The 72,089-nt window shown below is 38.5% G+C and overlaps 1 protein-coding gene across 2 annotated transcripts; it reads right to left on the bottom strand.

Moving 5' to 3' along the window:
• Positions 1 to 42,343: 42,343 nt before the first annotated feature.
• KAT7 (lysine acetyltransferase 7) lies at positions 42,344 to 71,204 on the bottom strand. Of its 2 annotated transcripts, XM_051994774.1 has the most exons (15): positions 71,033 to 71,204; positions 68,840 to 68,987; positions 66,942 to 67,118; positions 65,694 to 65,933; positions 64,494 to 64,576; positions 61,338 to 61,427; positions 58,710 to 58,808; positions 56,936 to 57,046; positions 52,122 to 52,313; positions 49,497 to 49,586; positions 48,022 to 48,162; positions 47,059 to 47,152; positions 45,829 to 45,975; positions 45,050 to 45,156; positions 42,344 to 44,191 (listed from the first exon to the last, which is right to left on the bottom strand). In XM_051994774.1, the coding sequence occupies exons 1-15, from the start codon at positions 71,045 to 71,047 to the stop codon at positions 44,090 to 44,092; spliced, it is 1,836 nt and encodes a 611-aa protein (XP_051850734.1). In that variant the 5' UTR covers positions 71,048 to 71,204; the 3' UTR covers positions 42,344 to 44,089. The 2 variants fall into 2 exon arrangements, with proteins under 2 accessions (XP_051850734.1, XP_051850735.1); XM_051994775.1 differs by lacking the exon at positions 61,338 to 61,427.
• Positions 71,205 to 72,089: the final 885 nt, after the last annotated feature.

The following is a 72,089-nucleotide window of genomic DNA, read 5'->3' as shown; positions in this document are numbered from 1 at the left end:
ACTTTTCAATGCAAAGATCATTTCTCTTGGTGAAGAAAATAGAAGCTAGAGAAGAAATGAGTCGTTTTCTTTGATCTTCCTTTTTCTGTCAAGGGCTATTTTTCTTTTCCCTTCCTCACTTCCTCACCTTATTCTGAGCTTTAGCATTCCCAGCCTTTTTTTTTTTTCATCTTCCATATATTTTTTTTTAAAATCTGAGTTGATGAGTTCCTTGTACATGCACATGTTTTTTGTTTTTTTTTTTTTAACTAAATAAATAAATAAACTGCATTTGCTTATTTAATGGAATTGTTTTCCGTTGTCTCTTCAGAGTTGACTTCCTGAGCCTTCCCAATTCACCCCGAGATGACATCTTCTGTGGCATTTAAATCCTCAGGATCCTACTTATCTTTTCTCTAAATTTTTTGAAACTTATTCCCCCCAAAAAAAAAAAATTTAGAGGGTATATGTCAGACTGGATTTCCTCTCCTGTATCACATAGAGTAGGAGGGAATGCTTATTTTCCCCACCCCTCCCAGGATTCTATCATTTCTATCCCAGTCACAATTTTCCTCCTTGTTAGTAAGAGGCAGATCCAAGATAGAATTTCCTTCTTGTAGGCTCCCCCATCTTTTGAAGGATGAAATGATCCCTAAGGCAAGTCAAGAAATTTTTAGTTACTCTACTTTCAGTAGAAAGAACTTCAACAGATATCTGAATAATCGAAGTCTATATACATATTCATGTATAAGGATACACACACAGATATATTTGTGTGTATATGATATAAATGCATGCATGTGTGTATATATGTATATGTATAGACACACATATATACACTACCATATACACACACAAAAATATACAGAGGCATAAGCCATGCTTCTGATCCTGGCTTAAGATCTATTTCCCAAACTTCTCATCTGTTTCCTCTTTCCATCCATATGGTCTGTAGTAGATACTCCAAAGGCTAAATCACTTTTCCCCTCCTCCACGGACCGTGCTTCTCCATTCTGGATTTTCTCACACGTGTATACCTTTTTTCAAGCTATCCAGCTCCCCACTCCCTTTATCTCTCCTGTTTCTTTTGAATAAGATGTATCCATCCAGAGTCACATTCCAGTCATGGGTTTCATCCCACTAAGTCTCAGCCCTACCAATGAGGTCAAATTCACCTCAGTGCGTTAGGAACGCTAGTATTTGTTGCCTAGCCTTTGAGCATTTGTATGTGGATATTTGAGGTCATGGTCTCTTGGATTTTAGTTTCCTATGAAGTGAGTGTCTCAGCTGCCTTCCTTTTTAGATACTCTTGATGGCATCTGACTTCAGGGGCTACCACAGAGGTATTCTTTTCCCTCCTCTCTCTTTATTGTTTTTATGATCTCAGACATGGCTGCTATATCATTTGGCTTTATTTAAATGTTTTCCTAAGAGAAAATGACTATGTTGTTTAAAAAAAAAAAAAAGGAAAAACAAAAAGTTTTAAGATTTTCTCTTTTTTATGATTATAAACTTGACAAATTTCCATCAACATGATTTTCTTATATTTAAAAACTTAAAAAAATAAAATAAAAGGAGGGAAGAGGTTATGGTTAGAAGGAGAAAATTTGGAATGCAAAAATTTCTAAATGATTATTAAAAATTGTCTTTACATGTAATTGGATAAAATAAAATGTAAAAAAAAAACCATATATAAATCTTCAAATATAGCTTTTAAAAATAACTCAATAGTGCCTTGCTTATTTATCTGTTATATCATTCTAAATTTCCTTCTGCTTGCTTCCATGTATTTTATTTCCTGTGTTCATATATGTTTTGTGTTTTTTATTAAAGCTTTTTATTTTTGAAAACATATGCATGGATAATTCTTTGATATTAACCCTTGCAAAACTTTGTGTTCCAATTTTTCCCCCTTCCCCTATCCCTACCCTTAAATGGCAAGTAGTCCAATATATGTTAAACATGGTAGAAATATATTCCATGTATTTTAAAAATATTTCATTCACTCTTTTTTAAAAAATAAATTTTTATGATCAGCAGGATAATTTCAGACAAGTCTGGAGAGGCTTATATGAAATGAAGCTAAGTGAAATGAATAGAACCAAGAGAACATTATTTACAGCAACAATAAGATTATATGATGATCAACAATGTTATTGTTAATGTTGAATTATTGTAATTCAGTCCAATTTCAATAGACTTGTGATGGAGAGAGCCATCTGCATCCAGAGAGAGAACTATGGACTGAGTGTGGATCACAACATAGTATTTTCACCATTTTTGTTTGCTTTTTTTCTTTCTCATTTTTTTCCTTTTTTATCTGATTTTTCTTCTGTAGCATGTGGAAATATGTTTGGAAGAATGGCACATGTTTAATATATATTGGATTATTTGTTGCCTAGGAAAGGGGGGGTGGAGGAAGGGAGAGAGAAAAATTTGGAACACAAAATTTTGCAAGGGTAAATGTTGAAAAAATACCTTTGTATTTTGAAAATAAAAAGTTATTATTTAAAATAAAGGGAAAATTTTATTGATAGTTTTTGTTTTTACATCCCCTAAATTTCTCCCAGCATCTTTCCTCATTCTCAAGCCAGCTGGGTCATACAATGGATAGAAGAAATTGGGCCTGAAGTTAGAAAAACCAGAATTAAAGGCTGACCTCAGAAACTTACTAGCTGCCTGATCCTGGGCAAGTCATTGAATTTTTATCTGCCTCAGTATCCTCAACTATAAAATGAGGATTATAATAGCACCTACTTCATAGGATTGTTGTGAGGATTGAATAAGACAAATATTTGTGAAGTGTTTGGTACATAGTAGGCACTTAATAAATGCTTATTCCATCTCAGAGAATTAGCCATTATAGAACAAATTTTATAGAAAAAAAAGAGGAAAAATCGGGAAAACCTATCAATACATCAAAAAAAATCTGAAAATATATGTAGTAATGTTCCATACTATGGACCTCCCACCTCTGCAAAAAGGTGAAGGATGATATCTTCTCATAGATCTTCTTTTGGGCTTTGCTTGTTCTTTGTGATTCCTCAATATTCACTTGCTTGTGTTTTTAGTTTCTATTTAAATTACTATAGTCATCATGAATAATGTTATCTTGGTTCTGCTTAATTCACTCTGTATTATCATGCAAGTCTTTTCATTCTTCTCTATATTTGTCATTTTCATCATTTCTTATAACACAGTAATATCCCAATTACATTCAAATATAACAAATTGTTAAGTATTTCTCGATCAATGGAATTATTGCCCAGTTTTCTGCTACCTCCCCCCAAAAAAGTTCTGCTATAAATATTTTTGAGAAAATGGGGATTTTTCTTCTTATCAATGACCTCCATGAGGTATATGCACAGTGGTAGAATCTCTGAATCAAAAGGAATAGTCATTTCTTTTGAATTCCAAATTGCTTTCCAACAATGCACTGATGTGCCTGACTTCCCACAACCCCTCCTGCATTGATGAGTCCCATCTTTTTTTTTTTAACTTTGCCAGTTTGCTGGGTAAAAGGTATCCCCTATCCCTTTTAAAGTCTCTTCAGTTCTCAAGTTTTAAATTCCTCCTTGTCCAAGATTGGACAAGACAGTTTCTAAAGTCCCTCTTAATTCTAAAAGTATATGCTTTTGTGACTCTATGATCTGTGCTGCATCTTTCCTCTACATGAGATTTGATCACAACTCAAACAGTATTTAGAGCTGGAGAAAAACTTTGAGATCATCTAGTTTAAACTTCTCATGTTCTAGACAATGAAACTGAGACCTACGCAAAACAGGTGACTTGCCTTAGTCACATCAATGGCAAGTTGTAGAACCAAAGATTTGAATATAGGTCTCTTGACTCCAAATAAGATAGTGAGCAACTTCTGAATTATCTATCGATTTGGATTACTCATCTTCCTGCTTCTTTCCATTTGTACAGGGAATTAAGAATTGTAAGATCATAGATCTGCCGCTGGAAGATTTTTCTTTTTTCTATAAAAATATTTTTTCTAGTAGATAATTTTCTGAGATGGAATAAATATTTATTAAGCATTATTGAAGCACTGAGCACTTTAGAAATATTGTCTTATTCAGTCCTCACAACAATCCTATGAAGTATATGCTATTGTGATATTCCATTTTATATTTGAGGAAACTGAGGCAGATGGAGTTTAAATGACTTGCCCAGAATCAGGCCACTAGTAAGTCTCTGATGTCAGATTTTAATTTTGATCATTCTGACATCGAGTACAACCCCATCATTTAACGGAAGAAACTGAAGCCCAGAAATGGTAAGTCTTAAGATATTAAAAGATTTGCCCAGAGTCACATAGTGGAAGGGCTGGGATTTGAACTAAGGTCCTTGAAATCCAAATCCAGTATCCTTTCCATTGTGTTATGCTGCTTCCCCAAGCACATTCATCATATTCTAATTTATATTCTATGGTTGTGTGTGACTCATTGTCCCTAGCAGATGATAATTAATCAATCATTCATTTTAGTAAATACTTATATTTATTAATACGTAAATGTTTTATACTTAAAAATAAATGTTTCAATAAACACTTACTATGCCAAATACTATGCTAAGAGCTGAAGATATAATGAAAAGGCCCAAGCCCCTGGTACATGCTAAGGTCCTTGAGAGCAGAGACCTTTAGTGACTTTATTTCCTCCAATGCCTAAAAATTAATGTTTATTTTGTGAATGAATGATTAGTTCATTCATTCATCAGTAATTAATTGGAATTTTAATGCCATTTCTGCCTCTAATCATTTTAAGCACTTATCATCTTCCCTTTTCAAGGCTTCAATTTCTTTGTCTATACCATAAGGGGCTTAGACTAGAGGGTCTTGGAAGAGCCCTTCCAACTCTAACGTTCAATATTCTATCATGTAAAATCCCTCCCAACTCTAACATTCTAAGTTCTAATACCCCTTCTAGCACTAAGAATCTAAATTTTCTGCTAAAGGATCCCTCCTAAGTCAAATCCATTTAGTTCTATTTATTATATATATATAATATATATTAAAGTTATATACTTTAATTTAGGTGATGCAGTACATAAGAGCACTAGATATGGAATCAGAAAGAATGAATTAAAATACAGCCTCAGACTACCTGTATGATCTTGGACAAGTCACTTATTCTTGTCTGCCTCAGTTTCCTTGTCTGTAAAATGAGCTGGAAAAATTAGCAAACCACTCTAGTATCCTTGCTAAGAAAATCCCAAATGGAGTCATTAAGGGTTGGACATGACTGAAATGATTAAACAGTATACTTGAAAGTCCCTCCCAACTACCATTTTATATTTTATGCTCTAAAGTCCCTTCTGGTCTTATGTTATAATCATTAAAGTCCTTTTAGTTCTGACATTTTATACATTCTATATTTGAAAGTCCCTTTTTTTTCTTTTGTATTTGAAAATCAGCTCTTATATTCAAGACCCTAAGAGCTCTTCCAGCTCTCACATTCTTATATAAGATCCTATTCCAACCCTATAATTCTGTAATTCAAACTGATGAGCTGGTAGGTTTTTTGCTGTAGATAAAGATGGAGTGGAGAAATCAGAGGCCTTCATCCTTTCAATTTTCTTGTTCTCCCCAATATTCAGCTGACACCATTTTTTTTTTTTGTTCCCATGGCTCCTTTGGCCACATCTGTTTCCTCCTCTGCAGTGTCTCTCACTTTAGAATTCCCCTAAACACACACCCACTCTCTCTCCTCTCTCTCTCTCTCTCTCTCTCTCTCTCTCTCTCTCTCTCTCTCTCTCTCTCTCTCTTTCTCTCTTCTCTTTCTCTCTCTCTCTCTCTCTCTCTCTCTCTCTCTCTCTCTTTCTCTCTTCTCTTTCTCTCTCTCTCTCTCTCTCTCTCTCTCTCTCTCTCTCTCTCTCTCTCCCTCCCTTCCCTCCGTCTTTCCCTTTCTCTCTTTCTGTCTCTCCCTCCTTTCCTCTCCCTCCCTCTTTCTCTCCCTCTTTCTTCCTTCTTATCTCTCTCCCTCTTTTTCTCCCCCTCCCTCTCTTTTTCCTTCTCTTTCTCTACCTCCCTCCCATTCTCTCTCTCCCTCCTTTCCTCTCTCTTCCCCCTTTATCTCTAGCTCTCTGTTTCTGTTTGTCTGTTTCTATTTCTAGCTCTATCTTTCTGTCTCTGTCTCTGTCTCTCTCTCTCTTTCTCCTCCTCTCTCCCCCTCCTTCTCTTTCTCCCTCCTTCCTGCTCTCTCCCAATATCTCTGTCGCTTTCTCTATCTCTATTTCTCTGTCTCTCTCTCCCCTTTCCCTCTCCATCCTTCCCTTTCTCCCTCCCTCTCTCTCACCTCTTCCCTCTCTTTCCTTTTATCTGTCTCTTTATCTCTTTCTGTCTGTCTTTTTCTCTGTCTCTGTGTGTCTGTGTCTGTCTCTGTCTCTTGTCTCTCTCTTTCCCTCTTTCCCTCTCTCCCCTTTCCTCTCTCTCTCTCTCTCCCTTATTTCCTCTCTCTCCCTCGTTATCTCTCTGCCCCTGCCTCTGTCTCTTTGTCTTTATCTCTATCACATTGTCTCTCTCTCTCTATCTCTTTCTGTCTCTGTCTCTCTCTGCGTCTTTCTCCCCCTTCCCTCTCCCTCCTTCCTTCTCTCTCCCTCCTTCTCTTTCTTCCTCCTTCCCTCTTTCCTCTTCCCTCTCTCCCTCCCTCTCACTCTCCCTTATTTCCTCTCTCCTTTTATCTCTATCTCTGTCTCTATCTCTCTGTCTCTGTCTCTCTCTCTCTCTCTTTCCCCCCACTCTCTCTTTCTCTCTCCTTCACTCTCTCCCTCCCTCCCTCCCTTTTTCTCCCCCCCCCCCATTCCCTGTCTGTCTCCTGCTTCAAGCCCTGACAGTGCCCACTCATCCTTCTCTCCACCCACTCCTTTAGATCTTTGGGATCTGGCATCCCTCTCTCCCTTTGTCAGCTTGGCACTACATCTTTCGGTCTTCAGCCTGCCAAGCTGGGGGCCTTACCCAATCCCCCTTTCTCCATGCCTGGGCACCATTTCTCCTTCCCCTTGGCTCTTCAAGCCTCGACATTGCCCTCACCCACTTGCCTTTAGGTGCTGGAGACTCAAAGATGCATGCCCAAGTCAGTCTGGCCATTCTCTTGCCTCAGGGCTGACCAAGCCTCCATTGGCCCAAATGCACCATAGTCTTCTCTTTTGCTTCTAGAATCCTATTAAAAAAAACTCAGCAGTCTCCCTCAGGTACCCATTCAGGAATCAAGCCTCCTATTCACAGAGCACTGAGCCTTACTACAGTAAACTAACCTATTTCCCTCCTGCTGCATACTTAGGGGGATACTAAAGTGACTTCCATTTAAGAAAAAGATGTAGACAACTCAGTCATCAGCAAATAAGAGGCAACTCTTGACTAACTGGCTGATGGCCAAAGGAGGGTCAGAGAATCATCATTTTTTAAAAGCAAATAATCCAAAAAGCATATAATCCGAAAATGATTCTATTTGGCTTTGGAATGAGTCATACACAAACACATACATACACACCCAGTACCAAGACCCAGCTGGGGAGTGGAGAAGAGGAGGAGGTCACAGATAATTTACATAGAAATTATTAATACTATTAATAACTCGCAGTCAGATGGTGCTTTACAGTTTACAATGCACACTGATCCTGTATAGTAGGTAGGATAAAATTTATAATTGCTTATTTAACATGTTAAGAAATGGGAGTCAGCAACAGTTCAAGTCTCCTGACTCTAAGGCCAATGCAAGCAGCCCATCAATAGTTCAAGTCAATTCAGCAAACATTTATTAATGTATGGCCTCAGCTGTGTGGCCCCGGGCACTCTGTTTACCTCAGTTTCCTCATCTGCAAAATGAGCCATAGAAGGAAATGGCAAACTACTCCAATATCTCTGCTAAGAAAACCCCAAATGGGGCCACAAAGTGTTAGATGTGACTGAAAACTAAAACCATGCAAGGTACATGCTTCAACTCTGGAGGTAATAAAGATCAAATATCATAGCCTTGGGCCTCTAGAAGTTAACAGTCTATAAGACAGGAAGAATGGATAGTAAGATTTCAGCACCATCATTTAAAAAATCCATTTTGTTGATGTCTTTTGGTTTTTTACATCACAGTCTTCTCTGGATGTGCAACCCCCTCCTCAGCCCCCCATTTTTTGTCTCCTATCAAACCTGCCCTTATAACAAAGAAAGCAATTAAGCAAAATCAATCAATACCATGCCTGGCAATGTACGAACCATCTTCTCTTCTCTCCTCTATGATAAGACAGGATTTTTTTAAAAATGTTTTAATTTTAAAAAATGGGATTCTTCTTTGCAAAAAAAGTCTTTCTTATTACTATGATGAACCTGACAACCATGATTTTTCTATGTTCAAACAAAACAGAAAAAGATTGTATATGAAGGTGCAAATCTCTACTACATATATAATATATAAAAAACATATATACATATATATACACACACACACATATATATAAAATAATTATATATCTAACACATTTAAGACTACAGTTCTAGTGTTGTCTTCACTATTACTATCTTTCTGATCTCCCTTCTACTTTCTTTTGGGTATTTGAAAAAATGTTCTTCATTTCACACACACACACACACACACACACACACACACACACACACACTTTCCCTTATATCTCAGTGGTCTTTTATTTATGTTATAATCATTGCCAATTCTTAACATTCAATCTCAAGGTCACCTCATGCTACATTACCTTTTATTACAAAGGTAATACCTGGCTTTCAGAAAAAAAAAAAAAAAAGACATGTTCACAGGTAATGAAGATTTCATATCTCCTATGGGGTTCTATTAGTTGTGTAATTTTTGTTTTTAGTAAATCTTAACTGATAAATCAAGTTTAGTTTGCTTTCTCACCCGAGGACCCTCCAAAGGGACAAAGAGCTATTGGGACAGCTTGTTTGAGAGCTGACAATGTCAGAAATGGGAGGAATCTTATATCATCCAACTCCTTCATTTGATGGGGAAGTGAAAGAAAAGCAAGGTCCAGACACATTAGATGATTTTTCCTATAACACACAGTGCTAGAAGAAAAAAATCAAAAATTTTTAAAAAATCAAAAACTCAACCTGTGAAAGGGGACTGTGAAGCATGAACTATGAAGATTCTAAACTCTCTAAGGGTAGGAGCTGAATACCACTATGGAACACTGTTGTTTGGTTATATTGTAATCATGTCCATAAGGAGCTGAATACCACTATGGAACACTGTTGTTTGGTTATATTGTAATCGTGTCCATAGGAGCTGAATACCACTATGGAACACTGTTGTTTAGTTATATTGTAATCATGTCCATAGGAGCTGAATACCACTATGGAACACTGTTGTTTGGTTATATTGTAATTATATTGTAATCATGTCCATAGGAGAATACCACTATGGAACACTGTTGTTTGGTTATATTGTAATTATATTGTAATCATGTCCATAGGAGCTGAATACCACTATGGAACATTATTGTTTGGTTATATTGTAATCATGTCCATATCATTTCCTTCTCTAGCTTATTTTATAGATGAGGAAACTGAGACATGGCAAACAATTGGGGGGAGGCCACTATACTAAAGGTCTTGTTAAATAAGTTAGCTTCCTGGAGAAGTCAGCTCTTTTTCAACAATTTTTAAATTTTATTTTATTTTATTAAAGCTTGTTACTTACAAAACATATGCACGGGTAATTTTTCAACATTGCCCCTTACAAAGCCTTCTGTTCCAAATTATCCCCTCTTTCCCCCCACCCTCTCCCCTAGATGGCAGGTAGTACATGTTAAATATGTTAAAATATATTCAACAAGTTTTTTAAATTAAGTACCTTCAGATGTGCAACACAAAAACAAAAGTGAATAATAAATCCCTGCCCTTAAGAAGCTTACATTTTACTGTAAATGATTTTGGTGACCTAAACTTTGGTTTTCTCCTTTTAGCACTTCCTAAATTTCCCTTATATCCAAACCCCAACTAGAAGCACTCAACATCCTAATCTTGGTTCTGAGTCTTCTTGGTTGTCTAGGTTCAGAGAGTTACCACATGATGACTTATTACATTATACTTATTACATTAATAATTACATATTATTGTAACTTCTTATTACTGCTTTCTCTTCCTCCCCCTCTTCCCTTTCTTTCTCCTCCTGCTGTTTTCTTACTGCCTAGTTCTAGCATCTAGTATCCTAGTCCTAGTTATTTTTCATAGAACAAAATAAGACGTTTCTTTTATTCACAAGAGAGGGGCAAGTAGTAACAGAAACAAGAATAGGTGTTCAGGTAAATGAGAGGATCTATAAAACTACTCTGATTTAGTAGAAAGAATACCAAACTTGAAGTCTAAAGCCTCAGATTCAAAAAGCACAATTCTCCTATTTCCTAAAAACTATGTGAACCTTATAAGCCACTAACCTCTACGGGCCTTGGTTTCCTCATCTGTAACATTAGAGTGTTGAACTAGAATAGGGGTTCTCAGCCTTTATCATGAATCCCTTTGACAGCCCTTAGGAGATAATGGATGTTTATTTGGAATAATGTATTTAGATACATAAGATAAAATACATATGATTATAAAGAAAACTAATTATATTGAAATGTAGTTATAAAAACACTTTTAAAATTAAGTCCATAGACACCAAATTAGGAATCTTTGACAGATGATCTCATAGATCATTTCCAAGCTCTAAAACATTGTTATAATTCTACTCAGACTAAATTAGGTGCTATCTTAAATTCTTCAGCTTCAGGTTTAAAGTTCCTCCTAGTTTGACCCATAATTCTCTCAGCCAGTAGACCAGACTTCCTACTACTATATAGTGTATTTGTGATTCACTAAGATGCTCTGGTCCAAGCCAAATGAAAAATTCCCCGCTCATCTTCCACCAGCTTATAAGGTCCCCAATAAATAGCAGGTTTTTTCATCTTCCATTCAATTTCCTAATAGCTAGTAACTAGGTTCTATCCCATCTTTAACTCCTACTGGGGAAATATATATATATTTTTAAATTTATCATATTCAATTAAGGTTTTTCCCTTCACAAAGAGGCAGTCAACAAGCATTAAGTGCCTACTACATACTAGGCACTATGCTAAGAGCTTTAGATAAAAGAGAAAGGCAAAATATAGTCCCTGGTCTCAAGGAACTCACATTCTAATGGGGAGATAACATGCAAATAGCTGTGAACAAATAAGAAAGAATGGCCAGTGTAGAGATCAGGAAAGGAATAGAATAATTCAGCTACATGTTCAATTTATCTCTAGAATTCACAAAAGACACTCACTTCACCTGGTCTGCCTTTTGTCAAAACAGCTTCTGTTTGGGCCAGTCTAGACTGGGGAAATAAGATATTTGACTAATGTGCATAGGATGTTTAATGTTTAGATGAGCATGAGCATGCTATGTAGCATGATGTGACCTGGATTCAAGTCCTGACTAGCATCTCACATACTGACTGTATGATCCTGATCAAGTCATTTAACCTCTCATTGCTCTAGGCAGCTCCCTGTTAACAATCACTCAGCAAGTATCTATGAAGCATCTACTATGTTCTAGGTATTACATTGGGTGTTAGGGATACAAGTATAGATTTTATATCATTAAAGAGGAAACAATCCTTATGTGATAGGAGGATATGTTCTTTTTTATTTTTGATTTAGCATTTTATTTTTCCCGTTATACATAAAAATAATTTTTAACATTTGTTTTTAAGATTATGAGTTCCAGATTCTATCCCCTCCTCCCTCCCAACCCCACACCCTTTGAAAATGCAATCAATTCATATAGATTATATACATGTAATCATGCAAAATATTTCCATAATAATCATGTTGTGAAAGAAAACATAGACCAAAAATCCCAAGGAAGTAACATCTTAATAGGGAAGACAAGTACTTAGAAAAATATGCACAGCAGTAATATAAAGTGAATAAATACAAATATAAATAAAATCAGTTCAATACAAGGTAGCTTAAGAGAGAGGACTAGTAGTTTGGAAGAGGGAAAAAGAGAACAGGATCCAAGAAAGCTTCTTGCAGAAGATGGTGCCTGAGCATTTTCAAGAGAGAGAGGGACTCCATGAAGCAGGAAGAGGAAGGAAGTATATTCCAGGCCCAGGAGATTTTGTAGGCATCTGTTTGTATGTTATTTCTACCATCAGATGGTTAAGTTTCTTGAGGTCTTTTGCCTTTTTTCATATCCCTGGTGCTTAGCACTGGTGCTATTAGGCAGTCAATAAATGTTTACCAATTTGAATTGAGATGGATGCCAAGAAATGAGGAAGAGAAAGAAGACTGGTTTGATTGGCTGGAAGAATTTGGGAGGGAGGACACAATGACTGATGAGGTGAGAAGATAGTACAGGGAGTTTCCTTACTTGGGAATTCTCATCCTAGTGAAATCAGAGAGGTCCAGCTTTCTCTATCCCATGTTGATTCCTAAAAGCCAGTCTTGGGAAACTGGCTATGGGGGGAGAGAGAGAGAGGAGAGAGGAGAGAAGAGAGTTGAGTGAAGAGAATGGAACAAGAAAATACTTGAGAAACTATAAAGAGTTTGTGAGAAGAGAATCCATTCTCTTCAGTTCCAGAGAGCCCACTGGTTAGAAAATGTCAACGAAGTATGGTTCTGGACCCTAAAAAAGCATTCTACTACGATATTTCTGATAGAGATCGTGCCCCTAACTGCAAGCTATGTCCCTTATGGGTTATTACTGTAGGGAATCAGGAGAGCTTGGGACAGCAGTTGGTTCCCCACCATTTTCAGACTAGCAGCAGAGAGTCTTTATCATCAAGCAGATAATTGTCTTTTCAATTAGTCATTTAGCCTTTTTCTCTATCCAATATCCTGGGAAGAAAATAACAGCCTTTTATTAGCTTAAGCTTTCCTTCCTTGGCTAATGGGGTCACACTCATGGAACCTTTACTGAAACACACACAATCTGGGGAGATAAAGAGCTTTTCCTTCAGGGGAAAAAAATCTGTCTGAGCAATAATAGTAAGATAGCTGACTCCATCAAGCTCAGAATCTGAAAAGAGACACCCTAGCGGGTCCTCAGACTGATGGGGACTGTGTTAGGAATGCTTAATATATTGATTGAGGAAAACCAATGAAGTACAAACAATGAGTCTAGAATTTGCTGTGAAATTAGCAAATTGCATTCTGCTCACGCTCCTTCCAATTCTTTGCAGTCATGGCAACAAGGCTTTCTCCTGAAGACAAAGCATCCCTAGACAACCTCAGCAGTACTGGCTGTGTTTCATCTCATGCTTCCAGCATAAGTGGGCTGGGAAGAAGGGTAAATATGCTCCTTGTTTCAAACTGCTTCTTCCAGCCACCCCCCATATTCACTCAGTGACATCCTTTCCTCTGGCCTTTACTCTTTGCAGATATATCTATCTATCTATCCAGATTCCCATGGCTGTTACCTACTAACCCCCTGTGTCACTTCCCCTCTCCTTTCTTAAGGAATAAATTTGTTTTCAATTAACAAGCATTTGTTTTCTCTCCTTCCCACTTCCTCCCTCTCTTGAAAAAATAAAGAAAAGCAGAACCCTTTTAACAAATATGCAGAGTCAAGCAAAACAAATTTTAGCACTGGGCATGTCTGAAACTTTCTGTCTCATTCTGCACCCTGAGTCCATCATTTCTCTGTGAGGAGGTGGGTAGCATGTTTCATCATGAATCCTCTGGAATCAGATCAAATCGCTGATCAGAGTTCTTACAACTCATTCAAAGTTATTGGTCTTTGCAATGCTGCTATTGTACAAACTGATTTCCTGATTCTAGTCTGTTCTCCTTCATATCATACAATTTTTTTCAGTTTTTTCCAAAACTGTTCCTTCTCTTCAGAAGAGAAAATCCCTACATCCAACCTCAGGGAACTCACTGTCTCATGGGAAAGTCACTGACTCAGCCCTTTGTGGGCTTAGAGTGATGTTAGAATGAGTTTATATTCCCCAGCAAAGATCATCCGTTGCCAAAGGTAGGTGGCCTCAAAGAGTACTGGGGACAAAGGCCAGCCTTCAGTGAAACATGGGCTTTGGGTCCATATGGGAATAATCAAGGATGCCTAGTAGGGAATTACTGAGGGAAAAAAAAAAGTGTCTCCAATAATTTAGATATGTACACTATAGGTGATCCATGGAAAGAAATTGATAGGTTGAGAAGGGATTATAAACCCACTGAATTCAAGTATCAAGGAAAGGGATAGGTAACTCAGTTTCCTTGTCCATATTATGGGTCTAATGGGAACATGTTTGTTTTCTTAATGAGGCAATGCATCTGACCTTAAAAGATCTAGGCAGTAATGTTTTGTTTTGTTTTGTTTTTAAGCTTTCTGCCTCCTGAACTCACTGCACTCAAACACAACGGTCCAAAGGCTAGCGCCTTTTTTATCCATACAGAGAGTCCAACTAGAAAAAAGGAAATCCCTCTGCCAATTAAAAAAAAAAAAAAAAAACTAAAACAAAAACAAAACCTCAAAATGCCTCAGTTGTGAATTAGATCCAAGACCCTTTCTGAGTCTCTCTAGAGGGTTTTGATATACACATCAGACGCCCAGGAATACTGGTTGTTCTTCCTCTATCCTTCCTATTTAAAAATTTCTTTTTTCTTTTCTCTGTTTTTATTTCTCTCTTCTTTTATTTCTCATTTTCTCTGTTTCTCTCTTCACAGATTTTTCCCTCTCTTTTTTTCCCTTCCTTCTCTTCTTCACCTCAATTACACTTCAGAAAGGCCATGTTTACTTGTCAACTAAAGTCTTCTTTATCGTTATTTCCATTTTCCTAAGGAATTCTAACATTGGTCCCATCCTCCCTTTTCTGATTGGTTCCCATCTCTGACTCCCAGGCTTCATTCACCTTTCCTAGCTTGGACCTCCCCTCTCCATCTCTTCTGGGGTTGGAAGGGGAGGGAAGAGCGGGGAAGCAAATAAAGCTCCGCCTCCCCTCTGCTTCCTTCGCTCCCTCCTTCCCTTCTCCTCCCTCCTCTTTCTTTTCCTTCTCATGCTTTCCCTCCTTTCCTTTTGCCTCCTCCTTCCCGAGAGGTGTGGAGCCCCTATTTCCCAGTTTTTGCATCTGGAAAATCTGTCCTCTTTCAAGTAGGAGACTGACAGATTGGACCTTTGGAGGTGGAGAAGACCTCCTCCGCCTTTAGCCTCTCTGATCTGCAAAGCCTTCCCCCCAACCCCTGCCGGCTCCCTAGGCACGGAAGCTCATGCCCTCGTCTGCATCCTTGACCCTTGCCCGGACTGCCCTCGGCTGCCAGCCTAAGCGCCCAGGGCGTGGGTGAGAAGGGGCCAGCAGCGGGCTGCGGTCATCACAGAGCGGCGCCGACTCTGCTACAGCCGGCCCAGCTTCGTCTTTCCTGCCCCGGCGAGGTGCGGTTGGCCGGGGGCAGCGCCCTGGTGGCAGAGGGCAGAGAGGACTGGCCCAAGGATGGCCGCACAGGATGGGTTCAGAAAGCTGGAAACCCTGGCCAAGACCACAACCGAGGTGGAAGCGACGGAAATAGCTACAGTTTCCATCCCATGCGACTTCCCCGCCTCCTTCTGTCCTCTTCTTGCTTTCTTCCTTCCTCTCTCCTTCTGGCCTCTCCTCCCTCTCTCCCTTCCCGCACTCCTGACTTGGGGTTTCCCCTCCCTTCTTTTCTGGCGCCTTCCCTTTTAACTCGTCTCCACATCCCGCAAGCTCCCTGCAGCCTCCACCCCGGTCCCCAGCCCAGGGGGCGGTCTGCTTGGGCGTCCGCACCACATCCTGCCCCACACTAAAGAAACAGAACTGGCCAAATCAACCAACGCTCTCTCCCATAAATCCAGGAGGAGAAATCCTAGGCGCAAAGAGGCCCAAATCTGTGGAAGTAACCCCAAGCACAATACACTTCCAGCCTATTTCGGAAAAGAAATTTCTATTATTGCCCTTTTCTGCCCCCCACTCCCTACCTCCCACCCCAGCAGATCGGTATCCGTCCTTTATTAGGGAGTCTGGATGTTGCAGAGAGCGAAATAGGAGACACTGTGATTATCTTTAGGAAGCTCCTAATCTAATCAAAGGAAAGAAAAATTAAAAGAATCTGAGCGGAGTTATCAGAGATCATTTAGTTTTAACTCATACCTTAATAGATGTTTCACCTGTTATTAGGGAAGCTACAAGTCTAATGCTTGAGGAGGGGAAAAGACACAAAATCACAGAATCTGAGTTGGAATTCCGAAGTCACTTCATCTAATTCATAATTAAATTAGGTAATCCCATGTATGATAGATAAGAACACAGAATCATAGAATCTAATATGCTATGATTGGAATCATAGAATCTAATATGCTATGATTGGAATCATAGAATAAGTATGGATTTCAGAAATCGTTTATTCTAACACACTTGAACAGAATTATCCTCGGAATTGGCCTTCTTCACCATTTATCTTTGATTAAAAAACATCTGGTAATAGGGAACCCACTACATCATAAGTCAGCCCCTTCCACTGTGGGACAGCTCTAATTGTTAAGAACTCTGCTTTATGTACACTTCTTTGTTTTATGTACACTTAATAATAACTCTCCTCTCCAAAGTCTCCGACAATTTTTTTTATTCTGCTCTCCGTGGTCAGGCAGAATAAAATGAATCCTTCTTCCACATGATAGTCCTTCAATCACTTGATATAATAACCATCATGTTACCCTTAAATCTTTTTTTTTTTTCCAGTAGGCTAAACATCAACCATTGGTTCAACAAATTCATACTTTCCAGTACTCATCATCTTTGTCTCTCTCTGGATGTCAGATTGTCAATATCCTTCCCTAGCATGTGATATCCAGAACTGAATACAATACCTTAGATGTGGTCTAACCTGAGTATCATATAGAGAAGCACTTCATTATTATACAGATTTTCTCTTATGGAAGTTCCAGACTGTTAGCTATTTGGGGATGACATGTCATAGGATTGAGCAAGAGCTTGCAAATCACTAAAATTCCCTTATCTTTTTCCATGAAAACTATTGTCAAAATCTCATATTAAATAATGCTTTTTGTTTTGTTTTTAAACAGAATGCAGCATTTTTTATTTATCCCCATTCATTTTTATCTTACTTAATTCATCCTACTGTCAAAAGGTCATTTTTGGTAGTCCTAGTGCACTAGACTTGGAATCAGCAAGATTCTTTTGTGTGAGTTCAAATCTGGTCTCAGACACTAGCTGTGTAACCCTGGGCAAACCATTTAACCTTGTTTACCTGAATTTTCCTCATCTGAAAATTGGAGTTGGAGAAGGAAATGGAAAACCATTCCAATATCTCTGCCAAGAAAATCCCAAAATGGTGTCAGAGAGTTGTACATGACTGAACAACAACAATAACAAATTCTGTAGTTGATTATTCCTCCCAGCTTTGTGTCAACTATAAATTAACCAAATGTAACATTTCTACATCCATCTACCTAACTCATTGACAATGTAGAGAATGGGTATGTATGTCAACAAGTCAACAATCATGTATTAAGGGCTGATTATAAATGTCAGGCCCTGTGCTTAAAGCCAGAGGTACAAAGAGAAACCCTCTACCAGCCAAGACAAACCCAAGAACTATATGAACATAATTACAAAACATTTCTCATGCAAATAAAGTCATATGGAAAAATAGCAATTGCTCATGAGTAGGCCAAGCTAATATAATAAAAATGAAAATTCTGACTAACTTGGTCTACTTGTTCAGTGCTATATCAATCAAACTGCCAAAAAATTATTTTATAGAACTAGAAAAATAATAACAAAATTCATCTGGAAAAAGAGAAGATCAACAATATCAAGGGAATTAATGAAAAAAAAAAATACAAGGGATGGTGGCTTAGCAGTACCAAACTATTTTATAAAGCAGCAATCATCAAAACCATGTGGTACTGGCTAAGAAATAGAGTGGTAGATCAGTGGAATAGATTAGATGCACATGACACAATAATCAAGTTCTATAATAATCTAATATTTGATCAACTTTAGCTTCTGGATTAAGAACTCATTATTTGACAAAAATTGCTGGAAAACTGGAAAATCATGTCAGAAACTTGGCATAGACCTACATCTGACACCCGATACCAAAATATGGCCAAAATGAGTACATGATTTGGGTATAAAGAATGATATCATAAACAAACTAGGAGAGCAAGGGATAATTTACTTATTAGATCTTTGGAGAAGGAAGAAATTTTGAAAAAAGAACCAGAGAAACAATATGAAAGACAAAATGGACAATTTTAATTACATTAAAGTTTTTGCACAAACAAAACAAACAAAATTTAAAGGAAAGAACAAAGTTGGGGGAAAAAAATATTTACAGCCAGTGTTTCTGATAAAGGTCTCTCATTTCTAAAATATATAAGAATAAATTTATAAGAATACAAATCATACTCCAGTTGATAAATGGTCAAAGAATATGAACAATTTTCACATGACAAAATTAAAGCCATCTATAATCATATGAAAAATGCTCTAAATGACGATTAGAGAAATACAAATTAAAACAACCTCACAACTCTCAGATTGGCTATGATGACAGGAAAAGAAAATGATAATATTGGAGAGGATGTGTGAAAACTGGGACAATCATGCATTGTTGATGGTGTTGTGAAATGATCCAACCATTGTGGAGAACAATCTAGCACTATGCCCAAAGCGCTACTGTGCAAATCCTTTAAGCTAGCAGTATCACTATTGGGTCTGTATCCAAAGGAAATTACCAAGAAGGAAAAAGGACCCACATGTGCAAAAATGTTTGTAGTAGCTTCTTTTGTGGTAGTAAAGAATTGCAAAATGAGTCAATGCCCATCAATTGGGGAATGGCTGAATAAGTTGTGATATATGAAGATAATAGAATATTATAGTTCTATAAAAAATGATGAACAAGCTGATTTTAGAAAGGCCTGGAAAGATTTACAAGAATCTATGCTGGACACAACAAGTAGAACTAGGAATACATTGTACACAATAATGGCAAGAATGTTCAATGAGCAACTATGAAAGACTTAGTTCTTCTCAGTGATTCTTCAGTGATCCAAAGCAATTCTAACAGACTTTGAACAGAAAATGCCATCTATCCAGAAAAAGAACTATAGAAATTGGATGTAAATCAACACATGCTATGTTCACTTCTTTTTCTAGTTTTTTTTTTCCCTCTCTCCCATGGTTTTTCCCTTTTGCTCTGATTTTTCTCTCCCAACATGATTCATAAAGCAATGTGTATTAAAAATAAGTAAACTAAGTGGAAAAAAGAAAGAGAGAGACAGAGACAGAGACACACACACACACACACACAGAGAGAGAGAGAGAGAGAGAGAGAGAGAGAGAGAGAAAGAGAGAGAGAACACTTGCCCTTAGGGGGTTTATATTCCAATGGAGGAAAGCAACCTATAAAAAGTAAACTAAGCTGGGGTGGAGGAAAGGTAAACTGTGCTGTAATATCTGGAGGAGAAATAAGATAGAGACAGTGAAATGGAACTCAAGATTATGGGAAGATAAGATTTTACCTTCCCATGCTAGAAATAGATTTTGATATCAGCAAAAGGTACAGCCTAGATTCCATAAGGCATAGCTCATCTGCAAAACTGAGAGGGAACTACTGTTACTACACCCATAGTTTATTTTTTTATTTATTTTTTATTATACTGGAGATATGACCTAATTTTATTGATTAAATTTTATTGGTACAGTGCAAATATGTGTATATATGCCATGTCAAACCATTGACATAAAAACGGACACAATAAATACATTGGGCATATATTTATGTACACATTTACAAATGGGTGTATATGCCCAATGTATGCACATATAACCATGAATCTATGTGTGTATACACATACTCCAATGGTGTCTCTTAAATAGTTTTTCATAGGCAAGCCCTCATTGGTAGTAGGCTTCGGTTTATTTACAGATCTCTACCATGAAGAGTTTTTTAAATTATTAAAGCTTTTTATTTTCAAAGCATATGCATGGATATTTTTCAACATTGATCCTTGCATAGCCTTGTGTTCCAAATTTTCCCCTCCTCCCCTCCCCCAACTCCCTCCCCAGATGGCAAGTAATCCAATATATGTTATACGTGTTAAAATATATGTTAGCTCCAATATGTGTAAACAATTATCTTGCTGCACAAAAAAAGATCAGATCAAAAAGGAAAGAAAAAGAATAAGAAAACAAAATGCAAACACACAACAACAAAAACAGTGAGAATATTATGTTGTGATGTATGCTCAGTTCCCACAGTCCTCTCCCTGGGTGTAGATGGCTCTCTTCATCACAAGATCATTGAAACTGGCCTCAATCATTGGAAAAGAGTCACATTCATCAGAATTGTCATATACTATTGTTGTTGCCGCACTACACCTATAGTTTAAAAAAAAACTTTCACCACCCCTTATTCTTCCAATCCCAAGGATACTATACCAAGGTTACCTGAAGGTAAACTACTCCCTTTCTCCAATTTCCAATTCCTGTTCTTCCATTCTTATTTACCACAACCCTACTGCTCTCATCTTCTAGCTCTGCTCATTCTACTTCTTCCATCGTAGCTTTTGGAACCTCTGTTCTAAATTAACTTCTCCATTTCAGAACTTTTCCTACTGTGTTCCTTCTATCTTCTAGTACTTATGGATCCTGGTTCATCTCAGGAGCCACTAAATCCCAGGTCAGCCTTTCCAGTATTCAGCTCACAATTCATCTCCTTAATGTACTTGATGTTCTTTCAAAAGTCAAAGCCTTTCAATTCCTCAATCTTATTTCCCATGATCTACTTCTTCACTGCACACAACCACACAGAGGGATGGCTACACATCTATAATTTTTCCATTTAAATGATGAAAAATTCTGGAATTTCCTTATGCGAACTCAACTTTCTATCATTCTTCCTCTCCTTAAGTCTCACTCCTCCCAAATCCATTCTTTTTTTTTAACCTTGATTTTCAGGCCGCCCCTCAGTAGTAGCCCTCTGGGGCTATCATTCTTGATCTGGCTTTACTATTCTTTCTTAGTGATCTCAGTGTAACAGATAAGTTCAATGTTATGGACAACAGATTGAGAGATGGAAAGGACATTTAAGGTCTGCACTGACCTACTGAAACCCACACCTTATCAAACTGAAACCTTGCATTGTTCCCATCATGTGTCTCCTCCACTCTTGTGTTCCTGCTCCCATGATGCTGAAAGGAACTAAAAGAAGTCACTAAATCCCACTTTCTGGATCTACTACATACATACATAGATACGTGCATGTTATCTGATCTCAAATGACGTACTGGGTATGGAGTCAGGAAGACTTATCTTCCCAAGTTTAAATCTGACCTCAGACACTTATTGGCTGTAGGACTCCAGGCAAGTCACTTAGCACTATATGCCTCAGTTTCCTCATCTGTAAAATGAGCTGGAAAAGAAAATGACAAACTCTAGTATCTTTGCCAGGAAAACTCAAATGGGATCATGAAAAATCAAACATGACTGAAAATAACTGAACAAGAAAACTTGAGAGCTACTTAAGGGTTGACTCCAACATATCCTTTTCCTATTTATCTGACAAGCTAGAGACCAATCTCTTAGCAGCTCCCAACCCAAAGTAAAGTGAGACCAATGATTGCAAGGAAAACAGCCCCCATATTCTGTACCAGAATGGTCACACTTGATCAGTACTGGTTTCTGTTCTTCACTGTTGATTCATGTACTTTAGTCTTGTTTTTCCAAGATTTGGAATCCCTGTGGCAAAACTGTCCATTCATATCTTTTATAAGACTCAGCTAAATTAATGCTGGGCACTGAAAAGGCAAATCTTTTCATATCCTCCTTATCTAGAGGAATAGAATAGAAACAATCCTTGATGTCTATAACCCAAAGAGACCATTCTCTAGGCAACTGAGTAGGAGATGGAAGTCCAGGCTGAAGAGTTCCCATAGTTTCCATCTGTTCATTTACCTTTCTTAAATCACTTAACATCCTCCATTTTCCAGATTTCTTTTTTATAATAAACACTGGAGAATTCTAAGGACTTAGAGAAGGTTGTAAGTATCCTTGGTCAAGTTGCTCTTGCACTATATCTGCTAAGGTCTGAATTTTATCTCTTGTTAAGGGCCACTGTTCTACCCACACTGGTATATCAGTTTTCCACTGAATAGGAACTGGTGAGAGTGCTGGCAGGCCTTCAACAGCAGCCCTGCCTAAAAAGCCGAAGTACTTAATTTTAATCCTATCTGCTGCAAAATGTCTCTTCCCCACAAATTGATGGGGATTTTTTCAACCACAAAAGGAATAAAAACTCCTGTTTCATTTTCAAATGTCCATTTCATAGGGGCAGCATTAACTTCTGCTGCTATTGATCCTCCTACACCAAACATGTAGGTGTCTGCCTTAATCTTTGGCCAGTGACTGGGCCAGCTGGCCAGCTCGTCCTCCTTTTCACCTAGTAAAGTTGGCACTTCTCCCTCCTGCACTTTCTTTTTCTTCATTCTAACACTTAAATAACTTATTGTAGCCAATTGTATTAAATTATATGTATTAATTATGTCTTTGGAAATTGAGTCAGGTCCATTTCTATTATAAAAAAGATCCTCTCTTTCTAATGTCCACTGCATTAAGTTTTAATTAGGTCTGTGTATTCACCCAGTTTTTCTTCTATTAATTTCCACTCGTCTAAATCTAATTCCTTTTCTGTAGAGAACCAAGGATATATGTACTTAACAATTTCTAAAAGTTCAGTGATCTGCTCCAAAATTATAATCAAACCTTGGCTTTCCATAACTTTGACAATGCTCTCTAAACATTTTCCTTGAACAGAAACAGGCTGTTTTCTAAATATCTATCCCATCTTAGATGAAATTCTACTTTAACTCTTCTAACAAAATTTCTTTGTTGCACTCACCCTAATTTCTGGGTTGAAGAGTCTTTTCCACTAAATCAGGATCAGAGGCTTTTCCACTGGATCAGGATCTGAATCAGCCCCATGTTGGGTGCCAAAATGTGGTGTTCTTTTTCTTTAATATAATAAGATAATGGTTCTTTCTGGGAGAAGGGCAGGTTTCTTGGGGGAGGTTTTCTTGGAGGCAGCCTTAGTTTCAGTTGAAAGTAATAATCACCCAAAGCGCAATACAAACGTTTATTTTCTCCTTCCAAAGTAGCCTGGTTAGTTGAGGCCTCTCTCTCTGCTTGGTTCCAAGAGCTCCCTCCGAATGTCTCCAAATCCAAAGGTTTTGTCCTTCGGCCTCTGCCTCTGCTTTCTTCAGCCTCCAGAGCCAGCACCAAGTTGAATCTGTCTTGCCTCTGAGAGAGCCTTCTCAATCTTCACTGAACTCTCGACTCATAGCTTCTTCCTCTGAAAACTCTTCTTCTGCCACCAGCCAGCCAAGTGGAAAATATTCTCATGAATCACTCTTCACTGGCTTATATATGACTCTTCTGAGAAAATGGGATTATGGGTTTTCTCCCATAGTGCTCTCTGGCCCTAAGAGCTTCAAGAAAGGTGTGAATTCACAAAGTTACACAGTTAACTTTGTGAATCTCTCATACTTGTGAACTCCAATGACTAAAGGTATGAACACAAGCATTGTTTCTATTAGTTCTACTTAGTACCTTGTTTCAGGTTCTGGCCCAAAACATCTTCTTATAAGATCAGATCAATAACCTATCAACTCTAATGAGTTAGCAATTTGTAAAGATTCCAACAGAAACCCACTGGCATAGATGGGGACTCAGTGTCAGGATGAGAGCTTTTTGCCATTGTCAATGTGAAAGATAGGTACTCTACATCTGGAATGGAAGGGTTCAGTGTCCAAGAAGGGAGTTCAATGTCAAAGATGGAGAAGTGGGATTCATGTCATTGATCCATGAGAGGGATAGAATTCTGAAAAGTAGAGCGGGAGCCTCTGAGGTCAAAATTGAAAGTTTTTATTTGTATTACACTTTGCAACTTCATCCTTCTCCCTCATTCTATGACTCAATTACTCCTTTGGGGTATAGCAAGATGAAGTCCCAGAATACACTTGACAACCTCAACACTGTTCTTATTTTACAGGTGAGAAAATGGAAGCCCAGGGAGGCTGGCCAGCTATTCCAGTATCTCAAGGTTCTTTTTCAAACCCACATAGTAAACAGTACCTCATTGTGAGTGCAAAGAGGAACCTAGCCAAAGAGCGGAAGGAGTGTCATTCTAGGGATTTGTATTAGCCAGCTAAGCTGATATCAATACCTTAAGTGATCTAATGATGTTGATAGAGGCAGAGGGTAGAATAGGAAGGAGACCTTCCCCCCATTACAAAACCAAATCCCTCCTTCTGGGGAATCTTTCCTTGCAATCATTGGTCTCACTTTACTTTGGGTGGAGAGCTGCTAAGAGATTGGTCTCTAGCTTGTCAGATAAATAGGGCAAAAAAAAAAAAAAAGAGCAGGAGACTGAGAACCCCAGAGTTGGATGAAGCAGGCAATCCACAGAAAGGTTCAAGGCAGAACTTCCCCCCTGTCTCGATTCTTGGACTTTCAGCCAAAAACCCCGGAGCCTAGAGAAAGAAGGGATACCTCCACATTGAGCCAAAAAAAACCAAACATCAATCACCATGCCCTCCTATCTCACCTTGTTTCTCCTAATGTGTCTGTCCCTGAAGGTGGTTGCTGCTGAGACACAGGAGCCTGCCCCTCACTCTGAAGATGAGCCCTGGTTGATTTTGAGCCTGAAGGTACTGTCAGGAAAGAAGGCTGGGTTTGGGTATCAGGGTCAGGTTATTGTGACCTCTTTTGGGGGAGAGAAGTAGAGAAATAGTTAAGAGGTAATACCATGGAAGGAAGCGAGGCAATGAGAGAGAACCCTGCCCTGGTCTTGCACATTATCCCATTTCCTAGGTTCCCCAAACCAGAAGTGCTATCTGTAAGAATAGTCTGGGGATCCACAGTGGTATGATTTCTCTTGACCTAGCAGCTTTTACTCTTTAGTCAATGTTCTGCTGTATGACCTAGAATAATAGATATTCTGGATCTTTTCCTTCTCTTGCCTTTGGCAGTCTGGTGAAGACAATAGACATCTCAGAATGTTTGGAAATGCATAAAAAAAAAACACCTGGGATTTCAAAGGAAAATAATTCTTAAATTTTCAAAAGAAAAACAAGTTGACAAAAACATGTTAAGAATGGCTAAATGGAAATCTTACCTGTCTAGGGATCTAGAAGCTGTGTATCTTCGATTCATTCAAAGGTTTCAAGAGACAATTTCCTCACACTAGAGCAGGAGTTCTTAAGCTTAGATTCAGGGACTCCTTGGACAAATTTCATCAAAAACTCAGATGGAGGTAGGAAGGTAAATGATATTTTTAATCTCACTAACCTAAAATTTAGCCATTTCCTTCAATTATTTAACATGATTTTGAAGCATCCACAGGCTTCACCAGACTGCTAAAGGTGTTCATGACACAGAAAGATTCACAACCCCCATTCCAGACTCAAGCTTCTTAAACTGTGGTCTGTGACCCCATATGAGATCACATAATTGACTGTGGGATAGTGAAATTATGATTTGTTATCAGAAAATGTTTCATTTGTATGCCTATTTTATATACCTATACACATAAAAATATGTCAAATTAAAAGAGGTCACAGGTGGAAAAAGTTGAAGAAGCCCTCATCTAGAGGAACCCAACTCTCAAGAACTGTTTATAGGGACTAAGAGAATAAATCCTTTACGTTTCAGTGATGTTCTAAGGAGGCTTATGTATGTGTATATGTAAATGAATATGTTGTATCTGGATGTTGGTGTTGTGTTGTTGCTACATATACAGGCTTGTGTGAGTGTGAGTGTGTGTGTGTGTGTGTGTGTGTGTGTGTGTGTGTGTGTGTGTGTGTGTTTTGAGAGATCAAAGTTTTATTTAGGGACCTTCAAGATCATAAAATCCAACTCTTAGTTTATGGATGAGGAAACTGAAAGCTAAGTCAGTAAAATGATTGGCCCATGATCATGATGATACTAAGTGATACTAAGTGGATTCTAAGACTGGGTACACTAAGTGACAGATCTCAAACATAAGTCCCCTGATCAAATACATTGCTTTTACTTCAGTGTCATACTGCTCCCATGTGTGGATTTAAGTTTGCAATGAAAATAATAGTAGATAGAAAAGTACCTTAAATAGGAAGGCTTTTAACAGAGGAACAACTTACATCATTTAAAGTAAAAACCTCAGTGTTTTCTTTCTTGGATTGATTGCCTTTTTCCTAGCTAGGAAGTGTGAATCAGGGAGAATTTCTAGAGCTTAGGAAAAAATGGAAAGCAGGGCAAGAAAGTTTATCTAAATTTGTCTAAGACCTGTATCTTGAAATCTTTGCTCCAAAAGCAAAACTGAGGCCAGAAATTACACTCAATCTAACTTTTTAAAACTAGAATACTTTGGGGGAGGCCATCTGTAAGATAGGGTGGGGTCAAGTTAAAGAAAAATTTAACCTTCAACTGTGTAGAGAAAAGTAGGTCATTTGGTAACTTTTCTTTTTAGCTAATTCTTGCTGTTCCAAAAATGAACAACTCTTCTTCTTCTTTGCTAAATTCTTTGTTTCTACCTCCAATGTGGCCACAGGTTGCTTTTAGCACCCACTAAACCTGGCACCTGCCACCAATGCTCTGATCACTCCATTCTAGTTACAACTCTAGCTAAACTTCTCTCCTCTGCATTCTAATGAAAGAAAAAATACTACAGCTGCTAAAAGCAAAATTACATTTAGGGAACAATCCTACTAGGTCCCTAGAACTTCCTAACCCATAGAAAAGAGCCTATAAGTATAGTGAACTTCTAATGTTCTATATGCTAAAGTAAAACCACCAAGTTGATAGAATAATTTTTTTAAAAAACATTTTAAAATAGTTCAGCAATGTATTATATAATTTCCTTTTTTATCTAGTTACTTATTCTCAGCTTCTTTTAAGTTTCAACTAAAATCCCATCTTTTACCAGAAGCTTCCCCAACCCCTCTTAATTCTAGTACTTTCCTTCTGTTATTTCCTATTTATTCTATTTAGTTTGCTTCTTTGTATTTATTTGCATGTTGTTTCCCCTATCAAACTGTAAGCTTTTGCTTCTTTTTGTATCCCAAGTGTACTTATAGTACATAGTAGGTACTTAATTGTTTTCTAATTATTTAATGCTTTATATAGCTCAAATACATTGAATATAGCAGGAAGCAGTATGGAAGGACATTGGGATCAAGAGTTAAGAGTCGTAATTGTTGCTGTTCAGTCATTTTTTAGTCATGTCTGATTCTTTGTTCCCCATTTGGGGATTTCTTGGCAAAAATACTGAAGTGGTCAGCTATTGCCTTCATTTGATAGATAAGGAAACTGAGGCAAATAGGATTAAGTGACCAGTTTGGGCTCCAAATAGTAGTAATAGTAGTCAAGAGGGAGTTACAGGTACATAATTTTGCATGTATTGTCTGGTGAGGTCATTGTGTCCATTGGCTTTGTTTTTCATTTATTATTGTTGTTTTTGTTAAATGTGGACAAATATATCTAGGAATTTGTGATTTAAAAACAAAAGGCAACAATAAAGCATGTTTTAAAAAAATAAGTGCATTATAATATAGTGGAAAAGAAACTCAGTCAAATAGAGTTAAATGACTAGTTTGGGAGCACTGTAATACAATGGAAAGGAAACAAAGTCAAAATAGGGTTAAGTGACCACTTTGAGCTCCAGAGAAGAAATATAGAAATACAACTCTAAATAACAGTAAAAAGTACTAAAAAGGTGCATAATTCTATATATATTATCCGATGAGGTCATTGTGTCCATTGGCTTTGTTTTGCATTTTCATAAGGGAGAGATTTATTATCATTATTACTATTGTTGTTGTTAGGTGTGGACCAGTATATCTAGGAATGTGTGATGTAAAAACAAAAGTCAACAATAAAATTTGTTTGTTTGTTTTTTAAATTTAAGGAGTATTGTAATATAGAGGAAAGAATACTATGGAGTCAGATGAGCCAAATTCAAATCTTGGGCTCGGATGTTCATTAGCTAAATGACCTGGAGCAAGACAATTTCTCTTAGACGAAAAGTAGATGAAATGGATTAGATGGTCTCTAAGGTTACTTCCAGCTCTAAAATTCTATTATTTTACCAATTAGATTTCTTCTGAATCACAGAAGATTCATGGAACCATTCAGTATTCACACTGGAACAAACCACTCCATTTTCTAAGCTCGTCTTTCAAGGATTAGCCTTTTCCCGGGGTTAAGTGGCTTTCAAAGAGCTCTTCACAAGTGGGTCCAAATCTCCAAAGTGACTTTTCAGGTTCCCTGTCTGGCTGAGAAACTGCAACCCTGGAGACAGATGGATTGAGGCTGACGTTCTTTGGGAGGAGACTGATTGGAAGTGACTGAATCAGCCCAAGGCTTAGAAAACATGCCACTTCCTCATCCTGGGGACTACTCAGGAGAAGACAGGCTGTGAAAATCAGAAGTGGTTTATACAACCCACCTCCTCCACTCTCCCCCCCCCACACACACACCTTCTGATGTGATCTCCACCGGTCAGTGGCAGTCTCTCTCCGTTTCCCTGATACTCTTCTGGCACAGGCTGGATCCCTCCCTTCAAGTTTCTCCAAGGGGGAGTCAATTCTTGTCTTAAATATAATCAGAGGAGGTCCCCAGCTAGGGTGAGTCATGAGACATTTCATGGTTTTTTAGAGCTGGAACTTAAGAGGCTATCCAATCCAACGTTCTCATTTTATAGATGAGGAAAATAGAGCTCAAAAGAGATTCACTTACTCTCCATTGCTGAATCCCTAGCTGCCTTTTTCCACCTTTCCCTGGCATGAGTACTTTCTCTAGGCTCTTTTATATGCTGTCTTCCCCTATTAGACTGTAAGGTCCCTGAGGGCAAGAACTGCTTCTTTTAGCTTGTGTTTTTGATACTTAGAAATAATTAAATTATTTTAAATTGACCTTACCTTACCTATAGATGCTCTCAAAAAGCTTTTTTTTTCTCTTTTGCACCTCTGAACCCACCCAAGATATCTTGAAGTTTACTAGGTAGATGTCTTTCTTAATGTCCAGGGCTTAAACCAAAACCAATATGATTCTAATTGGCTACCAATAGGTCCTAAGCCAAGTCTCATTTAGTCATTGTTTGGGTCCTGATTGACTCAGATTAAATAAATAGCAATGATTTCTGCTTTGGCCAGAAACGCTGACAGTCTTTCCCCCCCAGATTCGTTCATTTATTTCTTGAGATTTTTTTTTTTTTGACTAGCTGAAAGAGGAGATTTTTTGGCTTCAATCGCTACCTAGCCTTAATCACTGAATGGGTGGGGCCTCAGTCAAACCTGCTGAAGATCTCAGTTTAAAAGGGCCAAAGTCTCCCATTTCATCCAGAGCCATCTCCAGTCATCATGACCCACTATATCTACCCACTGGACCCAGATGGCTCTGGAGGGGAAAGTGGGGCAGCTGACCTTTCCCAGCCCAGGATGCTCATTTACACCTATTCATTCTCCTGTCACAGCATCACCTCCCGGAGTTATGTCCTCTTAGAGAACAAAAGACAAATAAAAACAACCACAACCACCTCTGATACTTAGCACAATGCCCAGCACATAGTAAGCATTTAATAAATGCTTGCTAACTTGACTCACAGGCACTAAGCAATTTCTCTAAGTCGCACAAGTAGTAAGAATAGCTAGCATTTAAGCCTTGACTCCAAACTGTTCTTTCCACCATCTATTAGCCTAAGGCTAATAAATGGATTGCACAAGCCTCCCTCATATTCTCTCTCCCCAAAGATGATCAGTAACTTCTGGATAAGCAGGAACTTGGGAGAATCTCAGAGATGAAGAAGAACTTGAGCTCATGTCACTCATCAGGGAAGAGAAACTAGGATTTGAAGTATAGCTTTGGGACCCATCAGGGATCAGAACAGTTATTTATTTTATATCTCAGACTCCCCTCCTTCTTATATCCTTAATATGGGGCCCTATAGGAAGGGGAGTGACCCTGGTCTAGGTCACCTAACAATATGGCAACAGCAACAGTAACATGAAAGAATCAGGGCTGATATTAGAGAGGAAATCAACCGGGAGAATGGTGGAAGGGGAGATTCATACCAGACTAATCTCCTTAGCTCATTCTTCTTTGTCAAGGCCTTTTAGATCCCTCATGACGTAGGGAAAAGCATCCGGGGTAGGCTTCACTCCTGAGGTCCCCTAAGTAATGGTTACCATACTACACTTGGCCATCAGGAAGGCCTGGAGTCAAATATCACAGAGTAGCTCTCAGCAACACACTGCTGTGCGATCATTGGACAAGTCACTTAATCTCTCTGTGTTTTCGGTAACTCTATAAGACTATAAATTAGAGAAAAGGTGCCAACCTGCCTTGGAGAGGGAATTTCCTCACCAGGAAATCCCTAGATCAATGAAATCACAGGTTAAAAAGACAAACAGCCACCACAGAGCTGCTATAAAATGAGGAGAATAACACAACCCAGGATTCCTGGCTCACAGGGTATGTGAGCCTGAAATAAGCTAATGCATATGAAGCAGATCTGCACATTTTAAAATGCTTGTGGAAACTCCAGTTGTTATTATTCCTTTACCCTCAACTCATCTCTTGCTTTTCTAGGAAGGGCAGTCCCCAGGGACTTCTTTCCAGCAATTGGTACAGGAGGTAAAGAGGGGAAAGACGCGACAATTCTATGGACTGATGGGGAAACGGGCAAGAGGTGAGTGAGCCAAAGGGCCATGTGGGGCTGCTGTGTGGCTGAGTGATGAGATTCGGGGATAAGAAAATAAAGTATAGCGGAGCAGTGGATGGTGCAGTGGATGGAGCACCAACCCTGAAGTCAGGAGGACCTGAATTCAAATCTGGCCTCAGGCACTTAACACATCCTGGCTATGTGACCCTGGGCAAGTCACTTGATCCCAACCACCTCGGTGAAAATAAAAGAGGGCATGACAAAGGCACCAGGACCCCAGGGTCACCTCTGATCTTGCAGAGACTTGACTTTTCATCTTTAACACCTAAAAACAACATGGGCTGAGGCTGACTCTGTAAAATGCAGTAGTTTGCACAGACTAGTGGCACCAAACTCACACCCAACTAGGGGACACTCAAAAGCACATGAAGATCCCCGTGGACAATCACATATGATTATTTATATTCTGTTGTATTTCTATTTATTTTGTTAAATATTTCACAATGACATTTTAATCTGCTTCTGTGTTACACATCCCTGACCCAGACCACAATATCACTAATTTTGTACAGTCCTGGTATATTTGTTGTTCCATCATTTTTTCAGTTGTGTCCAACTCTGTGACCTCATTTGGAGTTTTCTTGGCAAATATACTGGAGTGGTTTGCCATTTCCTTCTCTGGCTCATTTTACAGTTGAGAAAATTGAGGCAAATAGTATTAAGTGACTTGCCAGGACCACACGGTTAGTAACTAGTAATAAATGGCTGTTGACTGACTGACTGATTTGGATCACCTTGGGGAGTAGTGATACTAATAATCCAAAGTAGTGATAAATTTTTTTTTAAACCAATGTTCTACATAGGCTTTGGGAGTCAAAAGACCTCTATATTAAAAAACAAGTCTTATTTCAATTCTATAGAATAAGAGACCTATTTAGCATGCACTATGAATGACAGGAGAAGGACTTGTGTTCCAATGCTGGCCCCACCACTTATAATGCTGCCTGCCTTTTCAATGTCAGGCAAGTAACCTAACGTCTTTGAAGACCTCAGTGTCAAATTCATAAATAAAATAAAATGGGATTGTATCAGAAAATCTCCTCTTTTCTAGCTCTGACTCTGTGATTCTCTGAGCCTGCAGGCACTTGCTCTGTTTCACTTAGACAGACCTTAAAATGTACCTGTAGCCCCTGAGGCTATTCTCCCCTCACATTTTACACACTGAAGAAAAGTCAGCCTAAGAAAGCTAAATCCTCTCATTTCACAGATCTTAGGACAAGAAGAGCCTTCCATAGGCTAGCTGGCTCAGTCCCCTGCTTTCAGGTCATAAAGGTATCAATAATCCCTATTTGACACATAAGATAAGGAGCCCAGAAACCTACAATGGCTTGTGTACCCAAAGTTATAAGCTCATTAATGGCAAAATCAAAGAGAAAAGCCATGTGTTTCATCTCTCCAGTAAGCATATGTTACTCTACATTGTTTCCTCTAGCTAATAAAGAAGAGTTTGAACTTCAGTTTCTCAATAAAAACTGACCCTGATTCCTATATCCCTTTTAGATTTGCAAAGGGCTTTCCAAACATCTCCTCTGAGCCTCAAAACTCGGTGGGGTAGGTACTACAGGTATCACCTTTCCCATCCTACAGATGAGGAAATTGAGGCTTGAGAAAGTGTGATTTGCCCATGATCACATGATTTATGTTTCTTTTTTTTCTTTTTCTTCTTTTTTTTCTTTTCTTTTTTTTTTTTTTTTTTGAGGCAATTGGGCTTAATTGTCTTATCCAGGGTCACATAGGTAGTAAGTGTCCAAGAAAGGATTACTCTATCCACTGTGCCACCTAACTGCTCAACTTGTAAGTTTCAGAGGCAGAATTTGAATACGGGTCCCCCTAAAACTCTGTCTAGCATGCTTTCCGTTATAGACTACAGCACTTCTCCAATGTTCCTTCTAGTTTAAAATCAGATAATCCACTTATATTCACAGGGTCCTTGCAATTAGGATTCTGGGGAGGGAATTATAGGGGCCAATGAGATCACCTTCTCTTCACTCCACTTTCACCCCTCCATATAACCTTCTAAGGGGAACATGGGGGAAGAGTGAAAGGTCTGAAGCACTCTCTCTTTACTTCCAGGGAAGTCACTGATCCAGTTAGTGAAGCACAAAGGTAAGTAATACTTATACTATTCCCCTTGGTGGCTTCTTTCTAAAAGTCTTCCTCCCCAAAATATGTAAGAATAGAGGAGAAGCTTGCTCCCATAGCCCAAGGCAGCCCACCAGGCAGGTCTGCTGTACAATGGGTGGAGCCATCATGTTCTTGACCACAAGCTAACTTCCCCAGAAAGGCTGGGTTTAGTAAATGAGTAATGATGGAGGGGTTAAATCGAGATCGAACCAGTATAGTGAAAAGTGTATTGTATGTGCCTAAAATCAGGAAAGAGATGATATTGAATGCTTATCTCAGACACCGACTATATAATCATTGGCAAGCCATTTAATCTCTTTCACCACATTTTTCTCATCTGTGAAATAGGATCAAATGAGATGAAAGAAAGGTGGGGAAGGAAAGAAAAGAAAATTTAGTAGTGTCACATGCTGGGGAATTGGGAGGGCTCATCATCTAGGATTTAAAAAGTAGAGATGCAGTGATGACGAAATGGGAAGAGGCAAAGAAAATCAATTTTTGTTTATCAAATTATACTATATATTATACTAAATATTAAATATATATCTGTAATTTTTAAAATCCAAAAATAATTTTTTTAAAGAATAGTAACCATAAATGATCCAAAAAATCATTAATTCCTCTCCTCTAAAACCCTCAAGAATCAACAAGTTATTTTTAGAAGGTGCAGGCCTCCAGCCCTGTCACAGCTCCCAAGACAAAAGCACTTTTTCTGTCATCTGCTCCCCATACCTTCACATTAGGACATCAAGAAGACATATTTATAGGCCTTATGGGGAGAACAACTAACCAAGGTGGGTGACATTCCCCTGCTGGTACCCAGTACAGCTTAATAAAAAACCCAAGGAAATAGACACACTTCTTTTTCCAAGACACCAAATAAATCCAGGATATGTTGACCAATGTCCTGTAGCTCAGACAACTGCCACCTCTGTTTCCTCATTTTATCTCCTAGGTAGTTGTGAGGACCAAATGAAATAATAATTGTAAAATGCCTGGCATATAGGAAGCACTTTGTAAATGTTAAGAGTATTATTAATATTATTATTTCCAAGGCAAGCAGCTCTCACTCAAGCTCTGACCCTATTTGCCTCTGTGAGACTCCCCTTGAATGCTTTACAATGGCACATGAGGGATGTGAGTGAGTGGATGAAAGGAGAGAATAACGACCCAGTTTTAACAGCTGGAATACACCCTTGCTAACTTTAACATCAGCTCACTGGTCTACCTTACTCTTATGTAAAGAATTTCATACCTATGGAGAGATATAGTTGAGAACTGGAAATGGAGGAGTACATAATTCTTGATTTTGACTCACTGATCTGTCAATTACTAGCTGTATGAGAAAATCACTTCATTTCTCTGAGTCTCAAATTCCTCCCATCTACAAAATTGAGGATAATCCTCCCTACTCTAAAAGGCATCACCTAACAGTGTAAAGAGAGCTATGTCAGGAGGACCTAGGCCCAAACCTTGCTAAAATAATTGGGTGTCCTTCAATGTGTTATTTAACTTCTTAGTTGCCATCGTCAATTAACTTAAAACTATAAATTGCAGCTAAGTCCCTTCAGTTTCAAAACTGGAAGTATTCTACAAGGAAATTACTGCTCAAACCAAAAACAAGTGTTAAGGACCAAAAAAACAAAAACAAAAACTATCTTGCCCATTTCACAAGGTGGCTGTTCCAAGAACCAAAGCACATAAAATAATGTAAAGCAGTTTTGTAAATTCTAAAACATCATATGCATCTCAGGAGTATTTTTGATATTTGAAAAAAGAATCCTTAATATATCTAAAAAGTTCCTGAAAAAAGAGCCTGAAATTTTACTATTAGAGATTTTCTTTTATTTCTCTAGGGTTTAGATCTCTGCTGCTGCCTGTTTCAGGGTCTGAAATTTTGCCCTAGGGTTCTTTCTTTTGATTCTCTTGGGTTTTCCAGGAAATGCAGGCTTCCCAAGGCAATTCCTAAGTAAAATTAGTCGACATATTGGACAATTGGGAAGACTTTGATTTGAATACTGTCCTGGGAAATGTCTAAGTGTATGACACTGGGCAAGTCCCTCAACCTTTCTAAATCTCAGTCTCATCTATAAAATGAGGATACTAATAGCACTTATCCTTCAGCTGAGGTGAAGATCAAATGAGGGGATGAATATACCAAGCTGTGAGAATCTTAAAGTACTACATAAATGTGAGATTAAATGATTATTGTGATTGTGATTAGAGTAGGTATCTGCTTGGAAACATGAGATGTAAAGGATAGGGAGGGGAAGAATAGAAGGGCTCTCAAACGAACTTCATTAACCTCACAATTGTACCTGGAAGTGGATTCCCTAGAGAATCTTAACTTCAAAGATTTTAATCTGAGTCTGGCTTTTCCCCACCACACAATACTCATCACCCTCCCAACCTACTTTTCTCCAGCCTTTGTTCTGGGTGCCAAGGGAGGTAATTCTACTAATGACCAAGGCAAACAGTTTTAGGAAGATAAATCTAGTAAGAGAATGAAATACTCTAATAATTTTAAAATAGAGAAATCATCAAATGTCATAATTAAAAGAAGTCTCAGGGATAAATCCCATCTGTAAGTAATCAAGGCATCTTTTTAAGATATCACAGAAGGCATCCTAAACTTAGATAGAAGGGGTTTGAGGGATTCAGTGTTTGGGGATCATATAGACACACTACTTCCCCTCTATTCCATTAATTCTCATAACTGAACTGACTTCAGTTTTACTGGAGTCCCTCCCTGCCCCCCAAGAAGTTTGAAAATTCACATTAGATAAGAAAAGATGAAAATCATCATATAACCTACAGGTTCAATAACTAGGAGTTGACATAGGGTTTATGGGGCAAAGAGCCCTGGACTAAGGAGCAAGAACACTTACTCTGAAATTGTCTTTTTTTTGGTGACCGTTCCTCAAACCCCACATTTCTCAACTATAAAATGGGAGAGTGGACCAAGATCATTTCTCAAGTCTTTTCTACCTCCAAATTCTATGATTCCAGAAGAAGAGAGGAAGAATTGCCTCTTGTAAACTTTTTTGCTTTTTTTTTCAGCCCTCTCTGAGGATTGGGAAGATAAGGACCAAGTACCAAGAGTGGGACTCTTGACCCCGCACAACAAAGAATGAATGCTCTCCTAGCCCCAAACCCCCTATACCTGGAGATCTGAGGCCAACCCTTTATCCATGTCTGCCAGCCCCCAGAATCCCCAAATACAATTTCCCACTGTCATTTGACACCAGCCTTGCACTGACACCAAACTGTGTCTTTTTTTTTGAATATATGGTATTCTCCTGTCAAATTGTTGCTATATTAAAATGTGATGATATCTTGTTGGACAGCCTGCTTTTTTCTTTCAACATCCTTGGGGGCTTCTCCTTCAGGCACAAGATCTGGAAAGTTTGGTGTCTGTTTGCTTAGTTTTAACCTACCAAACCTGGCTCCCTTTGCCAATTAGCTCCATTATTGTTGCTTTCACCTCCAACCTAGAGGCAATAGAGTCTCAACTCTGTTTCCAAGGAGAAAGGTAGAGAGGGAGCTCAAATGGCCTGGATATTCTGGATATCTAACTACTCAGTAGCTTGACAGAATCATATATGATCATACATTTAGAGCTAGAAGAAACCCTAGAAGTCATCTAACTGAACCTTCTTTACAAATGAATAACTGGAGTCCAGAAACCATGGCCAGCCCAGCTAGCAAAAAGTCAGATATCCAGGTATTTGCCTTACAAGTCGAGGTGAAGATGGTTAGTTTTGAGACCATGTGAAGCCCAATAAAAAGAGAATTATTAAATGATTGTCACATTCAAAGGAGAGTTCTGAATCTGATCAGGGAGACCATCCCTTCCTCTCGTCTTCATCCTGATAGAGAAGATTGTCCTAATCTCAAGGGCCAAAGTGAAATGAGAGGGCCAGGATTAGCAGGGAACTATTAATCTAAGAGGGGAAAACTATATTCATGAAATAACTCCAAAACACATTATGATGCAACAACAGGAGCAAAAGGATAGGTCACAAACTGAGTGCTCAGGTATCGAGGTCTTAAATATCAGGGGTGGGGCGAAACAGGGAAGATTGTCTGGGAAGATGAAGAGTCTTCAGCCAGGTTTGGAAGGAAGGGAAGAATACGGATCAGTGACGATAAAAGGAGTTCATGTGACAGGAACAGTGTAAACAACAGTGCAGAGGCAAGAATGAATAAGACACATAGAGAAGGATATAGAACAGCCAGAGGCCTTGCCCTCCCTGGAGTTGGCAGGTCTCCTTATTGGTCCAATGGAGAAAGCAACCCAGGTGCTCTACTGTTCCCTGCCTTGAGGTGACCATCAACTATGTCTGTGGATGCAAGACATCCAGACCCTTTTTTATTACCATGTACTCTGGGGTAGGATATAGTTGCATTTCCTTTCCCCAATATTGAGATGGTCAGTAATCTCCAGCCACCTAGACGTTTGATAGTTTAATACTGCCTCCTTTCTGCCTTACCATTATTCCCCAAGGTCTCTAAATGGCTTCTCCTTCAAATCAAGACATTTTGGCTGACTGGAACTCAGAATCTGTAGAAAGGGAACTTCCTGATTTACATAATGACTCAGGCAGGACCTAGGGCACCAGGGAGATCATGGGTACAACTCCTGACTGGACTGCTAACTTCAGAGAAACCCCAACTTGAATCCCTAACCCTAGCTAGCCATCTTAAATGTGCTGTAGACCCTGAGGAGGCCTGGATCAAAAATGGGGTTGGCATATTATCATTTGTTCCTACTACTAGGAAGACACTCAAAAACATGACCTACTGAAGAGGATCATGAGTGTTATTTTGGCATACAGAAGATACTAAAACCAGTACAATAAATCTTTGTTTTCTTCGTACTCAGCTATGTGCTTATTAGTAGGCATTGTGGTGTGGAGGAGAGTGAACACAGAAAATGGACTCTGACTTTGAAGAGTTTACAATTTAATTAGGGAGAAAAGGTTGAATGGAGAACTAAATGTGGCAGGATAAAATAAAGTGCAAAATGGAATACAAACAAGAACTATTATTCTTTATGTTTATTATGATTCATGGATTAAATAGTGCTGTGGAAAATTGGGGGGAGATATAAAGGAAAGGAAATTTGAACTAGTTCTTAAAAGATCTCTGGGATTTAAATGAGAGAAGGGAGGCATTTCAGGCAGGGCAAAAGCATGAGTACTAACATGCATAGGAGATAATGAATAGACCTGCCTCATATTACAGAAGTATATTTTGTAGAATAATATGAAATAAACTGAGCAGCTAGGTAACACAATGGATAGAGTATCAGGCCAGGAGTCAGGAAGACTCATCTTCCTGAGTTCAAATCCAACATCAGACATTTATTAGTTTTTGATCCTGGCTAAGTCACTTGCCCCAGTTTCCTCATCTGAAAAACGAGCAGGAGAAGGAAATGGCAAACCACTCCAGTATCTTTGCCAAGAACTGAAGTGGCTGAACAATAGTAACATGAAATAAAATTGGATAGGAGAAACTTAATTTTTATATAAATATTACATGGGATCAGATTACTAAAGAGCCTTCTATTTGAATATCAGGATAAGAACGAACTCTGGACTTGAGCCAATGGACAATGGGAAACCATTTCTAATCTTTGAGCAAAGTAACAGAATATGATCAAAGTGGAGTCTTAGGAATGAATGATTATTCTGTCACTTTGCTTCAATGACATCCAAAGCAAAGCAGGAAGGAATAGATGGAGAAGTTCTAAAGCAGGAAAAAAATAAGCAAAACAAAAAACAAGTCAGAAACTTGTCATCTCTCATCTCAAAGGTTCCTAGTAGAGGAATGGGAACGAGAAACAAGAATTGCTTCCTGGAGCAGGTTGGGAGGGGTGTTTCTGGACTGAGATACTGATTAGTTCAAATTAAGAGATTCAAGTGGGACAGCCAGACAAAGGAGCTTTGAGAAGTTGTGTCTGGCAAGAGTAGTGGTAGTGGGGTGGGGTGGAGGCTTATCTCCTTACTGGTAAAGTGCAAAGCCCAGAGCTGAGCTGACTCTGGACACACTTTGCTTCCCATCACAGATAGCCAGCTAATGGAAACCAGTCTTGACACTTCCCTTGCATTTCCCTGAATTAAGACTTAAGAGATTTAGAAGAAGTTTGGCATAGAAGGAAAGGCTTAAGCCACAAACACAAAACTAAAAATGACCACATACTTGGCAAAGCCCATTGCTGGCTGCCTGGGAGGTGAGTTGCTTGTCAGACTGAAGTTGTCTATATTTGATCTTATAACATTTGGGAGAAATAGTGGAGTTCAAGTTGCACAAGAACCTAGGCTATTTTTTCTATTGGGCACAAATAAACTACCTCTGCCCCAAAAACAAAGGATGACACTGCACTGTTCAGCTTTTCTATTGCACAAGGTGGAAAGAGGCAGAGTTAGTACAAAGAACATTTTTTTGTCACGGTGTCCTCATTTCTTCCTTTTCTCTGGGCATCTGTGTACCTTCATTAGTACTTGGAATATCACAAAGAATATGGACAGTGGGACTGCCCCCACCAGCAAGGAAACTTTAAGTCTGACTTACAAGCAACATGCTGTGTGGAGGTGGGGGACAGCCAAAGGAGTTCTGTTGGGTTTTGTTTTGTTCTGGTTTTTCAGTATTAAAACTCAATGGTTTCCCAATTCGTAATTTCTAGGCTAATAAACTCTAGTACTTATCAAGTGTCCATTACTTAATAAAGAGTTTTCCAAGTTTTATTTCTCCTTTGTTAGTTTCAATGACCAGTCCAAAGCCAAACGGTAGCAAATCCAGGTTTGAAATCCAGGGGATTCCTGCCTCCTTGCTTAGTACTTTCAACTGGATACTAGAACCTCCCCCCAAAACTCAGTACTGCTGACAGTTTGACTTCTAACTTGATAATTTCTCTAGAAACAACTGTTGGTGATTCCAATAGACTTGGGATGGAGGGTGCCATCCACATCCAGAAAACAGAACATGGAGACTTGAGTGTGAATCAAGGCATTTTTTTTTTGTTTACTTTTTTTTTCTCATGGTTTTCCCTTTTGGTCTAATTTTTCATGTACAGCATGGAAGATTTGAAAATATTGAACATGTTTAGCTTATATCAGATTGCTTACTGTGTTAGTTGGGAGGATGGTGGGGGACAGAGGGAGAAAAAGTTGGAACATAAGGTCTTGAATGTTGAAAGCTATCTTTTCAAGTATTTGGAGAAATAAAAACACTATTGCGGGAAAAAAGTTATTGGGGAATAGTAAAAACTAGTGGAACAAGCCCTAAATTTAGAACCAGAATTTCAGATTTCAGTTCTGCTACTTACCTGTATCTTGAACAAATCATTTAATCTCTCTTGGCCCTATGTTTCCTTGACTATGAAATGAAGGTATTGGACTATATCCTTTGCCCTCACCCTCTGCATCTTTACTTCCTTTCTGACCCTCTGAAAGAAACCTGGGAAACTGTCAAGGTGAAGGTGGAAATAACTGAGTTCAAAAGGGAACAAGAGTGATGCTGCTCAGAAATAGAAAGAGGAGCACTGTTATGGACAGTTTAAAGGACACAATATAGCCTTGGGAGAGAGAGGGAAGGAGGAGGGAGAAGGGTAGGGAGAGGAAAGAAGGAAGAGGAAGGGAGAGGGGAGGGGAAAAGGGGAGGAAGGAAAGGAGGGAGAGGGAGGGAGAATGATCAGGGCTCTATGTTCCCCTACTTGCTGAATATATCACTTTGCCTTGCTCCATTAAAGCAATTAAAACCAGTGATCTATTTAGAATAATTCAATAATATATAGAAGAGATCAAATGGACAGACACATCACAGAATCCAAACAGCTTACCTTCCTCCTGAAAGAGATTTTACTTACAGGTCTAAATTAAAAATCTCACTTTAACAGTCCTTGAACTCTAGTGTACTGAAAGTTCTAACTAAATTAGTTATCACAAAGACAGGAAACTTGAGTTCAGATTGCCACTTACCAACTATAAGAAAGGCATTTCCCTTCTCTGGACCTATTTTCTCAATTGTAAAATGGAATTTGAATAGCTAATTTTGTAAGTCCCTTTTAAACTCTAACATTCTATGACCTGCAGTCAAATTTCTGATTCTTTTTTTGAGGAACACTCGTTTGCATAAATCATTCTCATGCAAAAGTGAAGATGGTACCCAGCTTTTTTAGATGGCAAAAGGAGATGAAAACTCCACCCTAAAAAAGCTATGAAAAACAGATATAGGAGACCTAGAGATGTGACATACAGACCAATGGTAGTAAGACTATTTTTCAAACAAGTTCCTCCCATCCCAGCATCAACAGAATCTTCTTGGTCCATATCAACAAGCAGCAAAATTTCAAAAGACTAGGAAGAAAAAATGCCATCTACATCAAGAGAACTATAGAGACTGAATGTGGATCAAAACATAGCATTTTCACCTTTTTTTGTTTGCTTTTTTCCTCCTCAAGTTTTTTCTCTTTTGTTCTTGTTTTTCTTCCACAACATGACTAATATAGAAATATCTTCAAAAGGATTGTACATGTTTGACCTATCAGATTGCTTGCTGTCTTGGGTAGGAGGAAGGTAAGGGAGAGAAAGAGAAAAAAAAATTGGAACTCAAAATCTTATAAAAATCAATGTTAAAATGATTTTTATATGTAATTGGAAAAATACTATTGGAATTTTAAAAAATAAAATAAAGCAGTAGCAAAATGTCCACTGGAAAGGCTGAGGCACTAGTCACATCTTTATTCTGTCTTTTCCAAGAAAATGGAAGCAATGATAACAATAACTACTAGTAACATGTAGATATCGTTTACTATGTGCCAGACGCTGTGCTAAGCATTTTACAACTATGGTCTCACTTGATCCTCACAAGAACCCTAAAACAAAATGGATATGAGACATTTTAGTGGAAAGAGTACTTTCCACTAGCCAGAGCTTCTAGGTTTCAGTCTTAATTCTGCCACTGACTTCTGGTCTGACCATGAGCAAAACACTTTTTTTTTGAACTTCCTCATCTATAAAATGAGAGGGATTAGACTAGATGAACTGAAATCCTACTCAACTCTAAATCATGCTCCTATGAGGAAAGGGAAAGGATGGCTAGGACCCATTCACTTCATTTCCAATCAGATTAATTGGATCTTAATGAAGAGGATAGAAATCAAAGAACTAAAAACAATCTTATTCCACTGGTCACAAGGAGTTTTATCTGCTCATCAGGTCATGGTGCTTGTCATGGTTCATTTCCTATAGAAGCCATCACATGGAGAAAACAAACAAATCTAGTTTCAGAGTTACAGGCTTGCCTCTTTGACCCTTGTCGGCCATCTTCCAGATGTGGAAAGCTAAGTGAGAGGATACACAGGGCTTGGCACAACCTCCTTCTACCACTGGAAAAACAACCTAATCTACCATCTACCAACAGGGAACCACGGAGCATCATCTTTGACAAAGAACACACGTTAGAGCCCCAAACCAGCCCATAGGAAAGCCTTGACAAGAAAGGAGACTTTTGAGCAGAGAACATGCTTTATTGAGAAATAGATACAGAACCGCACATTCTACCACATCTGGAAAAGGGTTTAGCTTCTGTATAAGAAAGGCCTATACCCTTCAGGAGAAAATTCCCCAGCCAGCTTGCTTCTGTAATCGACATCTAGAGTGACACAGAAGCTGGCTGGGAGGAAAGGGAGGGGAGCCGCCACTGAGCATGCTTGAAACCAGCCCCCCACAAACCCACGGTGATTATAAATAGTGTATAGAAGTGACAGGAGCAAGGCACGACTGACCACAGGTTAGGGGTTGTGGTGAGAGCTCCACATCAAGACAACAGTATTGCAGGAGACCAAGTTGGCAAGGGTGACATGTCAAACATCAAAGGCTGCTCTGAGATAGCACATATGGAGACTGGCGAGAAGTGAGCCAGAACGTCTCATTCTCTCCCCGAATCACTTTAACAACATCAAAAACAGAAGGGAACTGTAGACCAGAAAGAGCAGAGAAGAGGGGTGGGACTGAGAAGGGTAGCGTCTCAGATGGGGTAAAAGCGCTTCTGTTCTCCAAGGGTGTGAGGAGCTGCCGCCAGAGGAGCAAACTAGCCGTATGGTGGAGGAGGCTGCTATTACTTTGACTTGCACGGCCACAACGGTGACAGCAGACAAATGATTGTTTTGTCATTTTCTCCTCCTCTGTCATAGTTGGAACAAGGTTAATGCAACCAGGGTGAAAGTTAAGGGTGTTTTTGCACGTGCTCCCACCAGCATTTACTATGACCCTCCAAAGAAGGGCAAAAGACTGCATTGGGCCAGAATGGTACTGGGGAAGAAAGTAGTACGGAATATGAAGAATAAGCTAAGACACAAAGTGAATAATTAGCACTGGAAATGGTCTTGATGCCTGCCAGTGTGGAAGAGGGTAAGGTCTGGAAAGGCCATTGTTTTTGCTCTTTGCTCCAGGGAACTTCCCTGACAATGTGGCAGGGAGGCCAGTGGTCCTTCCCCTTCATCAAAACAAGTAACCTTCCCTGGAAATGGTCCCAGATTACAGCACAAAATCACCATGTGCTGCTTAACTCGTCCTCTCCTCCAATCCAACCTCCATCTTGACTAACCTCCCCTCCCCCCCAGCCCTGGTCAGCCTGATGGGGATTTCTTAAAAGGGGGTGGGAGTGGAAGTGTGTTAGAAGTTCTTAAATCAAAACAAATGAGCTAAGGAGGTCAAAAACAGGGTGAAAATGCATCATGGCTTAACTGTGCTCCTTTGCCCCCACCCTCTGCATCTTTACTTCCTTTCTGACCCTCTGAAAGAAACCTAGGAAACTGTCAAGGTGAAGGTGGAAATAACTGAGTTCAAAAGGGAACAAGAGTGATGCTGCTCAGAAACCGGAAGAAGAGCACTGTTACAGACAGTTTAAAGGACACAATACAGCCTTGGGGGGCTTGAAACAGGAGGGGAGAACCAGTGACTGGACAGGTACAGTACCACATCCGAACTCCTTGGGTCAGTGCTTATGTGGGAGCTTCAATCAAGTCCAAGACAGATGCATTCCAGGCAACCTCACTGAGGCCGAAACAATAGTTCCTCAGAACCAGCGTCTGCAGGGTACACAAAGGGTCGGAGCCAGGACAGTCCCAAGGGGGAATGGCCTTCCCAAAGGATACTGTACATGCCAATCACAACGCCACAGAAATGGACACACAGATCCCAAGGGGGCTTCCTACTGCGGGGGTTCGCTGGCTTGGGGATCCACAGCCAGTTTAAGTTCCTTTGGGAGGGGTCCATTTCAAACAGCTGGGATCCATGGTCTTATTGGTGTTGGATCTCTTTGCCTCTTTGGCTATCCACTCATCGATCAAGTCCTGAGAGAAGTAAAGAACAGAAAGACACAAGGTCACCAGAGGGGCTCCCCACACATAGTACTCACAAGCTCCTTGATTCAGAAACCATCTCTAAAAGGATCACAATACACAACGTGTTCAGACTTTTTGCTTTGCACAGTGCTTTCATAACCTTCATCTGATTCTCACAATTCCCTCTTTATTATAATGCAAGAGGGTCACAGAAGTTAAATTTAAATTTGTGCCCAGGGTCACAAAGCTTGTCATCAAGTGAGGCAAATGGGACAAGGATCTTGGTCTCCATACTCCCTCCATTTCCCATTCCAAAGATTACTCAAAATCGAAAGAAAAAAAGTTTAAAATCAACCAGATACCCGGTAAGCATAACTAGATACTCTCTTGTTGACATTTAAAGCCATTTTTATGTTTTGCTCTCAATGAAGACAGAAAAAAAAAAAAACTAGCCACCATTTTTTATCCTAAAGTCATGGATGAATAAGGACGGTAATCACTGAAAGTATCTAAGCTATCCCTGAGAGCCCAAGGACCCACAGCAGATAAATCTCCCTCAAAATAGGCCATTTCCCAGTAGCAAAGTTTCCTATCCCTGTAAGATGCAAAGTTTAGAAACTGCATAATTCACACTAGTCACTACAGAGAGGGGCCTAACAAAGTACTAGTAATGAAAGAGATTAACTTGAGAGAAAACAAAAAGCAAGAACTGTAATAAGCTAAAGAAATGAAAGATTTAAAGAATTTCTACATTTCACCTAAAGACAAGTCTGACTATAGGCAGGTTAAGATTCCACATCATCTTCCATTGAATCCCAAGACACAGGCTGTTCCACCCAAACAGGTTAAAAAAAAAAAAAAACTTACCTGTCTTTTTAGAACCAGGTGTTTCCCTTTCCAATATTTGAGCATCTGAAGGGCCTGCAGGGTACTGACAATGTCCACAGGATTCACTGCAGTCTCCTGGCTGATTTCTGTAATACAATGTTCCAACAAGGACATGAGCACAGAGTGGAGGACCACTATCATCAGCATCATGCCTCTCTTCCTTATTCCTCAAATGTAATTCAACTGGATTCAGAATCCTGCCTTTTGTACTGAGTCCTAAAATGTCTAAAAAGGTGTGATCTTCAAGTGAGTTCTGAAAGCTGATACAGGAAAGAGAGAGTCACAAGTGAAAGGGAACAAGTTTAGAATCTCACCTTAGCATCACTAACTGGAGTCCACTATGCTTTGTTTTCTCATCATAATTTATATATAGTTCAAATAGCCTAGTGCTACAGAATACTGGGTAAACAGATTTGAACACTGGGCAGAAAGAAATCTGTGTTTTGGAGGCTGTGCAAAAAATGATCAGCACAAATGGCTTAACAAGAATTCAAAAAGCTGGCCCTTAACAACTTGACGAGTTTATGAAGTCACAAGGACACCGAGCAATCTCTCAGGGCCTAGAGACTGGATTATAATATTCTCTAAGCCTCCCTCTGGTTCTAAAGCAGGTACCCTACCTGCTTTGCTTTAAGTGAGACTCCAGCACATTGGACTTCCATGACCTTCCCAGGATTACTCTCTTACTAGCTAAAGGTTAGGACACCTCTGCTATCAAGCCACTGACCATTGGTGCTCCACACATTCCATAAGCCTACCTTTAATAGAGATTTCTTTGCCTTGAAAATTATGCAAATATCTTAGCAACACTTCTTTCCAGTAACTCCGGTAGCTGATGAGGCCCAAATCAGACAATGGGCGTTCTGGAGAGCCAACCTTTTCTTCTACTTTGGAAAGCAAATAACCTGCCAAGGAAAGCAAAATCCGAATTGAGTAATTCTCTGTGGACCTGAATTCCTTAGTGATGACAACACGATGCCAGGGAACAAATTTATGAATAAATATAGTTAACCCTATCCCACACCCCACTACTCACTGAGGGTGGAGGAATGGGAGGAAACAATCTTTTTGACTCTTTAACTTGGAAAGAGATAAAATAATCAAACTCATTAGTTCAGTTAGCTGATCAGAAGTGTCTACTTTTCTGACCCAAGAAAATCACTCGATGAGCAGTGAGCGTTATACACTGTATATTTAAATATTAAATAGTACATTTAACAGAATTATGGTTAAAAAAAAAAGCTACTATCACCTACTTGAACACAACCAGCCACATGATCCTGAAAGTCACCCTAATACCTCTAATCTCAACAGCTCTCAGATTTGTTTCCAAAGCTATAAAATGGGAATAATGATAGTACTCACACTGTTGTACTAAATGAAAGAGATATGCAAAGTATTCCACAAACTTTAAAACATTATATAAATGCCTTAGCTCTTATTATTAAAATACCAGAGCCCATTAATCAGCTAGCTACTTTAAAAAAAAAAAAAAAAAGGTTTTATATATATACATAGAATGAATGCCAATGAAGGAAGATCCCACAGCAATGTCTCCAAGGAAAAGGTGATAGCAAATATTCTTGATAAAATACTTTCCTGATATAACTGTCTTTTCTACCTCTATGCATAAAGATCAAGTGTTCATCAAACAATTAGACACCATAAAAATCTCTCAAAACAGACATCGCTACTTTAATTCTCCTATGTGTAACCTGTCTCCATCACATTTGGAAGACTCTGAAAATGATACCAAAGCTGAGTGTATTGGAAAAGATCATCTCAAAAGTCCCTTCTAGATCTAAATTCTGTGATTCTTATCTCTTCCAGCCTTTGAATCTTACCTCACTCCCTCATCCCTACCTATGTCCAGGACTCAACACAATATGTATTCAATATGTGCGATGTGGACTGACATTTCAGCACTATCATGATCTCAGCAAATGCATGCGCACATGCACACACACACTCACACACCACCCACTTACTGAAATCAATGAGCATCTTGCCATAGCCTTGTCGCATGTACTGAGGCATGGTGAGGATGCAGGAAACATTATAATTGAGAAATGAATTCTTTTCCTGAAATCAAGAGAAAATAAATCAGAAAATCACAGATATCTAGAACCAGAGGGGTCAACAAGTTGGCTCAAGTCTGCCATGCCAGATACATGAGGGAAACAACGCTCACTAGGGAGGAGGAATGAGAGTTAACCCTGCTAGTTGGCTAGCCTCTTCCATGATGTTACAAGTCATTAATCCAGGGGTTTCCAGAGCTTGGAGATTTAAGGCTTCAACTCCATCATCAAAAAAGGGCTGACTCTGGCCCTTTTGCATCATGTAGTAAGTGGGGGTGATGTTGTGCAGACTGATGAGTCAGCCAGCTACCCTCATTAAAGAATAACTTCAAAAGGAGGCAGCTTACTAGGAAGAAAGCAATATAGACAATAATCCCTCCAGTCTAGATTTCCTTTGGAGCTGGGAAATCCAGACATTTGAAGGCTGAATTTGGATTATGTCCCTTAAAAAAACAATGACAACGTCACAAAGACATCTAAGGGAGTCCAGCTCAGGAGCCAGAAAAGCAGCTCCCAAGCTAAGACCACAGAGAAAGCAAAGATCAGGGAGATGTTCCCTCCCCCAAAACTCTATCCTACAAAGATATGCATTTGTTAGTTACCAAGCAGGAGCCCTTGGCCCAGTCACAAGCAGGTAACCCTGATAAGCCCACCCTGAAATGAGGGAATATGGGGGTTCTAATAAAGAAATGTACATTTTTTACTAGATAATCTCTGGCACGTCTCTGTAGGAAGAATTTTTGACAGATCCTAAGACACTCCCACAGTGTCTTTTTACTAATAAGTTACTAAGATTTAGTAACTGATACTTGATTAATATCTTCCTTCCAATAATTAGATGCATAACTCACATACCAAGTTATAAAAACTAACCTTGGAAAAGTACCCAATCAGGTGACAACCAGTGTTGTCAGCTTCTGTCATGACATAGAAGAGGAAGGGCTCCACATCATAATATAGTGTCTTATGGTCCAGGAAAAGCTTGGCCAGCAGGCAGAGGTTCTGGCAATATATCTGAAAGCAGAGAGATATAAAGAAGGACTGTGGTTCACCAGTCATCAGGCTAACAAGTTTAGAACTGAAGCTAAGACCCAACCATATCAATTATACCTAATCAAAGCATGATCAGCATGCTGAAGAAGAGAAAGCCACAAGCTAGAGAGCTTTATATCTAATCCCAGACTCACTCCTGAACTCTAGTTTCACATCTACAACTGCCCATAGTATATTTCAAACTAGATAGCCCTGAGATCTATATCTTGCACTCAACATAACCAGAAAAGAATTCATTATTTTACCCCACCAAAATCACTCCTCTACCTTCAATGTCATCTTTAACTGCTCCCTCATCCCACACATCCAATCTCTTACCATTTTTACCTCTACAATATCTTTAGTTTAGCACACACAACCGGTTTTCTTTCCTCATGTGGCCACCATTTTTGTTCAGGTTCTCATTAGCTCTCCCTTGGATTAATTGCAATTACTGCCACTGATCTTCTTAATCCAATGAAGCTACCACTTGCTATGTTATGCTGCCAATCATAGACTAACACTATACTTTCCTTACTCAGTAAACTCCAGATGTTCCCTATTGCCGCAATAATTCCATATATTTTTCTTGACTTTTAAAGCTCCATGCAGCTTATTCCTAAGCTATCTTTCTGGCTTCATTATTATTATCTACTTTCCCACACACTATATAGTTCAACCAAACTTGCTTTGTCTCTGTTTCTCATCTCCAAGCTTTGCACTGATGTCACACATGACTCAAATGCATGTCTTCCTTTTTCACCTCTACCTTACAGGATCTTTCACTTCCTGAAAGACACAACTCAGACACCACCTGCTAAAGGAAGCCTTTTTTCAATCTTTCTATATGCAACTACTAATGTCTTCTCTCCCTACTTGTTCTGGATTTATTTAGTATACTCTTCTATATGCAAATATCTCCCCTGAAAGGATGTAAACTTCTTGGGAGTAGGAACTGTTTTATCTCTGGCTTTATATCTATCACTGAGTACATAACAAAAACACTTAACAAATGCTTGTTGATTCAGAGAAGAGAAGATAATATAGTAAAAAGGGAGCTCAAGAGTTCTAATAATTAGTAATCTTGGGGCAAAGGTAAAGTATTAAGGCTAAAAATATAAAGCTCCAGGAGAATAAATAGAGAAGTTTGTCTAAACCAGCACAGCTTACTTCCATAACTGTTAATAAGTTCTGAAATAACTAAAGAAAGTTTATCTTCAGAGCTAGTTTTTGACATGGTATCATTTTAAGAAAATACTATTTTGTTTCCAACGGAATTATACTATCTCTGCTCCCGAGTCAGTCACTTCTTTTACCTTGTTCTTCTTGCCATCAACTTCAAACACAGAAATGGAGCCTTTACGATAGATCTCATCTCCTGGTGGATGTTTCCATACACATTTTGCCTATAAGAAAAGGAAATTCACATCAGTACATTGCTACTGAAAGTTTAAAGATAACACTAAGGCTAATTAGTCAAAGCTGAATAAGGCTTAAGGCTGAAAGGCAGCTGGATACATTTTGGGAGAACATTGATCTCCCCCCTCCTCCCCCCCCAAAAAAAGTTTTCTTCTAAAGTAACAGCTTCTGAAGTTACTACAAATTCCTTTAATTTTTACTGCAACAACTTTCTGGCACTATTTGCCACAGGAGATTAAAATCTTCCACTACATAAAAGTCAACTAAATACCCCACAATAAAATAAAATTCCTCCTGCCAATAGGAAATACATAAGCAGATTATTTCTGGCACTTTAAAGCTGCCAAACACTTCACTATCACCTTTACCAACAAACTTCACATCCCCACCAGAGTAGACAGGTTCCCCATTTTTCAATGAGTAAACTAAGCCATAATATAATCGTATGATTATTAAAAAGAGTCCTTCTTGGCCACAAGAATAATTAAAAGCAAGCTCTCAGAAAAGGCTGACAATCCCATACTTGAAAACCAGTTTGGAAAACCAATGGTCCTTGACCACTAGGGGGCACTAGCTACCTCTTTTCTTATCCTCAATCCAGCATTCAACTCCATTGGCAACATGGTTTTGGTATCATAGATCCTGGTCTAAAAAGGTTAAGTGCAAATAGAAATTTTTTTAAAAGTTCATTTGCATTTTAAAGTGCAATGGAGAACAACCTTGCTATAAAAAGGATTCCCTCTGTGCTCTTATTTTTGTGTAGCATGGAATACAGGAAAAAATACTAGTTTAGGGATCAGCCCACATGGCTTCTAGACTTAGTTCTTCTAGCTCTATGACCGGAGAAAAGTCATAACCTTTCTTCCTCAGTTCCTCAATCATAAAATGAGGGGATAGCCTAGATGAAGTCTAATGTGTCTTCCAGTCCTTATATTTTGGTTCAAAACCCAATGTTGGAGCAGCTAGGTGGTGTGGTGGATAGAATACCAGCCCTGAAGTCAGGAGGATCTGAGTTCAAATCTAACTTCATACATTTAACACTTCCTAGCTGTGTTACCTTGGGCAAGTCACTTAACCCCAATTGCCTTAGCAAAAGAAAAACACAAAAAAACAAAAAACCCAAAGTGACTTTTGCTCATAAATCTTTTTCCCTCATCCAAGAAGTGAACCTGAGGCTATGGATTATCTACAGCTAGAGGGGGAGGAAGGGAATACCTTCCCATAATAATACCACTCTACTCTAAGGGGGCGAAAGGGGTAAGTGAGGAATGATTGCCAACCAGGGTGGTGACACAAGGAAGAAAAATCAAAAAGTGTACATTATGAGAAACAAGCTGGATCTTCAGTATCTGAGTGTGTTTTAGAGGAAGATGAGAAATGTTAAAATTAAAGGAAGGCATTGCTCACCCCATTCGACTTCTTCCTCTCAAAAATGAGATACTTTAAATTACATAAAAGAGATTTATCTTCTGTGTTGCTGGAAATGCCTTTAAAAGGACATGTTACCCATGCTATCAATTGCAATCACCGTATTAAATGTTCTTAAGTTTTTTGTGGTCAAGTACTAGGGAATGAGTTATTAGGAAGTGGTAGATGTGTTAAAACGCAAGGTAGCAAAACTTATAAAAATTTCTAACCTAGAATTAGAGATCTCTTGAGAAGTTCATAGCTATAGTTTATGTGTGACAATCAGTCAAAATATAAGTGCTGTCAAATCCTTTTATGTTTTGAAGGACCAAGAGACATAAAAAGTGGCAGGGGAGAGTAAAACACTGACTTCAGTTTTACCACAAGATAACCCAATTTTTAAATTCATCTGTGTGTGAATAACAAAAGCAAGAGTCAAACACGCTTCAAGTTCTATGCCTTCATCCACTTGCTAAGTGGATCAGTGAAAAAATGCTAGCTTTGAAGTCAGAACGATGAGTTTGAATCCTAAGATATTTATTAAGTATATCAGATATTCTGAAAAAGTCACTTACCCTCACATCCTTAGTCTCCTCATCTATAAAATGAAGATAATGATAATAGCACCTACCTTGCAAGGTTGTTATGAGGACATAAGTGAGATAATTTGGGAAGCGCTTTACAAAACCTTAAAGAACCATATACATGTTAGTTATCATAATGATGAGTGAAAACTCTTTAGGCCTGAATACCACTAACTAGGCTGAGTAATGCTGCTAAATGCTGTGTGTGTGTGTGTGTGTGTGTGTGTGTGTGTGTGTGTGTGTGTGTAGAGAAAAAAGGGAAAATAAGCAGATCAACAAAAGAAAAGGAAAATAAACAATCATAGATTATGAGGAGAGTATAAATAACTTCCTCCAATACTATTTAATGGCACCTATGTCACAAACTGCATCCTTCTGGGTTGGAATACTTTAACCTACTCCTGTAATAGTTAACCTACTCCTGAGGCCTTATTAGTTAAATATTATCTGTAGATTTCAAATGCCCAGATTTCTTTTTAATATAAATAATTTAATGCTAGCTCTAATGCACCCGATAGTAAAGAGGCTTACCATGTGTCGACGAAGTATTGTTTGGCTCTTCATGTATTTGAGACAGAATTCGCACATATAGAGCCGTCCCAAACGTGCATACTCTTCTGGATAGGGCGAATGGTACCAGGTATCTAACTCATATCGTCCAAAGGCAATTGTTTTGATCATGTTGCTGCCCTCTGTGATTTGGCCCTGCAGCCGCAACTTCTCCTATATCAAGAAAGGAAACATTAGAGAGGAAGACCCGAGTTCAATATCATCATAATCATCAATATCAGAAAGCCCATAAAAACCTGATTATACCTAATACTGTGCTTGTGCTGTCTATACTAAATTAAAGCGTTTCTAAGTGGAGATGTAGGTGGAGACAAACATAATTGACTAACTATACACACATAATGTATGGACATCATCTCTACATTTATATTATCTTTGTACTATAAGTATTTTATTTCAATCTGATATTCCCTATAGTCATCAGAATGAAAGGTCCTTATAATTAGTGGAACCCAATAAAATGAACTAAAATGAAATATGAAAGATCTAATCACTAAATATACATCCAGCACATCCAGCAATCCAAAATCCCAAATGATACTCAATTCTTGGTTGTTAAATTACCCCCAATTATTGTAGCTGAGAAATGGCTATAAAATAACATGTCTAACTATGTGTATGTCAAGATCAACATGAAAAGAAGAATAAAGGTTAGAATTTAGGGGAGCCATGAAAGTTCCACCCCTAGAGGACAGGGTCTCAGAAAATGAATACCTTTCCTCTAATAACTTAAGATTTACTATTTAAAGCTCTTACTTCTCTCTTACTTGAAAGTACATAAATTTTACCAGGCTTCCAAAAGACTACCTGCTAACAAGGCTTTTATGGAAATGTTTTACACAATTTCACATGGACCTTCTAAATCTCACTAGGACAAAAACAAACCTACTGACAGAAAAAAGAATGAACAAGAAATGACCATGACAGAGCAGATAGAAAAACACCAATACATCACCACCTAGCATTTTAGGATCTTTGAAAGGGAAAGGCCCAATCCTGCAACACTTACAGTCCCTGCAGATCACAAGAACACTCCAACTCACAAGAACACAGTCATCTGAAGGCACTCCATTGAAGGACAAATGGCCCTAACAGCACTACCTAGTAATCCCCCCCCAAAGGCATCACTGGATATACATAGCTTTGATTGTTCATAAAAAACCTAAATCATAAAGGAAGAATACGAAAGATAATTTAGCCTAGGAAAGAGAAAAATGTAATGTATTGTGGAACTATCATATCACCCCATATTGTCTTCCCCATCTTGCAAAAGGATTATGTTCTAAAAGGCTGGTGGGTAGATTTGTCACTGTATAAACTTTTTTTAAACTATATTTTTTTTCCAATTACACGTAAATACTATTTTTACTAAAGTTTTGAATACCAAATTCTAGCCATTTCTTCCTCTCCTCTCTTCTCCCTGAGAAGGTAAAGCAATCTAATATAGGTTTCATTGTATAAACTTTATTAGTCATTTTCCTACAGAAACATGCTAGTCAAAATGTAAAATATATATAAAGGTACTGTTCTAAAAATACTATGCTACCATTGGTATTAATACAAAGTATAACAATTTTTTTTTAATAGAAAAACACATTCGAAGTTCTAATTACTAAAACTCATTCAAAACATCTTTCTTCCTTCCTCCTACCATCCAAGCCCTTGGTCTTTCAACCTGCCAAACAGAAGGACTCACTCCCTTAGCTCCACACTACAGAAACAAAAAGGAAAGAAGTGAATGAAGTGAGAGATGGGAGGCCATAGAAAACTGGAGACAAGGACCATTCTGTCAAGGAAAACATTCAGGAGCCCTTTTAGGCCTGGACTGGAATCCTTTTTTTCCCCTGTGGATCCCTAATACTGGCCTATCTGCTTCCCTTTCTCCTGGTATCACTTTTCAAAAAGTCTTCCCTCATTTGTCCAAATACAAAACAAAATCATTCTCACTGCTTCCCTAGAAGAACAGTTTTTTGGAACTTTAAGAATTTTACTTCTAGTAAGGAGTAAATCTAGGATTTTATCATAGTAGAAACTCTGGGCTGACACATGCTACTTGACTGAGACTAAATGGAGGCTGGGAAGGAAGACAGGAATAGGAGAGATGCCTAAGGAGGTGCCCACTCTCTTTTTGTTTCCTTTCTGACACCTCATATGTGATCCCAATTTGAAGTAACAATCAAGGATGCACACACACAGAGATTAGTAAGTATGTGTAAGAGGAATAGAAAGGTAAGTATTTATGGTACTATACAACAGTCAACAGAAGGGAAAAAGAAAAAGAAAAAAAAAAAAAAAGGCAGCAGGAAAAAAGGATATTTCCTGTGACCACATAGCTCAGATGACAAAAACATAAGACAAAGGTTGCCTGTCATTCCAAAATATGGTTTTTGTTGTTTTAATCTAGTGAAAGCAAGGTTTTTTCCAAATTATAAGCTGAGAAATACTTGTGTTTTTCATACTACAAATAGGGATTCTATGAGGAAATTATGATGTTAGCATTATCTTCCTCTCCAAAACATGAAATTACACATCAAATACTTATTTATGTGTGGCCATTTGGGGGTATAAAAATAATTGTGGTTTAGTAGTCCAAAATTGTTTCTATGTAGACTATTATATTTTTTCTATTTGTGACATTCCCAATTTATATGACCCATTCTCTCTACAGTGAAACAGCAAGCAGGAGATACTCCTATTTCATTAGAGGGGAAAGGGATATAGGTGGTGTTTCTATATATATCTTCCTCTTTCTCCTATCCTACCTTCCCCATATAACTCTTTATGCCTCTTCACTCCAAGATCTTTGTAACTTATTTTGATGTGTGACTTTGAGAGTTTGGAGTTTTTAGATTTTTCTGTTTGAGATATAACAGAGAGTAATTGACAGCATTATCACTGAAGAGGTACAAAAAGTGAACTACCATTAACTCAATGACGCTCCTTGTCTTTAACATACACTCTATAATCATATCATCACTAAAGGAAAGGGATTAACACAAGCTTATTAGAAAAATCTTTTAGTAACTACATGAAAAATTAGTATTTGAAAATAATACATTTGGTGTGATTTTGGCAGCATTTACCTAATTCTAAACCAATAACTAGGTCCAATATCTAGCAAACCTAGAAGAAGAAAAGGTGTAAACTAGCTTGAGATCCTTCCTTGACTTTATTTTAGAAAGACTGCAGAGCTCAGAAATTAATGCTTATCAGAAGATAGGATCATGAAATGATCCTAACACTGAGATGAATTCAATGAAAAACTTGAGACTAGCAGAAGAGTCTCAATCTCTTGAAAATAAAGTTAAGGAAAAAGATTATGCCCAGATGCCAATCATATCACCCCATATTTAAGAACAGTCCTAAATACAATATCATTCTGAATAAATTTTATGTATCAAATTTTAAACAAGGACAAAATAGGGAAATGATTCATTTTATCTAAGTTGCCAGAAATTTTCATCTAGACTATACAGTTGTCATAATACAGTAGAAAAAGGAAGTGCTATGGAATGGGGATTAGTTGACTGGGTTTAAGTATCTGCTCTGCTCCCAGCAAGCTGTATAAGTCACCTAAACTTTCTAAATTTCCTTACCTATAAAATGTTTCAAGGTCCCTTCCAATTAGAATAGTTTATAGGATTTTAGATAGAAAAACTCACCTCTAGATGTTACTGTCACGGCCTGACTTAGTTCTAGTGATACCAAAGTGATAGGAGTGGAATGCCATGGTTTTGGAGCCAACAAGAAACCTCAGAGGCCATCTGGTCCAACTACCTCATTTTAAAGATGAAGAAACTGAGGCTCAGAGAAGCTAAGTGACTTACTACCTAAGGTGGCAAAGCTAATAAATGTCAGAGATGTGACTGGAACTCAAAGTTCCACAGATGTTCCAGCTCCAGAGGCAGTGCTCTTTACTACCCATGTGACCTCTGGAAAATAATTTCATCTCTTTGGCCTCAATTTCCTCAACTACAGATTGAAGGAATCAGTCTAGACCATCCCTAAGGTCCTGTCTAGTTCTAGACATACAATTCTTAGTGTTAGAGAAACTGTAGCATTCCCCAGGATTTAGGGAAGGAGAAAGAAAAGGAAAAAGAAAATACACATCCAAGTGTCAGATGCCAAAGTAGGGAAAGGATGTGAAGTTCCAGAAGTGCCATTGTGCAGCAGTAATGCTCCTAGGCTAGATTCCTACTCTAGGATCATAGCAAATATCTACCATGCTATGGAACTGGTTTCTAGATGCCAAAGTGTTGAAAAGTGAGCAAGAAAACAAATGAGGAAGGTTTTCCTGGCAATGTGGCTGTTACCACAAAGCCAACTTCTTTACATTTTCAAAATGTAAAGCAGAATCTATTAGGAAATTCCCCCCACTATTCCCTATACCCAATGAAGACAACAAAAAAAGAGAATTCGTTTCACATTAAAGTCAACTTTGGAACACACCTACTCTTTAAAGTCTATTTTCAATCTCCCACAAAAAAATAATTAACAGAATTTTCTTAACACTGCTCAACAATTCTATTTGGGGCATCAAAAATAAATGATGAAAGGCTTATTAATGGGAATCCAAACAAACAGTACTTTGGAAATACATAATTCTGTGGCAACAATAAACTCAATAGCGATCAACAAAAGTGTTTTATCTTAATGAAAAAATGTATTCCATTTTGGCTCTGGATCAACTAGATCTCCAATCACTCTTCATAGATGTTTCTAAGTATCCTTTCCTTAGTGACTGTTTTGACTTCCTAAGGGATTATGAGACTCACCAAATCCTCTGATGCTCGAGCTTGTGCCCTTCGGAAAAGGTCCAAATCATACTCGCTGGTCAGGTTTTCCAGGAGAGGCTCCCGGGTGCTTCCATAAGTTTGTCTGTGCTCCTAAAAAACACCAAAAGACAGCATGACACCTTCAGGCTACTGGTACTTGGACCCACAAGCCTTCTCAATCCAAGTCTGCCAGAGCCATTAATAATCTTTTTTGTTTTTTTCAAAGGACCTAATGATCCAACATAATGAGCTAGTCATGTCAACCTTAAAGGCACACACCCTTAGTGAGGACAAAACTCAAGAGGCAACTAGGGTAGGAGCTGAGGGTAAGGGATCAGGAAAGGCCTCACATAAGAGATAGATGATGAGTTGAGCTGTGGGACCTAGGGTTCTCAGCAGCACAAATTGCTTTGGTACAAAGATTTAGAGACAGGAGATGGAAGAGGATGTGTGAGATACAGAAAGAAAGCTAATCTAGCCAGACCAAAGAGTACATACAAGGGAATAACTGACAATAAGGTTGAAGCCATGCTGTGAAGGACTTTAACTGCCAAAGGGCAGTGTGTGTATTTGATTTTAAAGCTAATGTGAAGCCAACTTGAGTGTTTATTTAGCAATAACAACAGGATCAGACATGTTTTAAGAACAACACTCTGGCAGCTGTATGAAAGATTATTTTAAAGAGAACGAAAATTGAGATCAAGAAAGTAATTAGAAGGCTATTGCAGTAGCCTAAGTGAGAATTGAGAGTGGCCATTCAAGTGTCAAGAGACAGCAAGCCAAGATATAGTAAAGGTAGAATCAAGTTTTAGCAACTGAAATATGTTACGTAAACAAGAGTGAGGAAATGAAGAGGACTCCAAAGTTATGAATCTCATTGACTAGAGGATGGTGATGCTCCTGATTTAAAAAAAAAAAAAAGTGAAGTGAAAAAAGAGCTTTGGGAGAGGAGGGAAATAATGATTTCAATTTGGGATTGTTGAGTTTGAGCTACTTAGAATAAGTAGAATATTTATATCCAATGGACAGGTGGGAGTGGAGAGAGACTAGGGCTGAAAATACAATCATGGAAATCATCTGCAAAGAAATAACTGAACTCATGGGAGTTGATAAAATTACCAAAAAAGAAAGAACAGACATAAAAAGAAAAGAGGCCTTGGGTAGAGAACCGAGGTTAGAAGACAGCATATAGATAACCTAGCAAAGGAGATTGATGAGCAAAACCAAGAGAGGGCAGCGTTATGAAAATCTACAGGGGAGGGAGTATCTGGGAGGAGATGTGGTGGACTTTGTCAAAAGCTGCAGTGAGTTGAGAAGACTGAGAACAGTCATTGGATTTGGTCTAAGAGATCACTGGTAAGCTGGAATGAACTGGTTCAGTTGAATGAAGATGTGAAAAGGAAGGCTATTGTGGGTTGAGGACACAGTGAGAGAACAAGTGGAGGCAAAGAGCTAGAACAGTTTTTTTAAGGATGACAGCTTAAGGGAATGACAGAGCCAAGAAAGGATTGTTTTCCTAATAACAGGAATGACTTGTGCTGATCATTCACAGTTCTTAAGACCCAAACATTATATTACGTTCTATTCACCTCCTTTCCCAACATCAACAACCCTGGTACTGAGTTTAACAGTAACTTCTGCTGACTTTCAGTGATCTTGCATCCATACACTTTTAGGTAATTTCAAACAAAGTATAGCAAGCAAGGAATGTCTAGAATCAAAGATATTAAATGTCTCATAAGGTTTTAGGAAAATAATGCATTTACTATCTTACCATATATTTCTCCTTCTGCTCTTTGCTCAGTCCAGAGTTCCTCTTCTTCCTGAGCTCAGCCACCTTCTCCTTATACCGAAGCTGCCTTTCTGTTGGTGCCTAGAAAGGAGCACAAGAAAATTATGAAATTGAACAAATTCAAATTTGGAATCAAACTAACTATGAAGACATGGAAAGCACTGAAATGGTATCCAAACAAGGGGATAACTGCAGAACAGTTACTTTGTGAATCTTTGTGGCAAATTTTAAAATTCCAAGTGATGCACATGTAAATACAGATATAGACACACACACATGTACATATGCAGACACACGCACATATATGCACAGACACACACATGCAAATATACACAAATATGCACACAGATGTATGCAGACATACAAACACACATAGCTATATCTTCACATATATATGTATACATACAGAGATAGACACACACATGCACACACAGATATGCACACATATGAATACAAGCCCAGATATACAGACACACATATATGCAACATATGTAGATATACAAACACAGAGATAAATCACGCATATGTACATAACACAAATATACAGACACATATATGGATACATACACACAGACACATTTATCATTCCCTCCATTATCATTTACAACGATCCTGGACTTCCTTCCCAACTGTGATCAAATGATCACTTTTTCTTCCTGTAACTTCAATCTCATTCTCTTCTGGTTCTCCAGCTACCTCTCTGATTATTATGTTCTCTGTTCTCCTTTTCTCTGGTGCCCACTTTGGTTGGATCTAATTCACCCTCAGAGTTTCAATTATCACCCTATATTTAAAAATGACTCCCAAATCTGTCTCCAGCTGTGATTCTCCAAGTACTTGATGAATATATTCAACTGAACATCTCAGTGACATCAAAGATGCCATCTTCCATTCAGAACATTCTTTCCTAACTTTGTACATCTGTTGCATTTGTCAGTTTGCCCCAGAACTTTAGGGCCATCTTTTACTTCCACCTCCCTTTCATTATCCTTCATCCAATCTTAACAAATCTACTTACATTCCTGCTTGTATTTGTTTCAATCATCCTAGTTTGCACCATCATCACTTCTCAAATAATTGTTAAGAGCAGTCTTAACTGATCTTACTATTTCCAATCTCTTTTTTCAATAATATATTCTTTATGTCACCACTATTGTAATCTTGCTAATTTACAATTATCCTTTCTACATCAAGGGGATTAGGATCATAGCACCTCCATAATCTGAAAAATCAGTGTAAATTTTTCGACCCACTCTTTATATTAGAAAAGTCTGAAATATTATGGTATTAAAAATATGTTGACATTATGGAAAGCTGTACGTATGTTTTATGCATTTGAGTTTCTAAATTGTTTCTGTGTTGTCTACTACTAGCCTTCTGGTATCATCTACAGTTTCTGTAAAACTCTAAAAAAATTCCCTTTTAATTTCTTATGTTGCCCCACAAAATACTGAAACTGGAATAGGGAATGTGGAATGTAGAAGAGATAATTGTATTTTATTTTTATTTAATGTAGTTTAGTATTTTTCATGGTTTTAATTCCCTGTTAAAAAAACTTCAATTCTTTCTACTTCCTATGAATAAAATACGAACTTTTTAGCCTAACATTCTCCAATTAAGCTCAAAACTACTCCCTCAGTTTTATTTCACAGTATACCCTTCAGTCACATCAGGTTATGTATCTCTATCACATGCTTCCTTTGTTAGCCTCTGTACTCTGACTCCATGCTTGATACAAATCCCACACAGACTTACCCATCCACCCCTCAGAACCCCAATCATCTCTACTTATTAATATCCTTCTGTTCCTTTGAAATATAACTTGGATATGATGTCTTGTGCAAAACCTTTCTTGATGTTCCCAGTTAGAAGTGATCCATCTCTTCTCCAACTGCTTTTGTCCCTGCTTTTGAATTTTCTTACACACTAAGTAATTTCTTGATCTGTGTTAATTCTTTATGTATATATCTCATTTCTGATACTAAAATTTAAGGTCTTCAAAGACAGAAAATGTCTGTTTTCATTTCTGAATTCCCAGGCCTATACAGAGTTATAAATGTTCACTGAAAAAGTCTGCCTTTACATATATAAAATTAAGAATGAAAATACTATTGCATTAATTACTTCATAAGGCTTCTATGCAAATCAAATGAAATCACTTAAAATACTTTTAAATTCTAAATTCTATAGAAAACTGAATTATAATTCAATATAATTCCTACCCCATGGATCCCACCAGTCAGGGAATAAGATCACAAAACTAAATATATAAACATTTGGGGAGGGGAGTTCTTATAGCAAATTATCATTTTTCTCACAACTGCCTTCTGAGGTAGAGAATTGACAGCTGACATTTATACAGTGCTTTACAGTTTACAAAGCCTTTTCTAATGTTTATACATTTCTTAAACAAATGTGCAGCAAAGTGTTGGAAGCCAATCAAATATAAGCACATAGGAAGCAAGGGACAAGTGCAGTACCTTGGTCATCAAACATAAACTGCATCTAATGTGGGCGAGGCCCATACCTAGCTGCAAATATTAAGCTCCAAAGGAGACCTGGGACGTGTCACAAAATCACGAGTGGCCATTACGCTAGTAAGGCACTCACCTGGTGCCTGGTTGCATGCCTATTGTTGTCATCTTGCCTGTGGGATAGCATTCTCTCTTCTATCTGCTTATCCCTGCTCTGTGCTCTTACCTGGAAGGGAAAAAAACCCCCGACTACCATTATGCACACTGTGAGAGTAGGCATTATAAAAAGTTCAGACTACAAATCATCTGAAGCATAGAAATAAATTTTAATAATAGGTCCTAAATTTACATAACACTTTTACAAAGTGTTTTAACTCTACTTAATCTCATTTTGTCATCATCATATGCCTTGAAATCTGTAGGATAAGGGTTATTTATGCCTTTTCTTTTCTTTTCCAGAAAGAGCAGTGAAAGACCAAAGGGATAAAGTAAGTAGAGCATAGTCCTACAGCTAACCAGGTACACTCAACAATGAAACCATGTCCTCTGACTTGTGATCTAGTGTCCTTTTGATCAAAAAGCCAGTATCCATGAACTGGAAATGTGGCTACCTGCTTAAGCCCCTCTTACATTCCCCTGGAATTGGGACAGGGAATACTGAGCCATATGCACATAACCATTCCCTCCGCCAACATCCTACAGATATTTAGGGCAAAAATATCATCAGGAAAATTCAAAAGTAAAACCTTTTCTTCCAATTTTTTCTTACTACCTGTTCAATAAAAGAATCAAAAATATCTACAATAGATTGGCAGGGGAAAGGCTAGACAACAAGGAGTGGAGAGGGGAAAGTGGAGAATGAAGAAAATGCTTTAAGGAAGACTTTTTACATCCTGTTGAATAGCTTTTACTGCCCCCCAAATAATTTTGGAAAACTACTCAATAGGAAAGCTAGAATACTCAGAACTGCAAAGGACCTCAGAAGCCATCTAATTCAACTCTCTCATTTTATAGGTGAGGAAATAGAAGCCCAGAGATGTTTGCCCAGTCTCGGGCAGGTGGTAGTGGCACAGCACGGATTTGAAACCCAAGTCCCTTGAGTCCAAATTCAGGACTCATTCCTCATTACTATTCAGCCTCCCTTATGTTTTGAAGTAACAATATCTCTGATATCAGATCACTCTAAGTCTTGAAGGCTGTAAGTCATATGAATGCCTATGTCATATAAAGAAATGTTGATGATTAGCATTTAGAAAAAATAGCAGATTCAGAGATAATGCAAATGTATTCAGTATTTGAAGTATAGCAAGTGGAAGATGAATTAAGACTTGTCCTGTTGAGCCCCAGAAGGCAGACAAAAAAATTACTGGGGGCAAGGAGGAAGGGGAGGGGAGGAACAACTACAAATGGGTGAATTGAAACTAGGATGTTGGTTAAAAAACAACAACCACCTGATAAGAATTAGGTGAATATAAAGGGAAACAGGTAGCTTTGAGTGCTACTGGTTTCCTCTTCCTTGAAAATTGCCTCAGTTTCCTCATCTGTATACTGAACTAGAGAAGAAAATGGCAAATCACTCCAGTATCTTTGCCAAGAAAACCCCAAATGGGTTCACCAGGAATCAGTTAAAAATAACTGAACTACTATTAGCGCACATGCCTGTCTCTTAAGGATATGCTACCCTCTTCACAAGACAAGGAGGAACTCAATACCTTTTTTACTTGTACAGGTCATTTACCTTACCAACTTTTGAACTAGAGGATAGAAGATCTATTCTCTTCTTTCTAACTGGGCCCCAAAGTAAAACAGACTCTGAGGTTAGTAGCAAAGTTAGTAGCAAAGAGTTTACTGACCTTCTCAGTCAAAAGATTTAGGATAGAGAATCAATTTCAGATTTAAAATAAAAATTTAAGTTTCCTCTGACTCTCCATGAATATGAGTTAACAAGGAGCTGAAAAGAACTGTATTGTTTTATTAAAAACTCAAAAATTGGTGAACCAGCATTTATTAAATATATTTCACATCAGGCACTATGCTTGGCATGAATGATAGAAAAAAATGAATCAAAAATGACAGTCCTCAACTTGACTTCTGGACTTCCAAACTACACCCCTTTCTAAAGCTAGCTCACTGTGGAACTTCCTTCTATGCCTGGAGCCTCCCTGCCAGCCCCTCATCATGGAAGGTCCACTCCCCTTCTCCCTTTGGTGAGCTACTTCTGGAGCCTCCATTTTGTGAAGATGCTGAAACTATTGCTATTCCTATAGATATCAGAACCACCTTCCCACCCCACCTCCCCCAGCTCCCATTTATGTTATTGTTTCCCCCTATAGATTGTAAACTCCTTGAAAATAGAAACAATGTTTTTGCTTATATTTGTATCCTCAGTGTTTTACACATGGCCTGGCATATAAGTGTTTTATAAATGCTAGTTTCCTTTTTTGTGTTCTTCCTTTCATTCTATTAACATAGTTACTTTTAAAGCATAAGAAGTTAGTCACATATAATACACTTTATGTTTTTAAACTAAACTTCTCACATCTATGAGAACAAAAATGTAAAAAATTTTCTAATTTGTTTTCACTTTAATAAAGGTTTTTAAATTTCTAGAAAGTTTACACCTTTAGTTGTACAAGGCAAAAAACATTGTCAGGTAGTAGGTTAGAGTTAAGAGTGCAATTTATGGCCAATGACTGGGATTTTTATTTGAAATTAACTCCCTCAGAAAGGGAGCAAAGAAATGACATCAAGGTTTTCTGCCTAGAGCACTACAGTCTCACCAGTTGTGCTGACCTACCCAGATACTTCAGAAGGAACCCATTCAGGACCCAGGCTGATCATTTAAGCCTTTTTAAATAGTTCCTGTTTATTGAATATTTGTGAGATAATCTATGTAAAGCACTTTGCAAACCCGAAAAGCACTATATAAATGGTAGCTATTATATTAGAAATGCTAAACTCTGACCCCCCCAAATCACAGTTTTCTAACTACATTCTTAAAAGCAGCAGCAATTCCCAAGCATAAAGATTGCTTCAAAGTTTTAACCAAGTACCTACAGGTAGCCTATGAACAATGTTCTCTGGAAATTTAGAAAATATCATTTGTTGGTAGTTGAGAAAGGGAAAGAGCAAATTTTAGACTATAACCTGGATACATGAATTATTCCAATCAGTTCATCCATGTACAACTTATTAAGCAAATGAAATTGAAAGGACTTCCCCAAGTTGCCTTTGATGTGGAAGTTCATTTGAACTCTAAAGGTTGATGTTCTATAAAAGAGAAGTAAATTACCTTGCATTCATCAGCTGAAAGATTATGATACAGTGGGCATCCAGATATGGAGAAGTGTCTTTCATGTTTCCCTGTTAGATGCCCTGTGGAGAAAACCAGTTTTAATTTTAATTCTGGACAAAGAATGCCTTATGCATAAAGGAAAGACTTGGCCTTCCTGAGAAGGGAAAAAAAAGGGAGGTTTCATTTGGTCAACAACAAAGAAGCTCACAAATAAAATACTTAAAAGGCAGTCTTCATTGTTTAGATGCAGCCATTCTAAACTATCAGTAAATTTGAATCAAATGAGGACTAAAGTTGTAGAATCTCCTTCCCACTATTCTGTCAAATGAAAAGGCTTCACCTGAATATTTGACCACAAGCAATATGTTCAAAAAACCCTAAATTATTTAATGCAAGTCTACATCCTTTCAGGACCTAAGAAGTAACTCTTCCCACTAAAGTGTAGTAAAGAAAGAGTTATCTTACTTTACTATAAAGTAGTGGTTCTCTTAAATATGACCAATGGAATTCTCTCTTACGTATTATTATTTGTAATATGTTAATGCTTACACTTTGGTTGCATAAGATGATTTACTTATGATAATTAAAAACATCTCACTGACATTTCCCAAAAAAGCAGTATCATTCTTTCCATTCATTCCAGTGAAAGGTGGTGTTTGTTTGAAGTAACAAGTGGAACTAGGTGGGAAAGACAGTCATTGGGGATTTTGCTTCAATAAAATGGCTCATATTTTCAAAAAAATTATAAGAACCATTATCCTAAAATATCAAGCACCAAGGTACTAAGAACAAGAAACCACATAAAAGGATCATGGATTTGGATTTAGAAGGTTTAATTAGGAAGTCAAATCCAAGACACAGAAACAACATGGCAAATTCTACACTCTACTTTTACCTACCTATCTGCCTTCAAAAAGCAGTGACTCTCCACTCTATTCTACCCTGAGTTTGAATTTGAACAGTAACCTACATCGGGAAAGCCCCTTATTTCTTTCTGCAAATGTAGAGCAGTTCACTTAAGCAGATTATATAAAATTAGATCTCTTGATTCCTAAGACGTTTCTACAATATGAAGAAACTTTCTATCATGTGTAAGTCTGTCTTATTATTAAAGACTTTGAATCAAGACAGGATGTAAATTATCTGGTTCATTTTGACCCAAAGAGGAAAAAGAACAACAAGATACAAGGAACAAACCTAGAGAGTTACAGCCTGGAGTTGGGCACTTCATATTGAAATTGTAGCTTTCATGGAAGCGGCGGCGCTTAGGGCGATGAGACAGGTCACTGCCAGAATCCTTTATGGACATGTCCTTGGCAATACTTTCATCATGGGACACATTGGGACTGGAGATGTCTATGTCAGACTCAGAAGAGGGTGCGTTGCCAGTAGGAGTTCGGGGTGGAGACTCATCATGATCTGCTGTGTTCTTAGTATCTAATGGAAAAACAAGTGGTAAATTTCCAAAGCACATTGTCATAACTAAAGCCTACACTTAGTTATGCAGATAATGAAGTATGGATACAGTGGCAGTCTACAGACCAATCAAACAGTCTATGGACCACTCAAGTTCTTTGATTCTGTAACTTCACCCAACTGATCAAGGCCCTTTGGCCATTTCACTGATCATTAGAAGGACAGAAAAAAAACAAAAGGAAGAGAAAGAAACAAAAGTCAATTTTTTTTTTCCTAGTGAGTAGTTTTAGCTAAATTTTAGAAATGTATTCATTTTTATTTATCTGGCTCCCTCCCCAACTACAAAAACCAAAGATAATTTACATTGGCTAGAACTTAAAAAAAAAAATCTATTGTCAGCCCATTCACTCCTTCCAGTGTAATATGCACAAGAAATAAGATAAATTTAATCAACTACCTTTACAAGCAGAAACCACCGGGAATGGAAGGTTGGCTTACAGGGAACTTCTTGGTGGGGGGGAAACAGAGCATGGTCTGCATCAACCCAAATGTCCAACTTACTCCCAAGGCTTCCAGAGTTGGACAGAAGAATCACTATCACAATGAATTGACATGCCCTACTGCTGATGGAAAACATTCATCCATAAGTTCCAACACAGACATTAAGTGAAACAGTTAGCCTCATTTGAATGGACTCTAAAAGACAGAGCTGGTACCAACCTCCTAGGTCCACCCTACAGAAGGCCCCCAAAACCCCAGATGACCAATGAAGCTATCTGATCTCCTTGAGATCTCTCAGACTGGAATCAGCTGGATAGTCAAAGAAATTCTGGAGCCTAAAACTTATCCATCACCAAACTGTCCTCAAGGAGGGGCAAGCAGAACACCAGGTAAATAATCACATTCCTTACTCCACAGCCAATATCATGTGGTTCTCAGATATTCATTTAAGAATAACACTTCACCCTTGTTAAAAAACTGACCAGTTTCTCTGCAAAAGCCCTGAACCATATATATTTTCCCACTCACCTCGATCTGAAAAATCAACCACTTGCTCAGTTTCTGAGCCAGATGAGCGAGTCTGCCGGAGTGGGTATTTTTTGGGTGTTACAGGCGTGGGCTGCTGTTGACTACGGGTCACTCTTCTAGTGGAATAGGCTGGCTCTTCAGAGCCAAATGACTGCAAATTCCGAACCGGGCTAGAATCTGGAACCATTAGGGAAAAAAAAAACAAAAAAACCCAGAAATCATTAAATAAATTCCCTGATTCCTACCCACCCAAAAGCAAATTAATTTGATGCAGGTTCCATTTCTGTCCACAAGTTATACAAGTATTAGCTGGGCCCAAATCAACAAACAACTATAGGCCAGAGAGTAGAAGAAAATATGGAACCAAAAGTTTAAAAGATGAATGTTAAACAAGTGAAAAAACTCAGCTCAAGCATTACCTTCAATCTGTTATCTTCTCTTCCTAATTTCCCTGTCTACCCTGTTTATTTTTTTAAAGATATATTTACATATATTGTCTCCCTCAATACAATGAAAGCTCCTTGGAAGCAAGGAATGTTATATTTTTGTCTTTGCAGCACACAATTCACAGTTGAGGCAATAAGCTTATAATCAAAAAACAAGGAACCAGGGGCCCCAAAACATCTGTTCCCCTCATATAAAGTGGTAGTCCACCTACAATGCACAAATATTTTCTTATCCCAAAACAACTGCACTCTTAGTCACCCTCTTGGACACTTTCAAACGTCATCGTCCTAATGGATTTACAGACAAGGGCTTGAGCTATTTAATTTTCTCCAGATGTCCCACATAGAACCATACACATAAAAGCACTTCAATCCTGATAGGCAGTAAAAGCTGCCCTGAAGCACTAAAAACTGGATTATCCCATGAGTCTCCAACTTGACACTAAAACTCAAAAGTCTTTCCAAAGTAAAGGGAAAAGAAAATGCAAAACCCAATGTTTCAAGAGGAAAATCTATGATATGGTCCCCAGAGTATAAAACAGTCTAGGAAGAGGCTTTGATCTCATTTTCACTGTGTTGCTGTTGTTTAACATCCACAACTTCTGGTGAACTGCTAACCACCCTGAACAAGGATAGTGGGCCTCTCCAAGAACACTATGTCATTTCGTGATCCTTGCATTTGGGGAGCAAGTCAAATCAAGGAGAAAGGAAATAAACTTCAGCTGGAAACAAAAAAAAAAAAAGTGAAATCAAAAGCAGCAACTGTGAAGGGTCTTGAAACTTATTTCTGTGTCTGATGAGAAGGTATTTCCTATTAATTTCTGTAGTACATCCAACATAACCAAATGCTCTAAAATGCTCAAAACACAATCAAGTCTCCAAAACAAAAGGTCTTCTTACTTTTGTGCTCTGAAGTATTTGCAGTCCACTCCTTCCCCCACCCTACCCCCACATCTTTCTCAAGTTGGTTCTAGGTCAAGAAAAAAGGGATAATCAGAGATGATCACAAAAAGGTGTATATATTCACAATTATATGTGTTTATTCCCTTCGGGAGATAAAACTGCAATTTCATACAAGTTCTATTGGAATATATCTATTGGATACCCATTTTGAAGAGGAGAAAATTGGTCTAAATGAGATTAAAATCATTGAAGTAATCAGCAAGTCAAAAAGTGATTATTATTTCTTCCATCAACTTCTTTATGCATTAGACTAGGGGCAGCATTTCTCTTGACATATGGATCAATTAAAAAAAGATGTTCCCTAACAGTATCACTATTAATGATTTGATTTTTAAACAGTAATTTACCCCTGCATTATATAGCACACTCAGTGCAGTGATCCCCCCTGTTAAGTAAAGGAATAGGTTCTCTAAGCACTGGACCAATATGATGATTACCAACCAATCACCTCTCTTCCTACAAGTGGTCAAAAAGAACAATGCTCTTTACCTTGAGAACTCTGACTCAGCCTGGCTGAAGATCGGGTAACTCGAGCAGATCGCCGGGATGTCCCATCACTTTCTGAACTATCTGTATGCTCAATATCTGTAGAGAAATCGGAATCTTCGGTTCCATCAGAACTACTGCCTGCATTCCTCTGTAATATCACAGATCCAGACATTAGCAAGTGACCATATCTTCATTGGATTTGTATTAATAACAGAAGTAAAACAATTATGGTTACTTTAAGTATATAAAAGTCAAACTCAAGGTATGCACAATACTTTTTTACTAATGTAGAGTCAATTTCCCTGAAATTAGTACATTTCATTTAAGTAATACAAAGGCCTTTATTTAGTCCTTAGATGAATAAAGTGTGGTTGCAGTATCATTAACTCTGTTTTAAGAAGTCCCTGGGAAGATATGAAAAACTTGACCATCAGTTCCACACTCTGAAAATGAAAACTACCAACTTCAAATGGCTGGATGGTTGTGACCAAGAACTCATTAGGTCATGCTTGAGAAATTAGTGTCAGGTTCTTTCCCTTCTGACTCTAAAAACAGCTTTTGTTTAAGTCCCAATGTTACAATGTCATGATGGAATCTCTCACTCTTTCTAAACATGTCACATTTGAAAGGAACCAGACATTAACTCAAAAATATGAGAGCCTATGCTCTGTAGAACAGCATTTCAAGAAAAAGAATGCAAGCCAAATTAAATAGGGAAATTCCTTCTCTCCTCTTGAAGTTTCTCAACATAAAGGTTAAAAGGTGCTCAAATAGCACATCAATAGATGCAGCCTTTTTGGCACCATTAACCATTAATTACCACTTTCTAAATATCTTCAAGAGCAAAAAGCTCAAAGGTAGACTGCTGTTTTACTAATAGTGCTCAAACACGATATCCCCCTCCACAGCAGACATGTATTCTGTTGGATCTATGATCTAAATAATCAACTAAGAAGCTATCCTTTTACAACTTATCACCAAGTTAAAGGATCCACTCAAAAAATCTGATGATCTATAAGGCTATAACCATCCCAAATTTCACTTCAAATTCTATGAAGATCGAATTTTTAAACTCAAATTTATTAATAAAGAGTTTCTGCAAAGACAAGTTGGAATGTCCATAACCTGTCTAGAATGTTTTCAAGACAACACACCCAGAAGAAGGGCAGTTATGGGTCAGGAGTACCTACAATTATCTAGATGACTGGTCAAATTATTCCATCTCTCTGGTACTGTTTTCCATCAGTAGAATAAAATGAGGTGATTAAAGTGCACTGATAAAGAGTGCTAGGCCTGAAATCATTAAAACTTGAATTCAAATCCAGCCTCAAACTAGCTTTAGGACCCAGAACGTCATTCAACTTCTATCATCTGTAAAATGGGAATAATAGTGTCTACCTCCCAGGGTTGTCTTGTGAAGTGTTTTACAAGGCTTAAGGCTGTATAAATGCTAGTGATGATGATGATGATGGTGGAGCTGAGCTTAAACCTATCTTTGAGTTTTGCTTCCCACCCACCTACCCCATACTGTAACAAGTACCACCCCCCAGACTGTGGTCAAGACTCAGCATCAACTGCCTGGAGGGGGCGGGGCACAGTCTCAGGAGGGGAGAGTGTCTCCTCAACACAGAGCCCCCGCAGCTTTGTTATGTCTCCCATCTGGGAAGGGATAAAATCTCACAAAGCCCCGCCCCCCACCAATCGCCAGAGCGAAGGGAGGAAAAGAAGTTTTTCCAACCAATAAGCACCCCCACGCAGCTAAACCAGGGGCGCGCCCCCGCGAGACAGACTGCCGGGACCAACCAATCAGAAAAAGGAGGAGCATTACCACTAGCCAGTCGGGGCCCAGTAGGGCTGGACCGGCAGCCGCCCCCGCACGCGGGGAGGTGACCGTTGGGCCCAAACAGGCGGCGTGGCCAACCAATGAGTGTGGCTCTCCGCATCGGAGTGACCAATTGAAATTCAGAAAGGCCTCAGTTCTAGCCAACCAGAAAACGGGAATAGTGCAAGCCAAGGCCGAGGCCCGTATCTAGCCCGCATTTTCCTGCCGGACTCGGGCAGGGAAAGTAGCTCCACAGCTGAAATGTGTGGTGCAGAAGGAGGGGATGCAGCCGCTACGGGGCGGGGCCAGAGTTCATGCAGCACACCAAGCTGTCCTCAAGAACCCGCCAAGTACCCCAGTTTTTCTCTCACCTTCCTTCGCGGCATCGCCGCCGGCTGCGGCCCGGCGGTTCCGACCCGGGCAGCAGCAGCAGCAGCGTTAGCTCCGGCGGGCTCCGTGGCGGCCTTTTTAACGGTCCCAACTCTTGAGGACGAGCTTAAGTCCCCTCCTGCCTCACAGCGTCTCTACCCTAATGCGCAGGCGCTTCAGCCAGCGGCGCCTTTCCCTCAACTTCCGGCTAGGAATATGTCATGTGACACTGTTGACCCAAACCGCGGCCCGCGACCGTCCCTTTGGCGGTTGAGGGCGGCTTCCGCCATCTTGGACTTGGGCAGAAATTCCATCAAATGGTGTCATTATAGTAGACATCTTTGGTTAGTAGAGACTTTGTATGGCTTGTTTAGTCTGCCATCTTTGTTTGGGGCAAAGAACCTTTAAATAATTTGTCGTTGAAGTTCAAGTTCCTCTCATCTTTATCGTGGGCAGAGTTTGCCTCCAGGGATTATTAATTTAATGGAGACAGGAAGGAAGCCCTCCTCTCCACCCACCCCGCCGTCCATCCTTTATTTAACCCTTTTATGTCTTTAAAAAAAAAAATGACGTTTCTGAATTAAACTGCGTTGCAAAAAAGTCCAGATTTATAAGGATGAGTCATTTCCTAAGTGATAAATGATTAAAAGACATGAACAATTCTGAAAAGAAAAAAGCCAAACTATCAAAAGTAATATGAAATAATAATCTATTAATACTTAGAGAAATGCAAATTATCTGAGATTCACTTTAGAGAAATTGGCAAAAATGGCAATGTTGGAGAGTTTGGGGGGAGAAGGGAATTAAGTATATTAATGTCCTGTGGGTGGAGTTGTGAATTGTTGCATCTTTTCAAAAGCAATTCCAAAAGCAATTTGGAACTCAAAAAAAATTCATTTAAACGGGGTATATAATAATATTACTGGACTTATACTTCCAAAGAGATAAAAACCTGTGTGTATAAACATAAAAGAATTCATTTTGTTGTGGCAAAGAACTAGGAGTGTTCCATCAAGGAATAGCAAAACCTGGAATAGGAGTGTAAGACATCAACTACGG

The sequence above is a fragment of the Antechinus flavipes genome, chromosome 4 (assembly GCF_016432865.1).
Source record: "Antechinus flavipes isolate AdamAnt ecotype Samford, QLD, Australia chromosome 4, AdamAnt_v2, whole genome shotgun sequence".
Classification (NCBI taxonomy): domain Eukaryota; kingdom Metazoa; phylum Chordata; class Mammalia; order Dasyuromorphia; family Dasyuridae; genus Antechinus; species Antechinus flavipes.
This window is presented reverse-complemented; position numbering and strand designations above follow the sequence as displayed.

Excerpts from the sequence above, each read along its gene's own strand:
- KAT7 (XM_051994774.1), bottom strand. Across the intron at positions 61,428-64,493 it reads TTTCAGCTGATGAATGCAAG|GTAAGAGCACAGAGCAGGGA; the intron begins GTAATTTACTTC and ends TTTCCCTTCCAG. Across the intron at positions 47,153-48,021 it reads TGATTGGGTACTTTTCCAAG|GAAAAGAATTCATTTCTCAA; the intron begins GTTAGTTTTTAT and ends TCTTGATTTCAG.